This window comes from Carex rostrata, chromosome 10, assembly GCF_964058835.1.
Source record: "Carex rostrata chromosome 10, lpCarRost1.2, whole genome shotgun sequence".
NCBI classification, from domain to species: domain Eukaryota; kingdom Viridiplantae; phylum Streptophyta; class Magnoliopsida; order Poales; family Cyperaceae; genus Carex; species Carex rostrata.
This window is the reverse complement of record NC_135927.1, coordinates 9,502,355-9,563,302: the sequence shown is the minus strand read 5'-3', so window position 1 is coordinate 9,563,302 and position 60,948 is coordinate 9,502,355. Positions and strand designations below refer to the sequence as shown.

The 60,948-nt window shown below is 35.0% G+C and overlaps 6 protein-coding genes across 10 annotated transcripts; 2 read left to right on the top strand and 4 right to left on the bottom strand.

Moving 5' to 3' along the window:
- Nucleotides 1–378: 378 nt before the first annotated feature.
- LOC144560150 (calmodulin-binding receptor-like cytoplasmic kinase 3) lies at nucleotides 379–4,489 on the top strand. Its single transcript, XM_078309326.1, has 7 exons — nucleotides 379–627; nucleotides 1,059–1,265; nucleotides 2,182–2,450; nucleotides 2,553–2,718; nucleotides 2,971–3,060; nucleotides 3,412–3,710; nucleotides 3,899–4,489. Exons 2-7 carry the CDS (start codon nucleotides 1,148–1,150, stop codon nucleotides 4,109–4,111), a joined length of 1,155 nt encoding a protein of 384 aa, XP_078165452.1. The 5' UTR covers nucleotides 379–627; nucleotides 1,059–1,147; the 3' UTR covers nucleotides 4,112–4,489.
- A 60-nt stretch (nucleotides 4,490–4,549) lies between these two features.
- On the bottom strand, nucleotides 4,550–9,036 carry LOC144560151 (adenine phosphoribosyltransferase 2-like). Of its 2 annotated transcripts, XM_078309327.1 has the most exons (7): nucleotides 8,900–9,033; nucleotides 8,568–8,714; nucleotides 6,983–7,093; nucleotides 6,393–6,485; nucleotides 6,007–6,156; nucleotides 5,829–5,887; nucleotides 4,550–5,085 (listed from the first exon to the last, which is right to left on the bottom strand). In XM_078309327.1, exons 2-7 carry the CDS (start codon nucleotides 8,665–8,667, stop codon nucleotides 5,032–5,034), a joined length of 567 nt encoding a protein of 188 aa, XP_078165453.1. In that variant the 5' UTR covers nucleotides 8,668–8,714; nucleotides 8,900–9,033; the 3' UTR covers nucleotides 4,550–5,031. The 2 variants fall into 2 exon arrangements, with proteins under 2 accessions (XP_078165453.1, XP_078165454.1); XM_078309328.1 differs by lacking the exon at nucleotides 6,393–6,485 and having other exon boundaries at nucleotides 8,900–9,036.
- Nucleotides 9,037–16,412: 7,376 nt separating this feature from the next.
- Nucleotides 16,413–28,602, bottom strand: LOC144560323 (uncharacterized). 2 transcript variants are annotated; one of them, XM_078309483.1, is made up of 13 exons: nucleotides 28,031–28,602; nucleotides 26,287–27,018; nucleotides 25,595–26,023; nucleotides 24,670–25,007; nucleotides 23,450–24,172; nucleotides 22,484–22,774; nucleotides 22,035–22,199; nucleotides 21,108–21,368; nucleotides 20,652–20,887; nucleotides 19,617–19,968; nucleotides 18,732–18,939; nucleotides 17,999–18,243; nucleotides 16,413–17,034 (listed from the first exon to the last, which is right to left on the bottom strand). In XM_078309483.1, exons 1-13 carry the CDS (start codon nucleotides 28,431–28,433, stop codon nucleotides 16,723–16,725), a joined length of 4,695 nt encoding a protein of 1,564 aa, XP_078165609.1. In that variant the 5' UTR covers nucleotides 28,434–28,602; the 3' UTR covers nucleotides 16,413–16,722. The 2 variants fall into 2 exon arrangements, with proteins under 2 accessions (XP_078165609.1, XP_078165610.1); XM_078309484.1 differs by having other exon boundaries at nucleotides 24,670–24,980; nucleotides 28,031–28,601.
- Nucleotides 28,603–36,061: 7,459 nt separating this feature from the next.
- On the bottom strand, nucleotides 36,062–40,735 carry LOC144560903 (uncharacterized). Of its 2 annotated transcripts, none has more exons than XM_078310124.1 (5): nucleotides 40,543–40,735; nucleotides 38,805–38,947; nucleotides 38,130–38,259; nucleotides 37,156–37,338; nucleotides 36,062–36,351 (listed from the first exon to the last, which is right to left on the bottom strand). In XM_078310124.1, exons 1-5 carry the CDS (start codon nucleotides 40,597–40,599, stop codon nucleotides 36,142–36,144), a joined length of 723 nt encoding a protein of 240 aa, XP_078166250.1. In that variant the 5' UTR covers nucleotides 40,600–40,735; the 3' UTR covers nucleotides 36,062–36,141. The 2 variants fall into 2 exon arrangements, with proteins under 2 accessions (XP_078166250.1, XP_078166251.1); XM_078310125.1 differs by having other exon boundaries at nucleotides 38,805–38,960; nucleotides 40,543–40,726.
- A 5,040-nt stretch (nucleotides 40,736–45,775) lies between these two features.
- Nucleotides 45,776–49,517, top strand: LOC144560956 (UDP-N-acetylglucosamine transporter UGNT1-like). The gene is made up of 10 exons (XM_078310176.1): nucleotides 45,776–46,039; nucleotides 46,256–46,332; nucleotides 46,549–46,704; nucleotides 46,883–47,016; nucleotides 47,431–47,561; nucleotides 48,010–48,054; nucleotides 48,140–48,237; nucleotides 48,456–48,563; nucleotides 48,660–48,716; nucleotides 49,116–49,517. Exons 1-10 carry the CDS (start codon nucleotides 45,898–45,900, stop codon nucleotides 49,188–49,190), a joined length of 1,023 nt encoding a protein of 340 aa, XP_078166302.1. The 5' UTR covers nucleotides 45,776–45,897; the 3' UTR covers nucleotides 49,191–49,517.
- A 3,458-nt stretch (nucleotides 49,518–52,975) lies between these two features.
- LOC144560409 (UDP-rhamnose/UDP-galactose transporter 6-like) lies at nucleotides 52,976–57,340 on the bottom strand. Of its 2 annotated transcripts, none has more exons than XM_078309601.1 (6): nucleotides 57,006–57,340; nucleotides 55,702–55,913; nucleotides 55,440–55,624; nucleotides 54,957–55,157; nucleotides 54,214–54,375; nucleotides 52,976–53,478 (listed from the first exon to the last, which is right to left on the bottom strand). In XM_078309601.1, exons 2-6 carry the CDS (start codon nucleotides 55,829–55,831, stop codon nucleotides 53,188–53,190), a joined length of 969 nt encoding a protein of 322 aa, XP_078165727.1. In that variant the 5' UTR covers nucleotides 55,832–55,913; nucleotides 57,006–57,340; the 3' UTR covers nucleotides 52,976–53,187. The 2 variants fall into 2 exon arrangements, with proteins under 2 accessions (XP_078165727.1, XP_078165728.1); XM_078309602.1 differs by having other exon boundaries at nucleotides 55,702–55,874; nucleotides 57,008–57,187.
- Between the last annotated feature and the right edge of the window lie 3,608 nt (nucleotides 57,341–60,948).

Here is a 60,948-nt window from a genome sequence, read left to right as displayed (position 1 = left end):
TTCACCCCCTCAGGGAATCCCACACGATGTTACGAGAAATGCACATAATGTGTACATAATATCCGCCTCAGGGAATCCCACGCGGTTGTATAAACCCCATCATCTGCGAGTCTGTATCCCCTCATATTCCAGCCGGACCAAAAGTAATATGTTGCCATCTAGATATAGGAAGTTTGTTTTCAAGATTCGTGCCAGATTAAAACTGACGAGTCAGATCTCATTGTACTCAGTCAGGTGTTGCACTGGATCTGAAGTCATCGTCTGTTACAGTCATAGCCTTACCGCACAAGTTCATCCCTCTTACTTTTCTGTAAATATCTGTTTCACTATATAGTCAAGTCCGCTTCAAACCGAGTGACACGTCATTGCCCATAAATTCTCCTCCCTCTCTCTCTAAACGCACTTAGAGAGACCCAAAATACTCTAACCTTGCTAAAAAAAGTTGCACAAAAGAGGCGCACTTTCCTTTGTCTATTCGGGTATCTTGTTCTAAGCTCAAGCTGCAAATAATGGATCGAATTTCTTCTTTCTTTGCGATCACTTGATTTTTATCTGGAATTCAATCAGTTCTATCTACTTGAGATAAGAGCATGCTACTTGTACCTGCTTAAACAACAAGAAATTAAGGTACGAAATTCTTTTGCTAAAAAGTTTGCAAAATTGGAATAAGGGTTTAATTACAGTACTAGTTTTGACTTTAACAAAATTGGAATAAGAGTTTTGTTAGAACTGATTACTGAATTCAACCAAAGTTGTCCTCATCAATTTCCCTACTGATCACACCTTGATTTTACTTCTATTCCTGATTATATAATAAGGTGCTTCTTATTTTTGTAAAAAAATAGAGAGATATTACTGTTAGGTGCAAAACTATTGCATTATTTTCAGAGTATGGTTTAATTAGCAAGTACGAAAGCAAAAGAAACCAAATAGTCTGCTTATTTTGCATACCCACTTTTTTTTTTTGTGTGTGTTACCAGTTACATATCTGTCATATACCAGCAGGGTACCAGTGGCTGGTGGTATCAAGATGATTAATTACAATTTAAACTTTTCAGAAGCTAAGAAGAGACAGGGCTATTTGTGACACTTTTCCCTGAGAGTAGGAAAAGTTACAGTGGTGAATTGAAAATCATAGGATAATGTGATGCTTGTTATTGTGCCAAGGATGTGTTATATTTTCTTCAGCTTTATCTGCCCTTGCTTTTATAGCAAGAAGAAGGATGTTAGTGAGCTTGCCGTTTTGCCCCGAGATGCGAACAAGCGTAAGTTCAAATTCATGAAATTTTAATGAGGAAAATTTTATATATTTGGTACAAACTCTGTACCAGATTGTCTGATACAGTTTGCCAGTAATAGTTTAACAAAAGGAAAAGTATAAGCTGCAGTGGTGATTTTCACAAAGTTTTAAAAATGGATGGGCTAATTGCATGAAAGCTTCATTCTATGATAAACTTGGCTAAATTTTTTGTAGTATAATACTGTGTGGATTGAAGTATTATGGTACATATTGAAATTCCAATACAGAATTCAAACCAGTGCTCCAGTTATCTGGAGCTGAATTTACTGTTAATGAGCCAAATTTCACAAAGTTTTAAAAATGAATGGGTTAATTGCATGAAAGCTTCATTCTATGATAAACGTGGCTAAAAATTTTGTAGTATAATGCTCTGTGTGGATTGAAGTATTATGGTACATATTGAAATTCCAATACAGAATTCAAACCAGTGTTCCAGTAATCTGGAGCTGAATTTATTGTTAATGAGTAATTAATCAAATTTTGTTGCCTGATCTGACCCAAACAAACTGAACAGCAACAGCATATCAATTTTGTTGAAATAAGAACATTAAATGAATGGAATGCCCCGCCAGATTAAATAGACTAGAAACCTGTTCTTAACTTGGACCTAAAACCTATACAACCCAAGACAAGAAATGACCTAACCTGAAAATGACCCTATTACCAAAAACCAAAAGTGACTCTCTCACGGACTCAAGACCATATTTGACATGAATGAAGCACCAATTTGATCTGACTAGCAATTTTGGCAGTTTTAAATATGCTGTATCTTACCTAAACCTACATGTCATTGACTAGTTTTGCTTTTCGGAACTACAAATTTTGCAGAATCATATTTTCCAGCATATTAATTTTAACTGTTGCTTAATTTTTTTTTTTAGTGAGCTCGAACTCTGTTAATAGTTCGCATAATGGATCCTCTTCAGGCCGTGGACCTAATGGTTCACTTAGGGTACCGCCTAGCCCGTCTAGGTTTGCTCTTTCCTCACAGTCAAGCAAAATGGAGCCTGTCACTCTGAGCTTGAGACAAATTACCAAAATGACCCACAATTTTTCAAGTTCATTTAAAATCGGTGAGGGCTACTTTGGTACAGTTTTTAGAGGTGAACTGGCCGATGGAAGGTTTATTGCCATCAAAAGGGCAAAAAAGGTACAAGAAAGTGCTTACTCTTTTTTAAATTAGATATGATGTTACTAATTGATTTCACTTATTTCAGGTTCTTATTTTTTATTTATTATTTTTTTTTTGTAGCAACACTTTGCCTCTTTATGGGCAGAGTTCAGAAATGAGGTGGCACTTCTCAGAAAAATTGAGCACAAGAATTTGGTGCACCTACTAGGATACGTTGATCAGGGAAATGAGCGTATCATTATTAGTGAGTATGTCCCGAATGGATCCTTGAGAGAACATCTAGATGGTATGTAATTGGACACTATATTTCCTTTATAAATACATCCAGAGTATTTAAATGCTTCAACTGGATACTCCAGTCCTGGTTTTGTTGGCTCCAAGCTGGTTATGGTGGATGCCTTCATTAATTTTTCATCATTTTAAAATTGCACTTCTGGATTTGAGTTGACGAATCACTTGACTAGTCAAATTTATTCATTAATTTTGGCTGCTGCCTGCTGGTGATAGATACTTAATTTATGTATTTAATTTTTCTTAGGACTGAGAGGGAAGACACTTGACTTTGCTCAAAGGTTGGAAATAGCGATTGACGTGGCACATGGGTTGACCTATCTCCATCTATATGCTGGCAAGCAATTCTACTTCTCACCTAATATTTTTATAATATTTGCAAGGGTACTTTTCAACATAATGTATTTCCCAAACAAGTTTACAGTTCGCTTTATCATGTATAATTTCTTAACCCCAGTTTTGCAATCTCATTGCAATGAATTGGGTTTACTATATAATTATTATTTGTTTATTATGTTTGTTGATGTGAGATTGAATCTCAGAAGGTCATGAAAAAAACCTCAGAATGTGAAATTCTCCAAAATGTTCTACCATTTTTATCTTTCTTTTTTTTGACAATGGTTTTACCATTTTTATCAATTTTATTATTTCTATTTTGATTTTTAATTTTGGTTTCTCTAAATTTCAGAAAAACCGATAATACACCGAGACGTGAAATCATCAAACATTCTCCTCACAGAGAGCTTCCGTGCCAAGGTGGCTGATTTTGGGTTTGCCAGGACCGGACCCACTGAACCCGACCAATCACAGATCGAGACAGATGTCAAAGGGACAGCTGGTTACCTAGACCCAGAGTACCTTAAGTCGAACCAACTCACTCTAAAGAGTGACGTGTTTTCATTTGGAATTCTTCTCTTGGAGATTTTATCTGCACGTAGGCCTGTAGAGGTTAATCGGGGCTTCAATGAGAGAATAACTATTAGATGGGTAAGGATATTTATCCACTTACCTCCATACAATATCAGTATTTGTTGTCCCACTAGGTGAAGTTAGGTCATTTTTGTCACATGATTGCATGCATTGATGTACAAAGCACACACAGGCTAGGGCAGAGCAATGCTTAATTAGTAATGGTACCAAATTATAATAAGACATTATTGATTCCTTTATCGTAGGCATTTGACAACTACAACAAGGGACAGGTCACAGAAATCAAGGACCCAATGTTGCAAGAAGAGATAGATGAGGGGGTTCTAAACAAATATCTGTGTTTGGCTTTTCAATGCTCGGCCCCCACAAGAGCTGATCGGCCAGTCATGAAGGAAGTTGTAGAACAGCTTTGGAAAATAAGAAAGGAGTACTCAAGGAGTCGAAGAAGAGCCTTATAAGTTTCAGGGTTTTATGTAAAATATTGTTAACCAGTTAAATTATTGGAGGATGCTTGACTCAGTAAAAAAAAATTGAACTCAGTCTAGAACTTTTGGGGCTTCCACAAGGAATGCCATCTGTATGTTGTCCTTTGAGCTCATTTTATATATCTATGTTTAGGAGGAATATTGAATGGAGCGGATTTTTAGTGATTTGCAGGATGAGAAGTGAACTTTTTCTTTTTCTTTTAGTATTAAGAGATCGGAATGTGATCTTAGCAATATAGCTTAAGTAATTTATATATGTAAAGACAAAGACCTATTATACATGTATCTCTCAGAGAAAGACATTGATGTATTTGTACGTTGTTGTGAAAGAAAATGGCTCTGATAGTGGTATACTTTGGTTTGTTTCTGACAGTTTTAAAACACTGTACAGCATGTGGGCTAAGGAAAAAATAACAAGTAAAAACAAAAAAAATTACATAAATAAGGAGAGAATCCAGATTGCATAGCTTAAGCATGATTCATGAATGTTGCTTTTCTAACATCTTCATTTGAGTTATCAGGCTGGATTTGAGAACACCGACTGCCATAGGTCAGGTAGGGAGAGGAGAGGAAGCTTTTATATTTTATCTTCGTCTTTTTTTTTTCCATCTAGTTCTTCTATTACCTCAGATAAAGAGGAAAATAAGAGAGAATAACCCTGCAGGAGAGAGGAAGGCATCTGATAGCACAAATCTTAAAGAGCATCAGATGGCAGGGAGTTGAGCTCCCCACAGGTTTGTTCACCTTAATCACATTCTGGCTTTACTCAACATATATCTTTTTGCTTTGTACAGTAGACCCGTTTTGTATCTACAGAGATTAATTGCTGCCTCTTTTTTACACTATTACATATCAGTACATCACACTAATTGAGTTTAGTGTGGTAACTACAACTAGGAGACCGGATCAATAAGTATAAATACGGGTTTTCCTTGTACTGTGCTAACCTGCATAATCAAATGAAATTATCAGGATCAATTCAAGAATACAAAGATGCTACTATTAGTTCAAGTTCGATTGATGTTTACTTTTTATCAATCTTTTTTTATGTTCATATTATGATAAACTCTACTTAAAAGCCTCAAATTTGATAATATATATCTAAATCAGAATAATTTTACAAGGTTTTATGTCCTAATATTATTAGAACCAGATAATAAGCGTAAAATTTAAGAATACAGAATAAATGTCTCAGTGCTAGCTACCAGAGAATAAGCTAGGTTCATGACTTCATATATCACAACGAGTGAGACTATGATACTATGCATAGCGCATATTGGTAGATACTATAGGTCAATATCTCTATTTTTAAAGTTCAAATAGTCGATCCATACCATTCAACATGATTTTCATATGAAAATATACTTGTAAATCAAATTTTACATTCTTTTAACTTTTATACTATTTTTAAGATAGGTAGAAAATCATTAGATCTAAAGATTCTAGACCATACAAATAGTGATTTCTACCTATCTAAAAAAATATAAAATTTAGTAAGGTATATTCATATGGAGATCACGTTGAAGTTGAACTGTTCTGATTGACTGTTTGACTTTGAAAACAAAGATATTGGTCCGTAGTACGGACCAATATGCGTTATGCATAGTACCGTAGCCTCACTCTTTGCATTATCTTCTAATTAAAATGTTTTTAATTCATTGAAAAAAAGAACTTCATATAAAATAAGTACCTTAAATTTAGGTAAGCCAATAACACAAGCACATTCAATTACGTCAGCTCCTGCTCTTTCTGAAATGCACATATATTAGGCCACCAAATCTTTGTTCTTGCTATTTATTTATTTTTTTTGTGCAAGAAAGCCTAGAGGCAACTAAGACGAACGCTATTGACATGTTTTGCTAACTTACCAACTAGTAGTATTGCTGCAGATAGAGTTCCTCCAGTTGCAACTAAATCATCCATTATTACCACACGTTCTCCGGGCTGTACTGCCCCCACACACATCTCTAGACAGTCGGTGCCATACTCCAACTCGTACCTCTCTGAAATCACCTCCCCTATGATCCCATCAAATAAGAATTGCATGATCAAACCTCTTCAATGCTTAAAATATGGAATTTGTTACTGACCAGAGTCTACCTGTACTGGTATTCACCAGTTAAAACCTTATTCCAATGGAAGAAGTTTTGAGACCTGACCGATAGTATACAAATGTATAACTGTTGAAATTTAGGCCAAAGAAGCCTGAAAGCTAACTGGTACTGTACCTAAGAAGAAATGAGCCTTTATGTACCTGGGAACCTGTTTGGTTTCCACAAAGGAATAAATTTTGCCCCAATTTGTAATGCGACTGAAGGAGCAAACATAAAACCCCTTGCTTCAATTCCTGTTGCAAAGTTCATTTTCCAAGGAACACAATATCATATGTTGGCACTTATGATATAGTAGTTAATTATGCATTAGGGATTATTGCAATATGTCATAACATTTAAGATGCACCATTTTTAAGCAAAAAAAAAAGAGAAATAAAATTCAAATTGCTTTGTAGAGAACTAAGAGAGAATCCAAATTGAGCAGAAATAATGTCTGAAATGTTGGTCAATTATTCTAATTTTTGCAGGAAAACCCTGTTTGCTAGGAAATGTTGGTTTTTTTTCCTTTTTGGTAGGTAAAAGGTAACAGTACAAATACAAAAAGGGAACAAGACAGACTAGATGTACAAAAAACTAAGAAAAACCTTTTAAATTCAATTACTTCACCCCAAAAATAAGGCTTTATAAATTGAATAATATGGTCATCATTAATTAATCCGAAATATTGGGGGAAATTAGAGTTTAATTTCTCACAAACAAAAAAAAAAATATAGAAGGAACATAAAGGTACCAGCTATAGCTGAAACATGCATGCAATGGTACCGTTCAACAAACAGATCAATAGCTGCTTGAAAAGCCCCAGGGCAAAGGAGCATTGTTGTAATGTCATTAAACATAATACCTGTTTTAATTATGAACAATTTCCTCAAAATTAGAGGTATATTTTGCAACCATGGAAATAAGCATATATATAAAAAAAAGGTGATTCTAATGTATATATCTGTTTTTTGGTATTTACCGTCATTGAAACAATTTAATTTCAAAAATTGAAGCAGTAGATGCAGTCATTCATCACTTAAATATAGTATAATACAAATTTACGTTTAATTTGAAATTTATTGGGTCATGTGTCAAAAAGCCCATAATTAGATGTGGATTGTTAAAGATTCCAATTAAACTGTTTGATAGAAGGGCCGAGCTACTTTCAAAGTGAGTCAAATTTAATACATGCTCTAATAAATCATGAAAAACAAACTTAAAATTTTAATTTTGTAACTTGATAATATAAGATATCAAATATATGTAGAAAAGAGATAATGTATATTGTAACTTGAGAGAGAGAGAGAGAGAGAGAGAGAGAGAGGATCTTTCTCGCGTCTCTAAATTCTAGATCTGACCTCTTACTTTCTCAACTTTGTCATTCTTCTTCTTTCAAAAACAAAATATTGTCTTCTCTACTTCTAAAACCGTTACACAAAAAAGTCAAAAGTCAAAAACCTTAGGCAGGTACGGAGAGGCCAAGGGCTGCCGAAATTTTTATTAATAGGAAATATACTATAAAAATATCAAAATTAAAGAACGCTTTTGCGTTTTATCGAGATATAGGGAAATCGTTATGGTTTATCACAGCCTCTAGCCGTTATGACTTATTACGGTTAAGACTAGTGACACTAATTACCGCACTTGAAAAAAAAAAAAATTAAATCTTGGCCGTGATTATCAATCACGGCCAGAGGCCCATAATTCAAATCCAGCGCAATATCTGACTATGTAGAACGAGATCTGAGTTTTTTCTTTTTTGTTTTTAATATGGCATGCATGCCTGGTCGTGATTATCAATCACGGCCAGAATTTTTTTTTTAGTTAATTAATAAGTGCAGTGATTAGTATTGCTAATTCTGGCCGTGATAAACTATAACGGTCAGAGGCCGTGATAAACCATAACGGTTTTCCTATATTTCGATAAAATGCAAAAGCGTTATCTAATTTCGATATTTTTTTAATATATTTCCTATTAATAAAAATTTCGGAAGGGATGTGCTAGTCTTCCCCACTCGCAACTCTAACTTAAAAAATAACAAAAAATGCTTATTTTTCTCCGGTTCTTAGCTAGCCGATGCTAAAGATGTCGTCGGCTCGCAAATATAACCCCCAAAAAAAAGGAATGTGCTTCCTTTCTTTCGATTCATGGCCAGCTGATGTTGAAGGTGTTGTCGGTATCGGTTTGCCCACGACTTTCAAGGGAGAGTGTTTGTTATTTTGTTTTTGATATTTGTACTGTTAGATGTTGATTTATGTTGATGTGGATGATTTTCTCGATATAAAACATTTGATGTAATTTTATATTTATTGAATGAAAATGAGAGAGAGAAGACCTGGTTTTGGGAAGTGGGGTATTACTCTAACAGAGGCAGATATCGCCAGACGCCTTGAGTCTACTTCTCTTACAATCTCTTTCGATTGCTCTTCTGCCATTACTGTTGATCAACAGGCTTCTCTATAAACAACCACAGCGATTAAATCTAGAAAAAAAATTAAAAATGAAAACATTCACAGATTTGTCAGTAAGAAACGCATAATGCACAACCAGGAGTCCAGGAAAACTTAAAATGGCAAAGCTATATACCAGTAAAGTTATAAAGCACTGTACTAGATCATGAGTAAAGCATAGACAATTACTATTACTATAGATGTGTGATTAATTTACCTCAAACGATGGCAAACAAATCAGCTGGTCCGAGGCAGAAATAACCCAAGTATATATTTTTGTAGTATAAAATAGTTAGCTTAATAGCTTCTAGACTAGGAGCGTTGAATCAATCAATCAGTGATTTGATAAGTGGTGAGACAGAAAGGACAAATGCAAAGATTTGGGGGAAAAAAGGAAATCAGAGGCACACATTAGCCAAACTTTTTTACTTTTTAGAAATTACAAAATTAAATTATCACAAAAGAGATTAATATTTTTTTTCTTTGAAAAAAGATAGACTGAACTAATGATTCAGTCTCAAAGAAGATGGAACCGAAGCGATAGTATGATCCCGCTAAATTTCACAATAATCACACCAGCAGTCACACAGTGTAAAATATCAATGACTGTACTATTAATTCGGTTATGATATCTGCTACACATGCACGTATTAAGCATTTTAATTATTAAAATCAATAAAAAAAAATTCCAAAAACTACTGGGATCGAATTTGGTCCTTGTATTTTTGTAAATTTTCTGAAAACTAATAGAACAGAACTATTAATTTGTTTCCAACAATTTAGTTCTATCTACTGTTTGAAAAACAACTAATCACTTTCTTATAATTTATTTTTAATTTCTAAAAAGAAAAAAACAATTCATTGTCCTTATCCATGATGACAATAGGGACAAAAAGAGGTGCAACAGTGGAAGCCACTTCGGAGAAAAGTAACCTAATTGATTATCCCGTCCAAAATTAGAAGGATATCAGCCCAGCGAAAACCTTCTAAGAAGAAATCAAACGGTTGAAAGGACTTTTGTACGTTGAAGGGGTGCTTCAAGAAAGTAGCAGATCCGCCTTCTTATCTACAAAACTGGACAGTAAACATGGGATGAGATGATGTAAGAAACGTGATATAATTTAAGACTTGAGCATCTTATCTATGATCTATCCATTTAAAATAAAATAAAAGGAACAGTAATTGTACTTCAAACAAAATTTTCGAATGAGTCATTCAATTATTTAATGTTTAATTTTATTTTCAACACTAATATTCAAGTATTTAAAGCTATGTTTATAGCCTTACATAATGCTATTTTAAATTTGAATAGTTTTAACTCTTAACTATTTTTGTTGTCAAGCTAAAAAATGAAAGATTATTTCACCCACTTTTTTTTTTATTTCTTTTGATCATTTTCGTCAATTTTTCTAACAATCCGTGATGAATTCTGTGAATCTAAAAATATAAACATTTTCTACTCGATTTTATCTTTCAAATTAAAATATTGAAAAAACACTTTTGAGTTATTTTCAAGTCGCTTTTTTTACAGCTGGCACATTTTAACCACGACAACCTTTTAGAATGTTAGTACATCATTTGGAATGCAACTTCTCAACACTGATGACTATCATTTAAACTACTACGTTCAAGTGTTTGAACCTCAAATCTAAGTTAATTTTTTTTACAGCTAGCACTTTTGCTCTTGTCAACCTTCTAGAAGGTAAATACGCATCTTGAAACGTACCTTCTCAACCATTTACACATCTGATGTCTATCATTTAAACTACTACTTTCACAGTGTTTAAACCTCAAATCTAAGTTAAAAAAAAAATACTTTTTACAACTGATATTTTTTATCACGACAACTTTCTAGAAAATTAGTATGTCTCTTGAAACGCAGCTTCTCAACTATTTAAACCTTATAAAGTAAAGCATATAAAACCTTACATATGAAACGTTTAAACCTAACATATGAACACATATAGGATTTTAGTAGACCATTATATAACAAATAAGTACATATTCATAGACTACATAAACTATCTCAAATAAGCATACCATTTCACTGCATTACTGAAACAAAACACTGTACTGGTATCACAATTTATAGAAAAATAAAAAATAAAAACATTCCAATTTATCAGTAACATGCATAAAATTTTCCGGGTAGAGATCCTTTCATCATTACTGAAATAAGTAACAAACAATTGTGGTTTGATAGTATGTACAAAAAAAAAAAAATTATGGTGATTCATAGCCCATAGGCTAATTACAAACATCTAGGTCAATTACAAGCATCTTTTAACTAGGAAATCACATTAGCAAAGCCATTTCTTTCCCAACTATTCATTCCTCTCTTAATATTAGCCAGTATGTGCACCAGCACTACCACAATTAATGTTTCCTTTCTCTTCTGTAATATCTAATATGTAGATTACCTAGCTTTCCTCTCAGTGTCCATCCAATTTCAGCTGTACTAGGCAACGGTGACTTGTTTTTGCTTTCTACTGAGTAACGTAGGTATTCTATAAAGTACGGATGCAAATACGCGCCATATATACTATGATCAAGTCAGATTTTACGTGCCATATTGTGTCGTGTTGTGACTAAATTAATTGGGATGGATGGCCACGACACGTGAATAATGACTTCAACACGTTAATCATGCTGTGACTACATGTGACCGGTCACGTTTGGTCATATTTATCTAATTTTTTTCGTAATTTAAGTTAATATTTTCAAAATTCACCAATAGATTAAGATATAAAGGTTCTTATTACACGTGACTCGCGTGATCAGGTGTTGTGTTGTGGCCAAACCAGTTTGTGTGTCATCACTGGACCCAAATGGGTCCAGGGGTAGGCACTTGCCTACCCCTGAATCTCTCTAATGCCTACCCCTAGATTTAATTTATGGTTCATTAAAAGAAAATTACGTATAAAAGAAAGTCAGCTCAAACTGATTCGCGTAAAAGAAAGAAAGAAAAAAAAAAAAAGACTGATTGTCCACTTACAAGAATAGTCAGGAGAAAAAAGATGTCAACTACTAAGGATATAAATATGTACCATGAGTTGGATCACGTGTCATGTCTTATCGTGACCAAATTTGGAACAATAGTCATGGCACGTGAATGGTCAGAACCAATGTTATAAAAAACGTCCGTTTAGACCGATTAATTAATTGACCGATTAGTCATTGGCGGTGACTAAACCGTCACGGAATTTTTCGACTAATTGGTCAATTTTTTTTATTATAAACGATTATTCCCGATTAATCATTTGGCAGTACCCTATCTGTCCGACAACCGCATACCGTTATTTACAACACTAGTTAGAACACTTTAATCACGCCGTGATCACACGTGATGTGTCCAAATTTTTGAAAGATGGTCATGACACAGGACACACGGGTCGCATCACGTAACCGTCACATGTGCCGTGATGGAACCGTGTCGTGACGCGATTTTTTTTAGATTCCTATCAATCCACTACTCCACTCTAATTCATCAGGAAAAAAAAATGTACTTTTGTCAATATTTTGTGTCTACCTCTGATCAAAATCCTAGATCCGCCTCTATGTCGTGCCAACTTTTTGAATGATAACTATGTCACGTAAATAATCACGGTGTGGAACACGCAAATCATAGCACGTGCCGTGCCATATCCAGTCACGTGATTGTGACTTTTTTAGGTCCCTACTATAAAGGAAGAGCCAGATAACATTAGTCAGTGTAACCTTGCAAAATGGAAAATACACCTAAGCCCTTCTTCTCCGGTCCTTCAGCATCTTTAAAATACCCCAAATGGCTTGATTTTAACTGGTGCTAAACCAAACAAAAAATGACTTTTTTTTTTTTTTTTTACCTGTATTGGAATTGGGGACCCAAGCCACAGGTTGTCTCCTCTATGAAAAAAATCCATCAGAGCTTTCTCAGAAACATATCCATTTTTAAAGTCCCAAAATCTGCTGCTTTTTAGTAAAATATAGCTAAAAACTCATATTAATGGTTGCTTAATTTCTTTCACGATTGCAAATCACAGAGTCAACAAAGCCCCATGGAATTTGCAGAGGAAATAGCAAAGGAAGCAGATTTATATAACCCATTTAACTTGGTAGTTGCTGATCTTTGCTCAAAGACTATGGTTTTCATATCCAATCGGCCTAAAGGCAATCCTATAATTCAGACAGTTAACCCGGGCATTCATGTGCTTTCCAATGCTAGTCTAGATACTCCTTGGCCAAAGGTAGCAAAATGAATATATCTTTGCTTAATATCTGTTCAAATTAGAACTTAAAATTTTTTATGGAATAATACTTCTTCCCACATGCAGGAGATAGCCAAAACTGTCTATTGTATTTCATGAAGAAAACCGATGTGAATTCAAATTGAGGCAATTGAAACCAGATGAAGAAAACAGATGGACCAGATTGCAAAACCTAACATAAACAGCTAAGACACAACAAATAGAAACACATGAATTGATCAGTTATATATATTACTGGGTGAAAAAAATGATGATAATTTCTGATATTTATCCTAGGGGCACTTTGGAACAAGAAGCATGTCAGGAATTGCAGTTAAAGCAGATAATGGGCCATATTTTCAAGCTAATTTTACATCTTTTTTTTCTATCAGACTTGGTGGCTTTAACTTAGCCTGAAATTGTGTAAATATTACTTTTTCTTATTCAATATATCGTTGGCAACAATTTGTCGCCAACCTTCAAAAAAATAAAGCAGATAATGAGGTATCCTTTTATGAGAGATATGTTCAAGACGGTACATGGAAAGAGCACCTAGTTCAATTTTTTTACATGGATAGATAAGTTATGAAATAAGAAAGCAAAAAAGAAAAATAAAATTGTATTTGATCAATGATGAGTGAAATATACAGCCATTGTTTTTATTTGTTGTCCTTTTCTTCTTTGGGGAATTGAATTTCCATACAGAAAAAATGAATGACCTTAAAAATACTAACTTTGGTAGATTAAGATTTAAGATTCCACAAAATAGTGTTCTAGTACTCTGTTTTGGTGTAGACATGTAACAACTAAGAAATTGAAGATATCAGTTCAATGGTTACCTTGAAATTAAATTTGTCCAGTTATATCTCTTTTTGAAGTATGGGAGAAAAGGCAACAACATGTCGTGGCGTGGTCAAGCGCCAAGGCAGAGTACCGCACCATGGCATCAACGCAAGTTAATTAAAGTTTATTACTTGTGTTTTTCAAAGGACTGATGAAACATATATTTACTACTTTCGATAGCATAACAAATTATTTCAACATAGATGAACATATGAAATTGACTGTAGTGAATAAGCAATCTATCGGTTAATTGTAATTTATTTAATTCACACCACCAGAAATCATGGTAATAAAATTACAACATCAATATTATTCTTTCACCATATCATCATAAAAGTATATGATATCTTGTATATTGCCATTAATTTGTTGAAGCAAATATTCAAGTGCCGGTAGAACGTACAATGCAAAACATTTGATCGATCAACCGATGTTAATTTGCTAATCAGAAAATGAGCGCTCCGGAGATGCGACATCAGCTAACACAAGGTTCTTGACAATGAGCTTTCGAGCTTTCTGGCTTCTTATTTCAACACGCATGCTCTCTGTTTTATCCATCCTGTCATAATTTTCACTGCTGCTATGTTTCTTTCCCTTGAAAGATCTAAGTTTAGACTTCAGGCCATCTACTAGTCTCTCCAATTGTCTTCCCATCATAACATGCATGTTTGGCTGCTGCTTAAGAAAGCAAGAAATTGTTAGAGAGAGAGAGAGAGAGAGAGAGAGAGGAGAGGAGAGACCTCAAGTTATGAACTGTTAGAGTACCTGAAAGAATGCGTGTTTTTGTGTGAGAGGTTGGCGTTTCCAATCTAATAATAAATAGTGTTTTTCAGATAACTGTATACATAAGTCTACGCTATTTTCCAAAAGAAAAAAATAATAAAGAAAGAAAGAAAGAAAGGGGGGCAAGAAGCGACAAATGAGTGAATGATTCTTCCATGATTGTTCAAGTATTTATTTCGAAATAAAGGTTGACCAATTTTGTTCAAGTGAATGCATTAAAAACGCTGCTTTTCGTTGCCTCCTTTAAAAAGAAAAAAGAAAACAAAAGATAAAAATTAAATACCAATAGATTGTTTAAACATTCAAGTATTTATTTCGAAAAAATCCACCCTGTGGTGGTCAAGTCATTACATGATTTTTACAATCTTGAACATATATAAATTGATATTTTTATTGCGGTATATTGTTACTATTTTTTCAATATGATCTACATTTTTTAATTTAATTTGAATAATAAAATAACACTAATAAAAGAAATTGATGTAACATAAAAAAAATTAGAGATGGATGTTTTTTTTTTATTTGAAGAGATGGATGTTCTATGTACAAATCGTATTTCCAACTCTGACACCAGATCTCAAACGAAACTTTTTTAGCTCAGAAGATTGCAGGCAGTGTTTGCAAATCTCCTTTTTTAAATTTACATACTACGCCGCTAATTTAGGGGTGAAAATGGAGCGGATACGGAGCGGATAATGCTAATATCATATCCGCATCCATCGGATAATGAGCGGATACGAATACGGATATGGATAGTAAACGGATATCAAAATTCAAAACCAAATCCGCCTTAAACGGATACGGATACGGAACGGATAGTCCACGGATACGGATTCGAATACGGATATAAAACGAATAATGGTCGGATAATTAAGATATATGAACTTCTAAAATACAAATATTAATTAAAACATTAAATATAAATATTAATGAACTTATAAGAGATGAAAGATAATCTATTCATATAATATATATATATCAAATAAGTGTATGGTAACAAAAGATGTTGTGGTGTAGTGGTTTGAAGCTTAGTCTTAAGGCATTGAGATGGGAGGACATGGGTTCAAATTCCACCTATAGCAAATATTTTTTCCTCTTTTATATGGGTTTGACCAAACTATCCGAATCCGGATAATCCGGATATCCGCTCCGTTTAGGACTCCGTATCCGAATCTGGATCTTTTATGGATTTCCGAAAATTATCCGAATCTGTATCCAGGAATTATCCGAATCCGGATTATATCCGGATATGGAGCGGATATTTTCACCCCTACGCTAATTCCTTGGGAACCAATTATTATAAATAACGAGAAAATATGTTTTGAGCCAAAAAGAGATTCAGAATAAGAGTGAGGCTATTGTATTATGTACAGCGCATTTTGGTCCATACTATATATTTTTATCTTTTATTTATAAAGTCTAAATAGTTATATATTTTTATCTTGTATTTATATTGTATTTATAAAGTATAAATAGTTGATCAAAATTATTTATCGTGATCTATGAAAATATACTCCGAGACAATTCTAAAAAAAAAAAAAATCACTCAAGCTGTGCTTGGAGACAATTTTTTTAGATCAAGTGATTTTTTTATCTATTTAGAAAAAAAAAACAAATTCTATAAAATTTAAATTTTGACATGTAAATACATTTTTCATATAAAGATCATGTTGAGCAGAACGGATCAACTATTTAAATTTAAAAAATAAAGATACACAGATATACATAGGACCATAGCCTCACTCTTGAGAATAATGTCTAATGTTGGTAAATTCTCTTTGCTTTCATAATTTACGATTGGAATTTCATTTTCGTCACTTTTGCTTTTCAAATTAATATTAATAAAATAAAACTGAGAAGTAGAAATAAACGTCAACATTGGAAACAAGTAAAAATCGACGAGTTTATGAAAAATAAAAAAAAAGGGTCATATCTACACAGGATTATAATTGCTTTTCAGATGCAAATATCATATTTGCATCTTACATTCTTTTGTTTCCCTATTTTCCTCCTTTTCTCTATATTATTCATGTCAAGAGCTCTCTACCAAGATTCCTTCTCCCAAGGAAAGAAAAAAAAAATGAAAACAAAAGAAAATAATCCCTATAACTTTCGGAAACTATCTCAAAATTTCTCAACCCGGAACCCATCCATCTCATCTCCAAAAATACGGAGAAAATGAATGGTATTAAATTCCCCGAGTTTTATGGCCATTTTCTTGAGATCCAGCCCCTTTAGGAGGCACAATCGGCGAGGGTTTTCTGGCCGGTGCTTGAGGCTGACCTGAGAACAACACAGGTGCAACTTGGGGAACATTAGCAAGCAAGCTCTCCCTCTGTCTTTTCTGTTGAATTTCACGGATTTGACAGAGCCCTAACTCATGTATCTCCGCCACAGTTTCAAGCTCTTTTGAGGTTAGGACTTCAAGGCCCACACTGTATAAAGGAGCATGGCGCTCCATCTCATCTCGCAGTGAAGTCTCCAGTGTGTGAATGTATTGCTGTGAAACAAAAATGATAAAAATAGTTAAGTTTTGGAAAATAACACCAGCAAATTTCAAGTTTGCGAGAAGTACAGAGTGAATATACATAAGTTGCAGAGAAAAACAAAGTTTATCATGGACATGACAAAAATATTATTTATCGTGGAATTAATAACCCCTGAAGATGAACCTTTTCCTGTGGCATACAAATTATTTCAATAAACTGTCATATGGTAGTGAAGTTTCACCAACTCTTCTATGTTATCAGACTATAGCTATTAGATACAGTTATCGGTAATCTTTAAAAGTGTGGAACTTAGCACTCTTTCCTCACAGTCTAGGGAGCAAAAAGAGGGTAGTTCGGTAATATTCAAAGTAATTGCAAGGGAGATGGAGATAATCAATTAAACATATTAGTGTTCTCTTATATCGAGGTTGCCACAAGCAAACATAAGTTGTCCAGATACGAGAGTACTTAAATACAATTAAGAAAATTCTGCATCATATCTTATTATGAGGTTCTTTAATGGCCAATATAACTGAAAGTAAATTAAAATTGTAAATAAGTGCCGGCAAATATTATAAGACAATATATGAAGCATGCTTTCCTTTTCTCCTTTTCTTCTTTTCATTTTGGTTTTTTTTGTTCTTTTTTCTAACTCCTTGTATATTATTTCACTATTTCCATAACTTGAGCATGAGGAGGAAACCTAAAAACCTACCACTTCTATCAAAAATAAAAAATAAAAGAACAGAAAATCATAGACATTCCTAGTTTCTACTCCCAGATAATCACATTTTGGTTTTGTTTAGAAGGACAAGAAATTTAAAACTTACTTACGATTTTGTGCAATCCAATAAAAGAGAAAAGTTATATATAAATCGTGTCCTCATTTTAAACGTCAAATATTACACAGTTTCATTAAACCATGTCCCTAGTTTTCGGAATTAAACAAAATATATAAAAAAAAAGCAGTCTTACTTGTGCAGCTTCGAGCTTTCCCTTAAGACTGCCAATTAAGGTCTCACACTGAGTGACCTGCTTTTGTTTCTCCCTCTTCTCTGCCTCTGCTTTGCAAACTGACTCCTCCAGCTGGTGCACCTCTGCCACCAACGCCTTCCGTTTCACCGCCTCTGTTGCATGCCGCTTCACCTCCTCCTCCAGACGTCTCTGCACTGCCTCAGCCTTTCTTAGCCTCTCTGTCAGCGTATTCTTCTCCGTCGTCACTTTCTATATTTAATGACAAATAGTGTACAAGTAAGAGAGCAGAGCCTCAATTTTGCAAAATTAGTGCTGTCGAAATTTTGAGACCCAAGAAGCTAAATTAAGCCACAAATCGCTTTGATTAACAACACAGAAACCCATTCCCACATTTTTAAATATGAGTCTGATGAAGCTACAACTAACAGTAAGTTGTGCAATCCAGTGTAGTTATTATGCCTTGAATCAAACTCCAAACTCTGCTGTCGAACCCAAATGGTTTATACACGTCTTTTGCTTCATTTAGGTCTCAATCCTGCAATTTTCCCATTATTTTCAAATCCAACCTCAATAACTTTACTTTGCAGCCAACAGCAATTTTGTTCACTTGACCCGTAAGAATTCAATTAAGTTACAATTAACCCTCCTCATGCGATAAAATTAATATTTTCTCAGTTCCTCCGTATTGTCCCTTAAAGTCTCAAAGTCTATATTTTTTTTATATCATATATACTTGCCTTGAGCTCATCTTTCTGGCGTGACTTGAGCTGTAAAAGCTGGGCCTCCATCTCATGAACTCGGTCTTGGAGCGATCGCTTCTCTGCTGTCAGCTTTGTTATTTTTTCATCCTTTTCTGATTTTAGCCATTCAAGCTGGCTCTCCATATCCTTTATATCTTTTAATAGATGCTTTTTGTCAATAGCAAATTGGTCCTTCTCCTCCTTCAAGTCAGACAAAGAGAAAAGAGAAAAAGAAAAGTAAATTTTCATATTAAAAAAATAACCTAGGAAAGAAAAATAATATCAACTAATTATTATCTTTGTTTACAAGTAATGAGCTACAAGACCCAAGTTGGTTCATTAATCAGTACCAACAGTCATTGTCATTTTAACTATAGGTGGAAACATCATGTAGACTGTAGCACGTCATAATGAAATAACTAAAAAACTAATCCAATACAAACAAAACCATAACTGCTCCCAGCAGCTGGTACAACAAAACTCCGCATTAACTGAGATCTGTTAAATAGATAAGAAAAGAGGGAATAAAGATAGTAGATCTGTAAGAATAGGAGAAAAGGGTAATATTTTTCAGATTTTGGGAGGATCAAGGGGAATAATAACGATGTAGATCTGGAATAGAGATTCTTATTCTAGCGTAGAGTAGAATAGAGAGGCTTGCTAGAATAGAGAAGAATAGAGGCTTATGTTCTGGGGAAAAAAAAATTATACCAGCGTTGAAAACTTGAAATACTTTTTCGGTTAATACAACCGTTAGTAGCCATTCATCAGGCCAGTAACCTTAAAAAGGACACTAAACTCATACTAGCACAACCAGGCACCAAATTTATGTGTGTGTGTGTGTGTCTATATATACATTTAGAGAGATGAGAGAGTACCCTTAAGTGGCTGCAGGCTGCCTCAGACTCAGTAGCCCTCTTCTTCAAAAGCTCCTTCTCCTGCTCAAACCTAGCAGCTTCGGCTTTCCTCTCCTCCTTGAGCCTTGCATTATCATCCTCTACGGCAAAAATATGGTCTAACACGTTGTCCTGCTCAGCCTCCACTTGATGGGCCACCTGCCGCATCAGGTTCATGACTATCTCCAAAGTTAGCACATTTTCTTGAGCCAGCACTAGCAAAACACTCATGTCAAAATCTGTGTTGCACGTCGTATCTAACCAGCTTTCGGGATTGGAAATGTCAACCCGGCAAGATGTGTCCATAGCACGTTCAACGAGGGTATCCAGCATTCTGAAACAATTTACCCAGTGTGTTATGAATAGGGAAAGTTTCTCATGTAACCCTAGTAAAAAGTTATAAGCAGAAAATAGATATTGGAAACTACTACACGCCCAACAAACATCAAAAAATACCCCTTATCTGGTAATTGTGCACTGTATATCATAATAGAAATAGACACAGAGTGATGCTATGGTAATATCCATATTATGTAACAGCCCGTGCTATGAACCCATATCTATATTTTCAAAGTTCAAATAGTCAATCCGAACTGTTAAGTATGATTTCCATATGAAATGTATTTGTAGACCAAAGTTTATGTTTTTTAGAATTTTTTTTACAGTTTGTTTTACATATGTAGAAAATCACTGCTTTTGGATGGTCCATAATTTTCAAATCAAGTGATTTTCTGCCTATCTAAAAAAATAGCAAAATATTCTTAAAATGTCAAATTTTGTTTGCAAGTACATTTTTATATGAAGATCATGTTTAACGGTTCAGAGTGACTATTTGGACATTAGAAAAGAAGATATGAGTCCATAGCACGGGCCGCTGTGTAATATGCATATTACCAAAGCCTCACTCATAGACAACCTGATCATTAAAGTCAACATTATTCACAACAGCAACAATCCAGCTGGATCTCAATAAATGATAAATGAAAAGCCATTTGGGTATACAAACAGTTTACTTGCCTGAGACGGTGCTTCTGGTCATCATAAATCCGAAAAAAATTCACATAGAGCATCCTTAAAAAATCGATGACTTCGCCCTTGGTGCAGACAGAAAGCTCCTTGCCAAGAGCCATTACCACAGATAAATCCTGTTGTTGCGACTCCAGTTGTGTGCTCTGGTGCTTGTAACGCCTCTCAAGTGCTGATGCAAAATCCTCTATCCCAACAGACCCACTAGCCACAGACTTCTCCACTACCTGTGAGTAAAAGCAAAATTAATATCATTTCTATTCCTGGATTTGAATTTAGCTAGCACTGTTCTAGAATGTCTGCTAACTGTTACTGTACCACACTGGTATGATAGTAGCACATAGCCCATATTAGACCAATTGCTGAAGTTCAGGCCAATTCAGAGACCAAGGGTACAGAATTGTACCATATGGTGCCAATGCCAAAACAAGAGATTTCAACTCGTACCAGGCAGACCTCCATGAAGAGGCTAGGTATTTGGAGCATCTCAAACAACAAGTAAGCATCAGAAAAGCGCCCTTGTTTGTACAAGTATGGACCTGACCCGTCAACAGTTTTGTCAGAGTAAGGGAATTGATCAGCATCATTTGCTTTTAACATGGTTTGTGCTGCCTCGGGAAAGTTTCGTATGGTCTTGCACATTAAGTCTAGCACACACTGCGGAACATCTGTGCCCCATAATTTCAACCTCATTCTTATCCCTTGTATCTATAATAAAAAAGAACGTAGAGGCTGTAAGAAAATAGTAAAATACCCATAACTGCCCCTCGCTAAAGCCTCTTTCTCTTCCTAAATAAGAATATGTGGACAACATGGATGTTGATTAAAAAATCATGAGAGAAAGGTAGAAACTACCATAGTTGCGGACTTGCAGGTGACGGATAATAACAACACTACAAAACAAATAAGTAAAAGAACATATTTACAGATTTGGTTTCTCTGAAGTTGCACCAAACAGTCATCTTAATCAGAAATATCATGTAGCATTTCTGACCTTTGCAAACAGTACTCAATAGTTTTCTGAGACTTTTGCAGAAAACACGAAGAACAACAAAGGCGATAAAGCAATATCATGGCAATTAGTTAGTTTGAACTAACTTGAACTAGACAGATTATGTAGGATAGAAGCAGAGAAATGACCTCAATTAGAAGTGCACTGCCATACTCTTTTTCCTGGACATTGATGCAAACAAACTATATTACCCTTTTTTTAGAAGGTTTCTATTATGGTTCTCACCACTTTTTCCTGGACATTGATGCAAGCTCAGTTCTCCACTATTGTGATACTCACCACTTGTTCATTTCACGATTCATTGATAATACATTGACATTTTTGCATACTTCCAAAAATATATGAAGTGATGAACATTGTACCGCGCAGTGGAACTGGTTGCAGCGAGAGGAGTGGTTGACGAGAAGTTCAATGGAAGTGAGCAAAGATTCCTCATCATTTGCATCTCCAATCAAATGAGACACCAAATTCAACACAGATTCTGCTACCTCTTTACCATAAGTCAGCTGGCCCAGAGCATTGAACATCTATCATATACATTACAAGCAAACACCTATTACAGCTTGGGAATGGCAATTTGGTTATATTTCACACAATTCAACTCTTCCGTAAGATAACAGTGCAATTAAGAGCTCAAACAAAGTCACACTATGGTAACATCTTCTGTGGTTCTTGGGTTTCAGGGAAGGAGATCAAGACAATTTGATCACTTTCAACTCAAATTAACACATATTTCACTTTTGGGGACAATTTCCAAATGTAAATTGCAAAACTAGCTGGAAGTTTCACATACATACAGAAAATGGTATACCTCAACCTGCTCGGGAAGTTCATAACCAGGTGCCACTACATGACTAAGTACCAAAGATGCAGCATCGGTATGATCAGCTGGGTCAACCAGCTTTGGTACAATGGACACGATATCAGGTATGAATTGCCTCGGTGCCTTTTCCAGTAGAGTGGAAATTTTTTTTACAACAGAGCAGGGATGCCTCTTCCGCACAGGGGAATTATCTTGTAGTCCCTGTACTGAACTATCTAGGGATTTGAGCAAGCTCAATATCATAGAAAACAGCTTCGCTGACTGGTCTGGCATCTTCATCTATAAACATAAGAAAAGAAAAGAAACCAGCCAAAGTCTAGTACCTGTAAGTAAAACCTCACGAAAATGGGCACTACTATAGTGAAGATAAGAAGGAAATAGTTTTAAGGAGATCAAAGTGCAAATTCTGAAGTCATAATTCAGATGAAGGTTCACATGCAATTAAAAAGAACAAAATAATTCATATGAAACAAAACAACGTAAAGATGAGTAGGGTTAAAATGCCCTATTGTTTTTGTGCCCCAATCATGCCTCACATCCTTATCTCCGTTTTCAAAGTCCAAGCAGTCAATCCAAACCACTCAACATAATCACCATATTAAAAAAATGTGCTTGGAGACCAAATTTTATATATCTTTTTTAAATGTTTTACTATATGTTAGATAGGTATAAAATCACTGTTTTTTTAGAAGATTGACTATCCAAAGACAGTGATTTTGTACATATCTAAAAAAAATAGTAAAACATTTCCAAAAATATAATATTTCGTCTCCAAGCACATTTTAATATGGAGATCATGTTGAGCGGTTTGGATCGACTATATGGACTATGAAAACTGAGGTAAGGATGAGAGGCATGACTGGGGCACAAAAACCACAAGGCATTTTAACTCTACTCCATAAAGATATAGGCGTTACATCAATGGATTTGCTGATTAGTTAATTGAGAAGTTACCTTGTGGATGTCAACTTCCTCAGCGGTATCCGCAAGAGAGATGGAAGCCAACCCTTCCACCCCAAAGGTCTTATCAGATTCCGTTCTCTCGTCAGACCTTGGACTTGAACTTGTCTCTGACACACGGGCTCCGCCAGACTCTGTGCTGCATCCCCAGAAGGTGCTGCATGAGGCTTCCTCACAACCCTCCACCATGGTTTCCAAGAATGACACTGTGCTGTTTGCATCTGCATTCCCAGAAGTTGAGGCTTCCTCACAACACTCCACCATGGTATCCAAGAACAAACCAACAATTGCTTCCTTCAAGCTGGACCGCAATACAAGCTTTATCAGATTGATAAATTCAGCCGGATAGTCCTGCAAGGATGATCTTAATGTGCCTGTGCAGGCCCCACCATCACCAGTACACCTAGTTATAGGTGGTAGTATCTGTTTAACTTTGTCGAGGTGGCTGAGGGATACTCTAAGGCCAGTTAAGAATCCAGAGAATGCTCCTGTGTCAAGGACATTCTCACGCAGAAAAGTAGAAGGTTCTGGACTGGAAGGGGAGGTTTTAGAGGGGAGATGAAAGCCAGCACTTAGGAGAAGAGTCCGGAATAACTCATCTGTATCAATGACAGTGCTACGCACTTCCTCGTCAGAGTCAGTAGCAGTGCTTTCTTCTTCTGAAGAGTCTGGTTCTGTCGTCAGGGTCTCTTCTTTTTCATCCTCTGATGCAAAAACCTGAAAGAACAAATCTGCAATCAATGTCTACTAACTTTAGTTATGATACTTTTTAAATAAAAGAGAATAGAACAACAGTTACCTTCGTAATTACCTTAAAATTTTGCAATTATCGCATGATCAAACATTCAAGACTAAATATAGCCTCAAATCAGCTGATTTACGTTTACGTAGCCCTTATAATTGAACAATAAACTCAATTGAGCATCAATAAAACCCCTTCCACCAAAGTACCCAACATAGCAACTGGATATCAATCAGCTTCATTGTGCAATGATTTGGCCTCAACTAATCTGATCCATATAAACTAACAACAAATTGTGCAATTATGCCCCCCACTAAACAAAGACCAAAAAATAAGTTCACCTAGTTATCTTTCGCAATTACACAAGTATACACCGTAAAGTGCTGTAATACTGATAATATTGTTCGAGTACCATGATCACTGGTCTCTTACCAGCAATAGGAAACATTAGTTCATGAATATATCATCTCACCTCTAAATCAGAGAACTCAAACCAGGGGCAACAGTCCAAGATCTCACACACAAAAATAACTGAGTCACGAACAAGGAAGCCTGAGTCGGGGGTCATCATCTCCTGCACCTTCATGAACTGGAGGACAGAGTTGCTCCAGGTCTTGGTACAGATCGAGGATTCTCTCCACACGGATCTTGATGCATCCTTTTGGTTCAATATCCCCATCCGGTAGCGAACCCAGAAGTTCTTCTCAGGGTCTCCACCACTTGAAGATGACGGCTGGTCACTCTCCAGATATATGCATATAGTGTCAAACGACTCATATGCCCCTGACATTTGCAAATTCTTGTGAAGGCCTTCAATTAAGGTTTTTTTTTAGTATTAATTTTAAATCTAAAATTCAATGGAACACTTTTTGGGTGCTCAAACCGAAGTTGATACCAGTATTTGATGTAGATGGCTTCACCTGTGAGAACCAATCAATTGATAATATATTTTCATATAAAACCTTCTCAAAAAAAAAAAAAAAGCAATTTCCTATGCAACCTTCTCAAAACATCAACTATACCCTCGAAAGCCTAGATATTCACATGCTCCTAGAAAGGAGCATGAGAAACATAAATCTGTACCCTTCTTTCCCATGTCTGGAGCACAACTCTCAACTCCTTTGTCATAGCCAGAAAACCAGAGAGACATGAAAACATATTTTTTCTGTAACCTACCCCCCCCCCCCCCCCCTCCCACACACACACACATCCCAAAAAAAAAAAAAAGGATCAAGCACTTAAAAAAAATTCAAAAGGTTCCAAGAAAAACAAGAGAGAGATTTTAAAATTTTCAAAAGTTCACCATGTCTACATGAAAATGGGAAATGTGAGTAAGAGGCATCCTCTGATGTTCTTCCTTCACACATAAAAAAGAGAGAGAGATTAGCAACATGTACCTATCCGCAACTCACACCCACCAACATCAAAGAACTTGCTAAAGATCTTGCGTGTTTCCATAATATCCTTGAAGGCCAAGAAGTTCTCAATCTTCCAAGTGAAGCACATCAAGCCCCTTGGAGTGATGTCCATAAGCTCATGCGCCTCCTTAAGCACCATAACCTCGGCACAGAAGCCAACAGTGTCATCGACGAGGTAACCCGTGCCTTGGTCGAAGAGGGAGGTTAGGCTGAGAAACTCGCGCCAGCCCCAGTCCTTGGCCACCTTGGAGTACCGATTCTGGGACTCTTTGGATACCATCAGGCCATCAGACTTTTGGCAGAGCACAGAGAGGCGGTGACTGACAAAGCAGGTCCAGTCAGGAGATGGTGCCCGTGGATCCGTCACCTCCAAAAACAGTGAGAGGTGGCATGGCGGCTGTGACTGTCCTGGTGGCATAAAATTATTTGAGTTTTCTTTTCTTTTGTTTGGGGTTCTTTAGAAGTTATTTATCATTTCTAATGTTATATTTTGCATGCACTCACTCTTGGAATTGTAGTGTTTCCATATTGATGCTACAAGGGTATATATATAATTGAGCTGTTATGATTTGCACAAACATCCTTGACAATTTGAATGTGTGTGTGTGTGTGTGTGTGTTTGTGTGTGTGTGAGAGAGAGAGAGAGAGAGAGAGAGCATTTACTGTTATACCTCTAGGATAAACAATGAGGCGACAATCCCTGCCCCCAACCTGAAACTTCTTGCTCTTGATACAAATCCCAGTGACCTTTCTCTTCTTAAGCACCTCCTTCAGCTTGGAAAAACCCCCAATCCTCCATGAGAATTTCCCATAATATCCTCCTCCATCCCCCCCCTTACAATTCCCCCTCAGCGTTCCTTTGTTTACCACCACACTTGTCTCCTTTAGCACATGGTATGACACATTAAACACCACACAACCATCTACCAAATAACTAGACTTGTTTGACCCACTACCAAGAAATTCGTCCATTTTCATAAATTCATTCCAGCCCAAACTCGGTCCATCAACCCCAAACCGACCATAAGAATCCTTGTGGAAATTGGACTCACTTGGCACCTGGTTCATGACTGTAACTCGAAATAGGACCCAACAACCTGGTTCAGCATTCGATGAAACAGGCTTGGTGGTGCTGTCTTCTTTGCTCTCGAGAATAATTGATAAGTGGTCCCCACCAGCACCAGTACCAACTGACTGGTACATACTGAGCTTCAGGCCAGAGTCAGAGTCAGTATTAGTTGGAAAGGTGGGACTTGTGACTCTTTGGGTCTTCAATGTGTCTTTGAAGAGAGAAAAATTGTGCAATTTCCAAGTGAATTTACCATCTTGAGGAGAGAAAGATATCGTCTCATGGAGGAGAGTGATGTCAGCTGTTACTATCAGTGTTTCTCCCTCTACAAAACCTGAGAACAACAGGTTTGATGTAACGAAAAGACATTCAGGAATCAAATTTCTCAGTATTTATACAAATTGTGATAGCATGAATATAGAGGCTTTCAATATCCACAAAAGAGACCCTTAAATTATAGAACACCCCAAAAGATAAGTTCAATGTAGATAGTAAATAAGAAAAGCAAGTTTGTTCAAACGGTCTTCCATTGAAAAATTTATTTTACAAAATGTCACTAAAGAAAACCAAGACTAGAAAAAGAAAAGGAGAAATAATGATCAAAAACAGAGTATAACAGTACCGTAATTTATGGACAATTGGAAAGGAACAAGCTATGGAATAAATTTTAAAATTGCACCAAGACACCATTATAAGAGATGACAAAAATGCAAGAAAAATGACAATTGGCAACTAAACCAGTGACCAAACTAGCGATAGTCAATACATAAGTACCAAAGAGCAATGAAACACATTAGTCTCAACAAAATCACAAAATTCAAGATTCAAGAAATGTCACACAATCCATAACACACCTTGTTTGGAACTAATTCAAGCCATGAATTACTCAACAAATATCCGAAGAAAATACAAGTGTTATCATCTAACAAAAATTTTGCAAAATCTTTCTACATCATCAAACCCATTTATTTAGATTAATTTACCAGAAAAACTGACGGATTCGAACTGTTAAATACAAATACACAAATATACAAACTTTTAACTATGCATACCAACACATGAGTACCTATTGCAAACAAATTAAGATTGAACAAATAAAAGAAAATCTCAAGAGTAATGTTACCTTTCCTGAAAAGCTAACCAAAGTTCATAATATTTAGCTATCTTCAACCACCATTACAATATCCTAATCATAAGACCCTAATTCTGGAATTTACTAATCTAAGTAATAGCCAAACACTACATTGCAAGTTTGATAACCCATTTTCAGAAGCACTTTATATAAGAAGGCTATTGCTACAAAAACAGTTGCAAGATAAACAAGCATAATCCATTGAATTACAAACCTGATACAGGAGCAAAGTCAGACCACCCATGACACTTCCTCTTGGCACTGAACCTATACCAAGAATCCTTCACCACAGACTTTGATGCTTCGGCCGGGTGATAAGCCGTCAGTTTGTACGAGACAAAGCGATCAAAGGGACTCTTGCTGTTGGTGGGGTCCATCAGCTGGATGTAGAGAGACATATGGCCTGGTAGTAACAAAGAATCACCTGTTGGGTACAGTAAAAGACGACAATCCAACCCGCTAGAAGCTATTGGAAAGTACTGGCTGTAGAGAGGCCGCTTACGTGTCGGGGTGGGTCCCGATTGGCGGATACACGAGGGGAGGGTCCAGCGACAGGTGGCGGAGTGATCACCTCGTGGCTCGAAGGTGAACTGGGACCCGCCTCCGGCCTCCTCCATGGTATTTGTGAGAAGCTGGAAGGATGATCGGGTCGTTTTAGGGGTTTTGATTGGTCGGGTTCAAGGTTTCGCCATTTTAGAGAAGCTGAGGTTCGTGTTGGTGAGGGGGCAGTTGAGAGAGAAGAAGGGAGAGCAGTTCAGGTTTAGCCACTGTAAAATGGGGCCTGATTTGCTTTGAGATTCTCGCTGATAATAGATTAGGCCAGGGCACGTTTGGTTGGAGTACAAGGGAGAAATAAAATCTTATTCCGTACATAATAGAATCAAAATATGAATAATTTAAGTGTATTAAGTAACATAGAAAAGAGTTATGACGTCAAAATTTGTCGATTTTAAATGGAATTAGTTATTTCGCAAGTTATATTTTTCTGGGATTTTTTATTTATAACAACATTATCATTATTTTTTTATTATCGTTGTATTATTAGTATGATGATTATGATTATCAATAATATTATCATCATTTTATTATTATGCACTTATAATTATTTAATTATTAATATCATTTATTTATTATTCATTATCAATGTCATTATTATTTGTATTGTTATTATTATACTTTTATTTTTGTTATCATCATTATTTAATAATTATAATCTAATATCGTTGTTGTTAATTTCACTGGTACGGTGGTACCATTACGATTATAATTACTATTGTTATCATTATTGGTACCATAATTCAATAGATTTGGAGAGAAGCTCATCAAGAAACTTGGTAAGCTTAAAAATAGTCTAATTATATTGTTATAACAATATTAATAAGAGTAGAACTAGGGTGTTCGTAAGCTCATCAAGTCTCTTAGTTTTTCGAAACTTATTTGACTAATTTCAAACGACAGATTTAAATAGTTGAAATCGTTCTACTTCACAAGCAGTACTATTAAATACAAAATTTATAAATTTTCGAATTAATTTAGTGTAAATGTTAATATATGCTATTAATTTAGTCAAGCAATTAAAAGAAGAAAGTTTATAAATTAATATATACATTCATTTTTCATCATGATTTCTTGACTTCATATATTAATCAGAAAATTTGTAAATTTTGTACGTAATTACATCAATATGATATATTTTGTAAATTTTCAATGGTATGAATTTATTATTTGAAGTCAATCCGATATATTTTAAAGTTAAACCCACCAAAAAACTTGATGAAATTCAGAACATAACTCATATTAATAATATTAATAACAATAACTTTGTCGCATTCTTTATACGCACTAATGCACCACAGAACTTGTTCATTTTGAATTCACAAGTATTTCTATCTAGTATAAAAAGTGTTCATTATTTTTTCTTTTTAATAATTATAAAAAAAAATAAGTTAACTACTTTGTTAAGTAAAAGTATAACTTGACTTTTTATTCCAACCAAAATAAAGTATGAACACTTTCATAATTAACTATATGCATTTTTTGAATTGTAAATACATCTGGGGTACAACAAGGATAAGAAGTAAAACCCCTTGTCTAAAAAAAATGAACAATCCATATTTACATAAATGATAGTTTATATGTTTTATCATCATTGCTACTACGTTATTATTCAGTTCATATGCTTTATTTAAAAGATTTCACCAAATGCTGAACCAAAAACATCAATAACGAATGAGTCAGAAATAATAAAATTAATAACAAGAGAACTTTGAATTGATTTTGACCAAATCAAACAACAAATATACTTTATTATTCTGTTATTATTCAATTTATAAATATGATTCAGTTATTTAAATTTTACAAATCAGTTCAGTTTAATAATAATAATAATAACAATAAAGTATGTTTAGACAATAGAATGATTCGATCAGATCCGTACAATTAAAACATTAAAAACTAGCCTAACAATATTTTGTGAAATGCCACACGGAAGATGGTTAGAAGTTTGCAGAGAGATTTGGTTTTCATCTTTTAATTTTTTTGGTTTTTTTTTTTTTAATTTCAAAAACAACTAGCCAAACATAATTGCAGAAAGACAAATGCGGAGAATCAGACTTCAAAATTGACCGAATTTTTTATTAATAGAAATAAAATAAATTAAATATTTAAAAAGAATATTGATTTTGAATATTTTCCAAAACTAAGTAGAACGGGTTGTCAGAACCCGTCCCACCGGACGGCTTTAATTACCCCGTCCCTTAATAACCGATTACGGGTGAAATTTTAAAAAAAAGCCGGACGGGTTAAGGAATCCCGTCCCGACCCAAAAAAAAAAATTCTGGACGGGTTAAGAGGTCCCATCCCGACCCCAAAAAAAAAAAAAAAAAAAAAAGCTGGCCGTGGTAAGACAGCCCATCCCGACCCAAAAAAAAATAATTAAAAATCTGGACGGGGTAAGAGGGCCCGTCCCGACCCAAAAAAAAAGCTTGGACGGGTTAAGAGGACCCGTCCCACAGCGATTTTTATCCCTTCCTTTCTCTGTCGGTGTCTTCGTCTCCACTGCGCAGCACTCGGTAAAAAAGCGACGACCAGGAAGGAAAACAACCCGATCTCTCTGGGACGGACTGAGGCAACCCGTCCGGCTTCGCCACCCTCCATCAGATCCGCTGCTTCAGCTACTTCAGGTTTGTTTTTTTTTAAATATAATTAAATTCAATTAGTATAAAAGTATATTAATTCATAGTAATTTATAATTTGATTTGTTATCAAATTATTGATTATAGTGAATTTTATTAATTTATTAATGGCACTTTAAAAAATTTGATTAGGAGTGTTCAAACGGTTCGGTTTTAGAAATAACCGAATTAGTTCGGTTTTAGAAATAACCGAATTAGTTCGGTTTTAGAAATAACCGAATTAGTTCGGTTTTAGAAATAACCGAATTAGTTCGGTTATTTTGGTTTATTGGATCGGTTCGATTATTTCGGTTTATTGGATCGGTTCGGTTATTTCAGTTTATTGGATCAATTCGGTTGGTTTTTCAAAATTGAATTATAACTTCGGTTCGGTTCGATTTGAAAAAAATTTAAAACCAAAATAACTTAACCGACCGAACTTGCATATAATATGAATTTGATCGGAACCACACCCTTTTATTTGTTAATACTCCGGTTTATTTCTTAATCAATTGTTATCTTAGTTTATTTCTTAATAGTCCGGTTTATAATCAATTGTTTTAATTTTAAAAATTAATATATTTCGGTTTGAACCGAACAAACCGAAATAAAACTTTAGTTCGATTCGATTGCAATGCTAATTCGGGTCGGTTCGGTTCTATTTTTAAAACTGAATGAAAACTTTGGTTTGCCAAGTTCGGATCGGTTTCAACCGAACTGAACCGATGAACACCCCTAGTATTGATAGCATTAGTTTAATTATTTTTGAGATTAACTATCTACTCTCAATTAATTGTTGCAATTTATTAGATATAAATAATTCATAGGATTATTTGGACAATATTCTAGGCTAAAGTTCATAGTTCATTAATTTTAGATTTTTTGGTAATACAAGTAATTTAGGTAATGTAGGTACTTATTTTCCTAATCTATTTTGAAAATGAATTGAATTAATTAGATTTCATTTTATTAGTTTGGTAAGTGTATTTTGCAAGAAGTGATAAATTAAATAATTTATTCATCTCGTATTTTATTTATTTCTCAATTTATTTATTATTGTGAGTTTTAAAGTTCATAAGTAATTGCTTAATTTAGTAATTTATTTAATAACGTTAGTGGTTAGTAAATTTAGATTGTTATTATTTTTTTTTAAATATCATGCATGCAGAATGTCAAGCAGTCGTGATTCGGGTGGCCCTTCACATGCTGTAGCTGCACATGATGATTTTGGTTTTGAATCGGCATGGTCAGCAAATAATTTTAGCAAATTATTATGGATGCCGCATGACCAACATAAGGTCTCACGAATCCATGATGATGTAAGTTACTCCATGAATTATATAATTTTTTTTTTATAGAATGATATAACTATTTGAATTACAATATTTTACTTTAATTAAATTGTATGACATTGACAGGATTACAGAGATGTAGGAGTGGACCCTCGAGGTATCTGGACTAGGATTAAGTACAACGACCTTTGCAAACCATTCTTGCTTAGTCTTGGTTTGTATCAGGTTTCTCAAATGGCTCACATAAAGATTGACCCATCACTCCTCGCTGGTCTCGTGGAGCGATGGAGACCAGAGACCCACAGTTTTCATCTTCCCGTGGGAGAGATGACAATTACGCTACAGGATGTTTCTTGTCTCTGGGCGCTGCCGATCGTAGGGTTACCGGTGACAGGTCCTTCAGACCGTACTTGGTCTATCTTAGTGGATCGACTTCTTGGAAATGGAACCACAAGTGCGGTGCTTAAAAAGAAAAAGAGATCGGGGCCAGACGAAACGCAAGAGGTTCGAACAATTTCTGGATATGTTATAAGTTTGAAGGAGTTGCGTATTCGATTTGCTGCAATGCCAAATACGAACCTGGGTGAGCCGACAGAGGAGCAGATACGGCAGTACACAAGGGCGTATGTACTCGATTTGTTCGGGTCTATGTTTTTTGCTGATTCGTCCGGAGATTCAGTTCCGGCAATGTATTTGCAATTTCTAGAAAATCTTGATTCCCCGGAACAGTACAACTGGGGTGGGGTTGTTCTAGCTTATCTCTACAGAAGCCTTTGTGTTGCGGTTCAGCGTAAAACAAAGCTTATGTCAGGGCCAACTGTGCTTCTACAACATTGGTGTTGGTCTCGTTTACCGACCGGCCGTCCTCGTCCCTTAAATGATTGGAGTCCAAATTGGGCCAATCCAAATGAGCAAGAGTGTCCAGCATTCGGAGATAAGTGGTGTTGTCTCCATGATTATCGCCAAGGTCACAATCGGAGTGGAGTTAGTTACTTCCGCAACGAACTGCAGAAGCTCGAAGATTACATGGTAAATTGGGAGCCCTACAACGCATTGTTAAATCAGATACCGTGTAAGCTGCCATCACGAGTTAATGACGAAAGGGGTGTATGGCTAGCTCGTGTGCCACTTGTGCATTTTTGGATAATTGAGCATTATTATCCAGATCGTGTGATGAGGCAATTTGGGTATGCACAGCCGCTCCCCGAGGATGAGGTACGCCGGTTACATAAATTTGTTCACAGTTCCAATGTGGGACTAGTAAATTGGTCTAATGTGCACCAAAATTACGTAAATGAGGCATCTATTCCAGGAGACCACTTGGTTGTTCCAACCGGGTATTGGAGTCATTACGACATATTGCCATATCGAAGTTGGTTCCAGGAAAATGGCATGTTCAATATCTTTTTAGGAAAGTGGTGCATAGAGGGTCTTGATGATGTGATAACTATTTATTTTTGATGTGATAACTATTTATTTTCAATTGTAGGGCCTCTTTTGAAGAGAACTCATTACCTACAGCAAGTGTATCATGAACATGATTCGGCCTACTGAAGAAGTTGACATCTGCGGGTTGAAATGCTGAGGTGTCATTGAAGCTTGCCACAGGGTGACTTACACCACGGTCACTTATGGGAAAATGTTCAGCCTGAACGCGTGGTGTTTGGTGTGATTGCGTTGAGGTATCATCCCGGACATCCCCTTCTGAATCATCTTCATTATCCCAGTCAGCGTCATCCTCACATGAGTCAGCGTCCTCTTCATCATCACTTTGCGGCACATCATCAAAATCAGCATTAGGATCAGCTGCCTCCGGTGGATCGATCCATGGGCTATTCTGATTACTGTATTCTGTCTGAACAGACGGTGACAACTCGTTCATATTGGGATAAGGATGTAGATAAAGGTCTCGCCTCGGTGTTTGTTGTGTTGGATAGGGTTCGAAGAAACTAGGACCCGCATAGTTACCACTATATTGGGTCTGTTGAGGGTCTTGCCTCGGTGTTTGTTGTGTCTGATAGGGTTCGAAGAAATTGGGACCCGCATAGTTATCACTATGTTGGGCCTGTCGAGGTTCTGGATTTGGTTCTGGTACCATACTATTAACAAATAACTGCGGTTGTATTTCACCGATGATTGGAACCAACTCAATGTATAAATCAAGAAAAGTATACTGGGTTTGGGCACGCATACTTTGGATATAAATACCTCTCCAACTCTGATCGCACACGATTTCAATTTTCTCATAATAACGTCGGGTTGTTGTACCAACATTAACCCGTGCATGTGCTTTTAGGTTATACTCATTCTCGGAATATCCAAGTTGGCGATAAATTTCACCTTTCACATCATACCAACCGTGTTCATCAGTCACACTCAATGAGAATCGAGGACTAATACTATACTCTACTCCTTTACGACCGTGTCGTATTTCACCACCAAAATAAATTCTCAGCATCAACATGATTAATTATTTTTATAAATTAACCTGCACAATAATGAATAAATTACATGTTATTATTATTACATTAATAAAAACTAATATTAATTAAATTATTTTACAAAACTTACTTAATGACATAGCAGAAAATAATAAAATCATTTAATTAAACAAATATAAAGTTCAATAATTACGTAAAAACAAATTAAATTTCATAACAATTTAGTGATACCTTACCAAATTTACCTATTGAAATATATTCATAACTAATATTAATTAAATAGAAATTACATATTATTAACCTACACAATAATGAATAAATTACATATTATTAATATTACATTAATAAAAACTAATATTAATTAAATTATTTTATAAAAATTACTGAATAATATAGTATAAAATATAATTAAAGAATTACCTGTTTGAAATTTAATTTCTGTCTGCTGCTATTTGGGTGATGTCTCCGTCTGAACGTTTTGCCTTCTGTTTGAGTAGAAATAAAAATCTTTCTCTCCGTCGAATGTTTGTCTTCTGTCTCAGTGGAAATGAGTTAAAACCGCCAGATTATAAAACAAGCCGTCTGAGTTTTTTTATTTTTTTAAATTCGGGACGGGTTGTGTAGTCCCGTCCCTTTTTTTTTTTTTAAATTCGGGACGGGTTTGGTAATCTCGTCCGACTTTTTTTTTTTTTTAAAATCGGGACGGGTTTTGTAGTCCCATCCGGCTTTTTATTTTATTTTTTTTAGCGAATTTAATTAGGGAGGAACGATTATTAGGCGGGACGGTTTGTATAATCCCATCCGGTGGGACGGGTCCTCACAACCCGTTCTACTTAGTTTTGGAAAATATTCAAAAGCAATGTTCTTTTTAAATATTTAATTTATTTCATTTCTATTAATAAAAAATTCGGTCAAAATTGAACTCCACTCTCCTTAATGGGCCATTTGGAACTAATGTACCAACTAGTTGAATCACATGGAAACAATTGGATGTTCAAATTCCAGTCCCTCATTAATATTATTAATATCTTTTATGTAAATCGCATAATTGATTAATAGTGTAGTTCTCTAGTGGTGCCTTTTATTTAAAAAAATTCATTGTTGGATTTTTTTTGGAAAAAATATCACTTTAAAATATTTCCCAGGCTCACATGATATCCAGGCATGAAAGGGATTCCGCCATAGGCATAAAATATTTGGCTCGCTTCCTGAGTTTCCATTGAAATTTGTGCGATTAGCTCTTGTTTTCTACCCCATCACACTTAACAGAGGCTAACTCTAGCAAATAAGATAGCTGACAGGTTGCAAACTAGCATCTGGATAACACAACCAAATAGCATGATCAAGAAAGAGGTCTGTGTTTTATTAAGATCACCTGGAGATGAACAAACAGTCAAAATTTAAAAGCGGGAATTTCTTTTAACAGTAGAGAAAGCGGCCCATCCAAGAGTTAAAGCGGGACCACGCAAGACTGACAGCATCAGGACTCTTGTCATTCATGCCCATGTTCTTTCTTCTCTGTATACCCTCTGGAGATAAATTCATGAATGCATGAGCACAACCTGGGTATACGTGCACTTCATACGGCACGCTAGAATTTTTAAGCTTTTCCTCCAGGGACTTCGCTGCCTAGATGAAACAATAAAAAAAGTTGTTTGTCAGGTAATTTATGGAATGAGCATCATATTTCCAGTAAATTTATTTTGTCCCTTCTGACCTCTCTCTCTCTCTCTCTGTTTTGTTTTTTTTTTTACAATGATAGGTGTATTCTTTGCCACATGTGCCAAACGCATTAACAGTTAATCAACCTGACAAGGTAACCAGCAACCAGTCTGGTAAGCCATGAATATTTCTAGTTGAAGTTCATTTCTTATGCCAAACAAGTCAACCATGCCAGCAAGTATGGTGTTCATCAGTTAATACTTGATACAACCCCATATGCTTCCGCTGAGGAGCCAGCTTGAGAATGAAAGAATGATATAACACATAAACATAATAAAAGAAAAAAAAAAAAACATGCATCTATATCCTGATGGTGCCTAAAGTATGATCTATTTCCTGCTTTGGTTTCTGATGTTTCAGTATTCCCAAATTTAAAGATAATGTTGGTACCCTAGAGACAAGAAAACAATTGCATGTCTTAGGAAATATCCCTGCAAAGCACGGGACATGTACTGCACACCCATTTAAAAGAATGAAAAACTCCAAGAAATTTTCTTCATAAATGGTCTTCTCTCCACACTCTTTTTGTCCCATTTGAGGAGGTCATGTTGCATATTATCTAGTAGGGGAAGGATGTGCTTACAAGAGATTTAATGCTTTGCACGAGTATACACAAATTTGCATTTTTTTTTTTTTTGGAGGAAGGGGGGATGGTGAGTAGCTCAAAAGTTGCAATTTAAAAGAAATTTGTTAAGACAAAAGAAGACAAACAGTGACATCAAAAAAGTTGTCGAGCTCTCCAAAGTGGGCCTGAATAGGAGCCTTGGCTTCAGCGGGTTCCGCTAGCTCAGGTGGAGGGACCCCATAAAAGGCAACAACTGCATCCACTTCTGGTACCAACACCCCACTTGCAATGGACAGGGCACCTCCCATGCAATAGCCGGTAACACCAACCTGTCTCAGTAATTATAGAGCTCAGTGCAGCAATTACAATGCTAATGCCATAACAGTGTGTTTTACACGAGAAACTAAGCTACATTAGCCTAGTTGCAAACTAGGTAAAATTAATGCATTAAACAATGCGTCTTGCCTCAATAGTCTTAGTTGACTAAAGAACTGCATCTTCTAAAGCAATTACATTTTATGTTTTTATTTTTTTCTAGTTGTACTTTCATTTACTGAACAATTTTTTACACAAGATATAAGACATTTTATCCTATTTTCCTTTTTAACCAAAAGGAAAATGTTCAAACTCACTTTTTCCAACTATGTTTGATCTTTTTATATCAAATAAGGGGAAGTTTTGGTTGCACAAGTTTTTTAACTCATAAAATATATTCAAGTGAACCCAAGTACACAATTAAAGCGGTTAAAGGTAGCTTCTATTTTTTTCCCTTACAAATACTACACGTCTAAATATCACAATAATTCAATCTCTAATAACAATATGCAATGGCTCGACGAGTTCAGATCTCCTAAAGTAACCTAATTTTTGAGTTCAGATCCAGACCATCAGATTCGAATCAGGCAGTTAGATTAAACGGGCCCCGTGCGCTCCGCCTCAGGCAGGATTGGCCCAGATTCGAATCGGATGGTCTGGATCTAAACTCAAAAATTGGGTTACTTTAGGGATCTGGACCCATGGCTCGACTCCAGCCACTGCATGCAATTAAAGTTTCTTCCTAAAAAGAAGTGCAATAAGACAGAAGGCTGAAAATCTGTTTTAGAGGGACAAAAGAAATTACCTTGAACGAGCCATTAGCCTTTAGCCAGTTAACTGAAGCACGAATGTCTTTAATAGCACCCTGCCAGTCAAGACCTTCCATTAGATGTTGTGCCTCTGCCACATCCAATCCCACTTTTCCACGGTATAAGCTAATTCAAAAGAATCAAAACCATTGAAGAAGAAATAAATTAAAATGGCTGGGATCATACGACTAGATTTGCGGTTAGTTGTCTGAAAAAGGTTACAATACTCAATAATTCACAAAGCATAGCTGTCGAAACCAATTCAATATGCAGCAGGTTTTCAATATATAAAAGGGGACGATAACATAACAGAATCACATCAAAACTGTAGAACCCTTTTTTGTTGGCATTGGCTTTAATTATCCTTTTTTTAATTACTGCATGTGCTTCACTCTCACAAATTAGGTTTGTGCTTCAATTGTCATAGCCAGAATCTTTACATTGCACAAAGCATATAAATAATGACTAGGATCCAATCCAGGAAATATAACAAATACATCAATTTCATGAACACTATCCACTAAACTAGATGAAATTTTGTATTCTCAAAAGGTAATTTTCCATAGAACTTAGATAAGATGTCGAAATTCATAATAAAGGGACAGCGCAAAAGTTGCTATCAGAAATATTACGAAAATGAAAAATTAAAACGGAAGAGATGGAAAACATACTCAGGGATAAGAGCTCTATAGCCTTGACCAAGTTGAGAAATGTGAATAGCATGGTTCTTAATTTCAAAATCAACTCCCCACCATTCCTGCAACACCACTATACCTGGTGCATTCTCCTTCCCCACCACATACGCATCAAATATCTGTAAATTGTAACTAATATGAAATCAAAACCAAAATCAACTGACGAGATAGCCGAATAAAAGGAGGCACAAATGCAGGGAGAGGCAAGCATTAGGTTTCTAACTCCACCCGTCACCCTTCACATGGTCACCTTAATTATACTGATTGATCTCACACTTATATCATAGTTCTAAAATTCCATGGCACATTTGTGTATCAATTGAAGTTCATATAATCTAGAATTGTGTTTTCTTTCCATGGCTTACCAAATGTTGAATTGGATTAAAAAGCCCTGGATATTAAAGAAGAGCAAGATTTTATGACAAATAGAGTCCCACTGCAAGCAATCTTGTGCCAGATAACTACTGCATATTCACATGTGAATAGAAGGTGAAGGGCGGATTCCGGAAATGTACCAATACCAGTGTTGTAAATAACGGTATGCGGTTGTCGGAGGACAAGATACCGCCAAGCACTTAATCGGGAATAATCGGTCATATTCGGAAATAATCGTCCGATTAGACGGGAAAATCCATAACGGTTTGGTCACCATCAAATACTAATCGCCTGATTAATCAGTCTAAACAGACGTTTTTTACAACACTGACCAGTACACATGATGCAGGAGATGTTCGAGTAAATGCCTTTCTTTTGTAGCATGTCCCCTGTCAGAATTTTCTCCAATAGTGCCAGATATGTGAAAATCTTGACTGATGGTGGTACCACATGCTTCCAGATCCTTGTAAAAGAGCACCCGACCTTACTACCTCCTACCAGTGCATCGTAGGCGGAATTCGCACTATAATTACCTGTACTCCCCTGGCACCAGAGAAGCTTGTCTGTTGTGTCACTGAAGATGAGATTGTCAGTTCTTACAGGGGCAGGGATAAGATCCCGTATAATGGGAACCGCATCTCTCAAAGAAATTGAAAACAGGAGAGGCCTTGATCTTCCCTGTTGTTGATCATACAAGCAAGTTTGTTGCCATGCATTGTGCCAAGAAGAAATAGTTGTGCCGTCCCCTATCTCCCATTGTGTGCACCACTGAAATATCTCTCTCAATTTGAACAACTGTTTCCAAAAGAACGAACCACCAGCGCTCCATATACTAGGCCCATCCATCAGATTACCTAAGCCCCGTAATCTCCTTGCGGTCACTGACCAAAGTGAATTAGTGTCGCTATATAGCATCCACCACCATCGAAGTAGGATAGCTATATTCCGCAAGTCCATACAAGCAGCCCCCATGCCACCCCATTCCCTTGGTAAACAAATCGACGGCCAATTGATCAGTGAAAACACTCTACGGTCAGTGTCAGATCTTCCCCATAAAAAGGCTCTTCATACCTTATCAATTCATTTGATAAGCCATAAAGTAGATGGGGATCGAAGAGAGTACCGACTAACCTGGTATTTTGTACGTAGTTTAGGGATGAAGTGAAGTCAGAGTATAGGAGTTGTGTAGACGGTGTCTCTTTTGAGATAACTGAATACTTGTTTTAAAAAAGAAAAAAAAAAGATTCCCACTGCAAAACTCCCTTGCATAAGAAAGAACAACCCTGGAAAAAAAAGACAATTTCAACAGATAAATGAGCAAATAGATCAAATTGCTTACGATATCATCGCGCTGGATTTGGATCTTCTGGAAAGTGTCCGCGGAGGCAGTGGCCATTGATCGGACGAGGGTGATGCGTTCGCACCGCCGGGCGAGAGATGAAGAAAAGCGAGCGGTAGTAGGTGAAGAGGGGAGAAAATGCTCTTCTCAGTAATACAGCAGCCGTGGACATTCTTCTCTTTCGATTTTTACACGACATTTATAAAAATACCCAAAAAAAAAATTATTAAAAATAACCAGTGTCTAATCAAATTTTTAAAAATGTCCAAATCGCCTATTTTTTGGGCGGTCCGGAATTTTTATTCCGAACCGCCAATTTTCCAGACGGTTCGAGATTTTTTTTTTTTTATTCCGAACCGCCTATTTTATCGGCGGTCTGAGATTTTTTTTTTTTTTCAAATCAAATTTGCATATCTGGTTAACATAGCAAAATACCTTCAAAAATCGTGAAAATTGACCGACATGCAGTCTTGACATCGTACAACAGGATTTTTGAAGTTTCATACAAAATCTCCGAACAGGTCGTGAGATATCGGCTCTAAAAAATTGCCCGAACTGCTGAATATTTCATTCTGAGCCCAACTTTGCACATCTAGTTAACATAGCAAAACACCTTCAAAAATCGTGAAAATTGATCGACATGCATTCTTGATATCATACAACAGGACTGTGAAGTTTCATACAAAATCTCCGAACAAGTCGTGAGATATCGGCTCTCAAAAATTGCCCGAACTGCTGAATATTTCATTCTGAGCCCAACTTTGAACATCTGGTTAACATAACAAAACACCTTCAAAAATCCTGTTGTACAATGTCAAGACTGCATGTCAGTCAATTTTCACGATTTTTGAAGATGTTTTGCTATGTTAACCAGATGTGCAAAGTTGGGCTCAGAATAAAATATTCAGCAGTTCGGGCAATTTTTTAGAGCCGATATCTCACGAGCTGTTCAGAGATTTTGTATGAAACTTCAAAAATCCTGTTGTACGATGTCAAGACTCCACGTCGGTCAATTTTCACGATTTTTGAAGGTGTTTTGCTATGTTAACCAGATGTGCAAAGTTGGGCTCAGAATGAAATATTCAGTAGTTCGTGAAATTTTTGAGAGCCGATATCTCACGACCTGTTCGGAGATTTTGTATGAAACTTCACAGTCCTGTTGTACGATGTCAAGATTGCATGTTGGTCAATTTTCACAATTTTTGAAAGTGTTTTGCTATGTTAACCAGATGTGCAAATTTGATTTGCAAAAAAAAAAAAAAAATCTCGGACCGCCGATAAAATAGGTGGTTCGGAATAATAATAATAAAAAAATCTCGGACTACCAGGGAAATAGGCGGTTCGGAATAAAAATTCCGTCCAAAAAATAGGCGGTTCAGGCATTTTTAAAAATTTGGACAGAGCCTGGTTATTTTTAATAATTTTTTTTTTAGTATTTTTAAAAATGTCGGGATTTTTCACAAAATGAAGGAAAGAATTTGGAGTCACAGAGAATCACAGACTTTGGAATCGCAGCAGATTTATTTCCGTTCGTAAGTTCACCGTCAACTTAATTCTAAAATCTAAATCTATAGAATTGAGTTTTAAATGAAGTATTCGAACCGTTAAAATTCATCAACTTTAGAAGTGATCCATCAAAATTTGAAAATTTTAAATTTTCAAATTAATTAGTATAAAATCAAGCACTCAAAATTAAGATTTATAGATTAATTTTAATACATTCATTTTTTTTAGTTTTAATAATTCAGATTGGTCATTAAGAACACCCCAGTTATACTCTATTAAGTGTTTGCTTGGTCCTGCCACAATTAATGTTTTCTTCTCCTCTTTAGAAATCACTTCGTAACGTGAATATCCCGAATTCCTTGGGTTGTTAGCATTGATGCGAAACTGAGGCAAATACGCCAAACGAAACGATTTTGTTTCTCATCTGATTTCCAGAATGAAAGAATATTAAACAATTTTGGTAAAATTCTAATCATAAATGTGGCCCAAATTGATAATAAAAAAAACCCTTAAAAAGCAGAGTTTTGTGTGTAATATTTGATGTATCCGCTTGATTTAACACAATAAAGCTATGCACACATAAGAGCATCTACATCCCTGAAACTATTAGAGTTTCTACTCTGATGTGACAGTTTCTAATCCAGTTTTAGGGATGTGGGAGAGTTTCTTATTTAGAAACTATGCATAAAAGTTTCTTATTAAAAAACTGTTTATAAACTCTATGTTGGCCAAATGATTGGCTCAAATTGTTTCTCCTTTTTAATTTGTTGTTAATGTGACTTAATAAAAACTATAAAATGAGTTTCAGGGATGTGAGAGTTAGAAACTTTAAAGACCATAATTTATAAGTAATTAACAGTTATTTAGAAATCCTTTTGAGTTTTAGGGATGTAGATGCTCTAAAAAGAGAAGTTAGACAATATATGTCAATTTTAGCGATATTCGGATCATAAACGTGATCCAAATTGATATTAAAAAAAAAAATACAAACAGACACACCAAATAAATTGTAAATGCGTACAATCAGGATTAACAAACCTACAAGAAATTTTTTTATTAATAGGCTACTAGACCTGTTTTCATTGATAAAAATTAAAGAGTGTTAAATTACAAATTTAAATTTAACACGACTGTTTATCTTAGATCCGTTTTTTTTTTTTTTTTTAAATGTTTATCTCAGACCGATGTATATTATACAAGTACGGTTGTTCTCCCCAGTTTAAAGTTCCACCATAGACTAACAACAAAAGCTAACAAGTTCATCAAACTACACAAAATACTATCATTAAAGGACATAAACTCTGCACTCTTCCAGTCAATCTTCAATTCTTCATCTTCATCTCTAGTTGCTCCCTGCACCATCTGGCCATCTGCATTTGGGTCCCACACCTAGAGGGGTGTCAGCTCTGGCCTCTGGGTCCTCTAGCATCCACCTCTCCAGTCATGTAACATGTCCAATACACAAGCAAATTAATAATAGACATGATAACCGTTTTACCAGTAAGTATCACAGGTTGTTTTGTCAAAACATATTGCATTCCTCAATTTCTAGATTGTCCAAGCTAATGCCCCTAGAACAAAAATAAAGTTTTGTTTGTGCATATGAGGAAGTGTGCAAGTAGGCCCTGTTCGGCCGCATTATTATTCCGTTTTTTTCCCACGGGAACAATAAAAGCAGTTCAAATTTTCACTTTTCTTATGCCCACACTCATTCCCATCGGTGCGCCGAACAGGGCCGTAATGTTCATAATATCTCATATGTTCCTTCATCCACTAAAATGATGTTGTCCGGCTAGACTTCTAGCCAGAACCATACTTGTCTAACAAAGAACGTTGAATAAAAAGATGATTCATGGTTTCTGGTAATCCACAAAAATGAGACTTTTATTTTAGGGTAATTTGGATTTCCACTATATTAAAGATGTTTTTCCTTAACTCTTCTAAAATTGAGGAATTTATAACTTGGTAATCACTGCCAAGAATCTTACAAAAAATAAAATTGAGAAATTTATACAAAGATTTAACCGAAAAATCCCATTAATCTCCCATATCCATTTGAGGTGATGTGTATGATGTTGAGAGACCAATTATTGGAATCCCTCATCTTTTTATAAAAGATAGCTAACCGCAATTTTTATTCATAGAAAAAAAAATAATAATAAAAATAAGAAGCGTTGCGGAGAAATTAATTTTAAAAACAAGAAGGCAGTATCGTGCCATGGCGTCCCACAGGAACGCCATGCTGTACTTTGGTTTTGCGGAAAAAAAAAACCAATTAATTTACTGCGGGATATCATGCGCTACATGCCTGCATCAACCCAAAAAAAAGTTAATATGAGACGCCATGCTATACATCAACCAAAAAATAAAAAAAAGTTAATGTGGGACGCCATGCCCTACATCAATCAAAAAGAAAGAAAAAAAGAAAGAAAAAAAGAAAGAAAAAAAGGTTAATCTTTCCCTCTTTTCCATCCCTACCTCTAACTCAATACATTGCTGCCTAAAACAACAACAGCAGCGAAAAAAAAGAGATTGGCATAGCGTCCCAGTTAATTGTTTTTTTTTTCTTCATCAAACCAAAGATTGGCATGGCGTCCCGCAACAAATTAATTGGGTTTTTTTTTCCGCAGAACCGAAGTATGGCATGACGTCCTTGCGTGGCACGATACTGCTTTCTTATTTTTAAAATTTCTCCACAACATTCTTATTTTTAATATTTTTATTTGTTTCCCTATGAATAAAAATTGCGGGATAGCTAACGTACAAATACAATTTTGTTAGCAACTACTGTTGCTAATATTAAGTTTAATACTGAATATATGTTTTGTTCAAGAGAATTCAGTCAAACGCTGAACCGAAAATATTCATAGTGAATGAGTCGAAAAAAAAAAAATTAAAAACAAAAGATAGATGTTTGAATTGATTTTGGCCAAATCAAACAACATATATACTCTATTATTCAATTTTTAAATACTATTCAGTTTAGTTTAATAACAATAATAAAGTATATGTAGACAGTAGAATGATTCGATCAGATCCGTACAATTAAAACATGAAACCATTCATTCTCATATCAGCCGTCAACCGGGCAACATGTGGTCCAACCTCCGAGTTCATATCACCTAAAGTAACTCAAATTTTAGTTTAGATCCAGACCGCCGGATCTGCATTGACACGACTATTAAAAAAAACCCCGTGCATTACACCTCAGACCGGATTAATTATGATCAGACGGTCTGAATATAAACTCAAATTTTGAGTTACTTCAGAAGAGCCGGACTCCAAACCTCCGACCACGCCGAAGTCCCAAGGAAATGTCCTCCAAACTATCCAAACAATTTAAAAGATGAAAACCAAATCTCTCTGCAGAATACTAACTGTCTTTCATGTGGCATGTCACATGCGTTACATCTAAATGAACCGTTTCACGATAAATATATAAACATAAATGCAGAGAATCAGAAACATCAAACGATCTTTCGGTCTCCTTTTTCCACATGAAACCATCAAACCAAAAAAAAAAAAAGTCCACCTTGGAGGCCGCATTCTCAAAGGTAACAGAATATTTCAGTTCAGATTCAGACGTCTGATTAGAACCGAGCCAATCCGGCCAGAGATGGAAGCACGGGGACTCTTTAATAATCGTGCGAAATCAAATCAAACGGTTCAGATCAAAACCCAAAACTTCTGTTACCTCAGGTGATATGAATTCGTCGACCTTGTCTGACTGCTTTGTAGCGAGAGAGAGAGGGAATTTGCCGGAGCCACTTTTAAAAGTATTTCTGTTCTATTCTATTCTCGGTTGATCGATCCAAACCCGATCCGATAAGAGTTCCCGATCTGAGAGGCATGAACCAGAAGAGCGTTTTACTGCCGGTGTCGGATCCGCCGTCCCCGCGCACTATCTCCGGCGATGATGCTCCGCTTTTTAAAGGATCCGGTATGACGCAGCGCGGGGCCTACGCCGCACTCTCTTACATGAGCTGCGCTGGTAAAATAATCTCTCTATCTATCTGAATTGCTTACTGTTTTGATTGAAAATTGCATTTGAACCCGAACAAATTTAATATGTGGTTGAGCAGTAAAGTTTTCTCACAGAACACATACAATTTTTTTTTTTATTAAGCTTGTGTAATTAATGAAACTAACAGTTTTAATTCTCACTATTATATAATGTGTGATAGGTTATTTTTTGTTTCCTGTGCAGTACTGTTGGTGATGTTTAATAAAGCTGCACTGTCATCATATAATTTCCCAAGTGCAAATGTTATTACTCTCCTTCAGGTACTGCTATTTCTCAATTTGTAAATTTTTGTGAGAAGTTTGTAAAAGTTACCAAATGTACTGTGTCTATTTGGTACTGGTATCTGGTAATACTGGTGTGAATGTTTGTGGTTTGATTTCTCGGCGAGGGCCCATTAAGGCTTATTTTGGGCTATTAAATATTATGCCATTCTTTCCTTTTTTTTTCCTGAATACTTTTATCATTTTCTTTTTCAGATGATTTGCTCGACGTGCCTTTTATATGTGATGAAAAGATGGAAATATATTACATTTTCTGTTACTGAGAGAAACCAATCTGATTCGGCAATTCTCATCCCGGTTGGCACATTGTTGCACACATTACCGCTATCACTTTCATACCTATTTTACATGGTACGTTTCATTTCTCCATAACCGACTTATGTTTTTGTGTTTCATTATAAAATCAACACCATATCAATTTGGAATTTTGTATTGATATTGGTATGGACTAGTTGGGACAGTAATCTGTTTTATTACACGTTATATCTTTTAAGTGAGACAATTTTTCTTTTCCTTCTATCTATGAAAGTTAGTTACTATGGAATCAATACGAGGGGTTAATGTACCTATGTACACTACATTGAGACGTACAACTGTTGTGTTCACCATGATTGTGGAGTATCTCCTCACAAGGCAAAAGTACACGCCACCTACCTTTGGAAGGTAACCGTCATATATGGTTTCCTAGTTTTTGAATGAACCCTTGGAAATAGATTTTAAGTAGGATTTATTGTATTCTCCAAGATAATCCTGATAGCAGTCATATAATCTTTTATTGGCCAAATTATTATTTCTGAATAGCCTGACTGGTGCAAGTACTGTTGTCCTGGTGTTTCTAATTGTTCTCAAATACTGGTGAATCAACAGATCCAAAGTATCTGTTAATTTTGGCATAATATATAGTATAATTACTGATAGAGGATAAAAATGGAATGAACACTGTACCAGTGTACCACTATTGTCTTACCAGTATGTTCTGGTACGGAGTTGTATACAATAGTAGATGATAGTTCCAGTACATAATTATTAGTCTTATAGAGGGTAAACTGGGAAGATGACCAATTTGAGTGTTCTTAGTGTGGCGTTGATTGTTTTTGGAGCATTTGTTGCTGGGGCCCATGATCTTTCATTTGACGTGCGTGGCTATAGTGTAGTTTTCCTCGCCAATATCACAACTGCACTTTATCTTGCCACCATAAACAGAATTGGTACGCTTTTTTTTCTTCTATGTGATCTGTGGACTGGTATGTCATTGGTACTAGCTGATAATTCCCAAAATTTAATTATTATCACTGTTGTAATCAAATTTATGGTTAACTTTTACTAGAAAAATTTTCAATTAGCGCACGATGTACTATAAATTTGTGTGAATACATTGGGTGAGTTCGAATGAATAATTTAAGTAATGTATTTGACTTAAACTAAAATTTGATGGTTAGTTGTACAATTGGCCTTGTTATTGCTTAGTTGTACAACTAAGCTTTAATTCAACTCCACCAGGCTTAGTTACCCATCAATGCTTTAACAACCTTTGCTTGACCTGATTCTATCTATTGGTATGAATTGATCCTTATGTGTGATATCTAGCTGCAATAAAGTGGAGAAACAAAAGATAAAATAAATTTTTGCATGTGGCTTATGTGCTTTAACTTACAGGGAAGTCAAGCGGCTTGAATAGCTTTGGTCTCATGTGGTGCAATGGTACAATTTTATTTTATGTCAACAAAATATGTTTCCTTAAATATTATAGCATATAAACTCTTATCTAATGTTGTTGGATTTTCAGGGTTGGTATGTGGGCCAATTTTGCTACTTTGGACATTTATACGGGGTGATATGCAACTTACCATGAATTTCCCTGACCTCTATACCCCTGGATTTATGGTAATTTTTTTATTCACTAAAATAGAGATATAAAAGCAGTCAATGCAATTAGAATGGATAAAGCTCTGTGTTGTGCCAGTACTGCTTAGGTACTGAATCTCAAAACTGGATATCTTAAGATAAATGGATATAAATGTTTGAATTTTAAAAAGGAAAAGTTTTTAAATATCGTTACTGAAATTGGCTATAATTCTTCCTTTTTTTAAAAAAATTTACAGGTAGTGATGCTTTTCTCATGCATTCTTGCATTTTTCTTGAATTATTTCATATTTCTGAATACAACTCTCAACTCTGCACTGACTCAGACAATGTGCGGTAATCTCAAGGTAGATTTTGCATATTTCTTCTAATTTTGTTTTGTTATTTAGTGCATTTTATTATTAGTGTTTTTAAAACTTGAACTTACAATTGGGTTTTTGTAGGATTTGTTTACTATTGGTATTGGCTGGCTTGTTTTTGGCGGTCTTCCTTTTGATTTGGTATGTAGTATAACTTTACTGTTACCGAAAACAAGATTTTGAATTTTTTACATTGGTCCCAGTTGAGCCCATTAGTTTCATTCTAATTATGTTATGGAATGTCAGTTTAGCCCATAATTTTCAATTAGTTTGGTCGTGGAATTATGTTTCAATTTCAACTTTCAACCAAAATTGTACAATTCAATGGAGAATAATTAATATGAAGAAAGTGTTGTACCATAAGGCACTGAAAAACATTTTTTAATTAAGGGGTATAAGCAAACAAAGATAAGAAAATATTACATAAAATGAGATGCATTGACATCAACTTCAGATATAATATTTGACAAAATCAAAACAAATTTACTTTTATGATTATTTTTTTATATAATTAGAAGTGCTGTTACATGTAACATGCAGTTGAATGTCATTGGACAAATGCTTGGCTTTATCGGGTCAGGTCTGTACGCATATGTCAAGCTCAAAGGGAAGTAACCGCTTTTTATGTGTACCCTCCCTCCCCTCTCTCTCTCTCTCTCTCTCCCAATTCTCCTTTAAACTTTGAACAATAGGTTTTGAGGCACATTAGATTTATGCTTTAGGCAGAAAGGGAATTTAGAGGGTTAAATCTTTCAAATTTGTGAAATAGTTTTGATTTTCCTTCATTTCTTTCTTATGATCTATCTGTATATTTTTCGGCCTTGTTGTAGGCAAAGGACAGGTCATGTCTTTATTCGGCTCTCATAAATTTAGAGCTTTTTTGCATGTGTACACTGAATTGGTCATTCTTTAAAATTGTCAGATTTAATTCTGTTTTGTTCAGTACTGTGTAGCAAAAGTTGCTTCTCTATTTCTTTTGGCCTTGGGACTATTTTATGAATGTGATATATTGACAATAATTTGACTCAACAATATTGACATTCGTTATAACTAAAGTTGCAATTAGAAAACTAATTTTTTTGCGCCTGTGATGTATGTGGTATATAAAACTAACATTTTATCGTATATTGAATGATTTGATCTTAATTAATGCTTTAATATAGCAGCTACAACAACAACAACAACCAAGTCTTTAGTCCCAAACAAGTTGGGATAGGCTAGAAATGAAACCCAATCATAATCAAACAATAAAGATAAGTAATAATAAAGTAGTCATAAAATAAAAATAATAAAAGTGAAAGTGATAGTAATAATACTAATACTAATATTAACTATATTCTACATAATCGTAGAGATCAAAGTCTTAAGCTTACATCCTAGACTCTTAACTTCTTACTCCTATGACCTAAGACCTATAATACTATTTCTAAATAATTCCTAATCAGCACTAGGTCATGGTTCTGGTATATGGATCGCTAGCTTCCACGTGCTCCTATTCGAAGCCGATTCCTTAGCTATATTTCACTCCTTCAAGTCTCTTTTTACTGCTTCGTCCCATGTCAATCGTGGCCGATCTCTGTCTCTCCTTGTGTTTTCGATACGCCTTATAATATAGTAACTCTTCATGAATAATTAAATGATACTTAAGTTGCATCAAATTTTGCAAAGTCTATTAACATATTCAACAACGTTATAAAGGATGTTTTGTAGCTTTTATTTATAAGTAATTTGGCAACATATTATCAAGATTGCCAACTAATCTCCTTATCAAGGGATCTCATATTTTTATGTCTTTTTTACTTTTTTTTCTCAATTTTTATTGAAACCCTGCAACAAAAGAAACTTGTACCGATGCCTTACCATGTATTGGTGTATACCAGTTTATGTCCCCACCTGTAAGGGGCAACTTGTGATTTTTCAATCAACGAGTGGCATGGAAGGAATCAAACTAGATATCAATTTATTTTAGGTAAATTGCTACATTTTGGAAAATTGTGTGGGCACAAAGAGAAAGTGTAAACATCAAAACCAAAATGTGGAGGCCAGCAAAGGAAGAAAAAGATAGCGTGTGGGAATCTCATCACATCCACTTTCAAGGTGACCTCTGACTGTTTGCTTTGGAATTTGGAATATTTTGTTGAAAATGGGTTTTACAAAGAACAACAATATATGATTGATTTTGAAAAAAAAATCACAAAACCGGATATTAGTTACTGATTCGTATGTCCAAACAAAAAATGAGTGATAGTGTGATATTGATTATCCTGTACACACATTCTTGATAGTACTAGTTACACAACCAAGGAAAAGTTATATATCTGCAACTATGTTACCAATTTGCTTCGTGACTTAGCAATAGAATAGTGTGATGGTTATAATATTATTGTTAAATTCAAAATAGATGCCAATTTACTGGCGTTTTGTGAAAATAGCATATAAACAAACTTTGGGAATTAAATACGTTAATTCATTTATTTTGTCATTGTCCATCCAAAGATCAAATAATATTATGTGTGAATCAACCAGTTGATTTTGACATTAAAAAAAAAAGTTAACTTAAAAAAAAAAAAATTAACCAGAGTTGAGAAGTGCTTTTAATTGTTTGCCCACATGATGAATAAAATCACAAGTTGCAACTCATTAACATCAATAAAATATTTATTTAATAGCAAAAGACAATGCTCTCGTAGAAGATTGCAAGTTTAAAACTCAGATAAAAAGTATTTTCGGAATTGAAAGACTAGACTTTCATCTTTCTCTCGAAAAAATCGTCAGCAAATTGTCACAGTTGGTGTTGCCGAGAGGAGATTAGTTTGTGGGGGTGATTCAATTCCAACGCTATAGTGGTACACATTTGATTCCAACTTTTTTGAATTTTCATATATAACAATGACCTCCAAATCTAAGCTTCACCACATATATATAATACCATTTCTAAAAGGAGAAAGAGGTTCTCTCCACACATGTACATTGAACAACCATCAAAACTACATGGCTTCTAAAATAGCAATAATGGCACAACAATCGCCAAAAGACCAAGGAAGCAGCAACAACAGGAAAATGATGATTGATGTGACTACAAACGGATCACCAAAGGGAGCTGGGCCCCGGCGTCAGTGCCTCTGCTCACCTACTACTCACAAGGGTTCGTTTCGGTGCCGCCTCCATCGTTCTATGCCTTTGTTGTATCGCACCAAGTCGTTGCCTTCTAATCCCCCTGTCACCATCGCAGGTTCTCAAGCCAGTTGAAGAAGCCTAAGCTAAAGATATACATATATGTATATTTGTATTTTCTTTTTTCCCTTTAATTGTTTCTGATGTTTTACAAAACTAGACACTGGTGTAAGGTGATGCCTTCCTTTTGGAAATTAGTTTGTAAGGTTTGAGTTAGTTAAATGGACTAATTATGGGTAGTTCTATAATAAGCCATTTGTTCTACAAAAGAATGTTTTGAGTATAAACTTAGCAAGCCAACAGTAATATTTCTTTGTAAGTACACAAATCCATTCATTATCTCTCCCTCTGGCGCTTCATCTGTGGCCATTTGATCATTTGGCATCTTTGGTGTATAGTTTTTAGCCATGTGATTGAACACTGGAAACCATTACCAAGTCGAGCTACTATTAGTGTGGGTGGTGATTAATGCATTAGGATATCAGTATCACTTTGTACAGGGGATGCCACAGTTAACTGTACTGTTTTATTTTAATTTTTTTTTTCCCCAATGAATCATGGTCGCAAATGATTTTGGCTGAATATTAAAAGATAGAGATTTGGTCTAGTGACTGAAGTAATATCCTCCGTGTAATCGCATGTTTGAAATCCAGAGTAAAATCAGGGAGAAGTTGCGACCTGAACAAAAAAGCAATCAGAGACTAACAGTGTAGACAAATCCTTTCATATTATGTGCATAATTGCTTTAATTTGAAGCCTATTTTCCATCATTTTTAGGCTCTTTTGCTTTCAAAAAGGCTTCATCTTGGATGGGGACATAAAATATTGTTTCGACAAAACTAATAAGTCTTTTGATTTTCATGATTTTATTATGAAGTACTTGATCTATCACAACAATATCTGGAAAAGTGGAGTTTACATATTGCTATATCGCAAATACCTAATCTTATTTACATGCTTCGAAAATAAACAAACTAAACGAAGTAACAGGATTGCTGGTTCCACAGTGATCTTGACAATGGAAATCAGTATTCTAGTTTAGAAAAATTAAAATTGAGTTTTTAGAAGCACAACGACAAGACAGAGATCCTTTCCAGCACATTGGCAAAAATATTTGTCAAATATCAATTAGTACAAGTGATACTTATATAATAAGATGGTTCAATTCTATAAGCTGAATCATTTTAATAGACATCATTTGCAATTATATAAGAGATATAATCATGGATCTACTGGTACAAGGTATGCTCGTCATATATATTTTTTAAAATTATTTTGTAATATTACATATAGCGGACAAAAGAAATAATCAATTTAAAATCCCAAAACAAAAAAAAAAGTGTATGACGACTCAAAAAAATAACAATTATGAAAAATGTCTACCTAGAATTGGTGGCGCTAACCTCAGTAAATGCAATTTCCAATAAATCCAGTAATTCTAAACTCTACCATCTTCTGGCAACTTTTCAGGATGAATTAATCTCTCTTTTCCACCGGGTTTTGATGAGGCATTACTGTACCAGATCATACCTACCACTGCTAGTACCATACCAAGAACCACTTGTAGATTGAGGCCTTCTTTCCCAAAGAGAAAAAACCCTAGAATTAGCACAAGAATTGTCTTCATGTGCCCCAAAACTTGAAACGAGACAGCCGTGAACCTCCCGATGCATATGAACTGGCTCAAGTTGGTGCCGATTGCAATGATGCAAGATAAGACAATGAAGAACTGAAAGTAAAACAAAAAAGAGGAACAAATTGATTTGATTAATCCTGCGCCTTAAATAAAACAGAAAAAAGGTTGCTCAGAAAGACACAATAGGTGCCTACTGATACAGAAATAGCTAGATAGCTAGAGTGCCCCCCGAAAGGATTAAAAACAGCTTCTATAGTCTCTTTTTACCAATTTTCTTTACAGATGCCCCAACTAGGCAACTACCCATATATTTTTCTCCAGGTGGACACACAGAAAAGGTATTCTGGTTATTTGCGTGTAAATCAGGTGAACAAGGATGTTTTCCATGTTCTCCAAGGCAGACAAGACATATTTCACTTTACAGGCACCAGTGACATTTAAGGTTTCACAAGGAATAAACACAGTGGTGGAAAGGGGTGCTTAAATTGATCCAGTTTTGTCCTTCAGAAATAAAAATTGACACTTATTTATCCAGCACACACCCCCCCCCCCAACAAAACCCAAAATCTAACTTTTCTGGTTCCAACCCTGAATAAACAAAATTGTCCTATACAGGATGCGCTAAATAAGCAAAGAACCCAGCCAATAACTAATAAAGGAAACAACACCTACTTTCCACAGGTTCAAATAGTACAGTGTTTAGACCCAAAACTATGTTTTATTCTATTTTAATTTTTCACTTGCAAGTAACATTAGCTTTACAGCAGCATTCTTTAGAAATTGAGTGTTTGGGGGTAATTGTCTCATACAAAAAAAAAAGATTCTTACAATGACGATCGGAGTGTAGTCAAAAGAATAGACCTTCTTTCCGGTGAGCCAGTAATCAACAAATGGTCCGAGAACCAGCAAAGATGCCATTTGGGCCGGTGCCGTGTGGCCCAATAGATTGAATGAGCTCAGTGAGTACTTCTTTTGTAGGTAGTGCACATACTACACATATTGGTCCAATAGTGTTAATGAATACATGTGTTTTTAACAATGATAGTAGAAATAACAAAAAAAATAAGAGAAGAGTGGGGCTATGATACTATGAATAACGGATATTGGTCCATACTACGGATCAATATCTTCATTTTTAAAGTCCAAACAATCGATCTTAACCGTTCAACATGATCTCCATTTGAAATTGTACTAGCAAACTAAATTTTTAAATTTTTTTTTTTAGGTAGGTAAATAATCACTACTTTTGAATGGTCTAGAATCTTTAGATCAAGTGATAAACCTATCTAAAAAATAGTAAAAAAAATTATAAAAAATATAAAAATTTGATCGACAAATACATTTTCATATAGAGAAAATATGAACGGTTCAAATAACTGTTTAAATTTTGCAAATGAGGATATTCATCCATAGTACGGACCAATTTGTGCTATGCATAGTACCGTAGCCTCACTCATAAAAGAATATAGATATCGAGAGAATTTGACAATTCTGCCCCTAGCCTAAATGTCCCTTTTCTTTTGTCAGCCTGAAAAAAGTTGGAAACATAGAATTAATCCATGTAGACTTACGTATTGTTGTAATGCTGTGCTCCAGACAGCTACACCTGCAGCAGCTAGACCTCTTGTATTCACACTTACATCAGAAACAGTACACACACCAACGCCTAGAAGTACCACTATTATGCTAAGCTTTGTATCTCTTGAGTATCTAAACTTGTCAAATAACACTTCGAATAGGCACAAAACCGGAATTATACACAGCTTGGCAATCTGAAACAAGATTGATTAAATTAGAGAAGTATGTGAACAAACAACATGCTAATATAGGACCTTAATCCAACAAAATTAATTTTTTTAAAGAAAATCTGCTCCTTATGGCACTAGTCTGAACAAGCATTTGTGGGATGAAACCATACCAGTCAAAATATTCTGGTCAACAATGGAACCATACCAGTAGGAAGTTTACCAGTACAGTGTACTGCTGAATAACAAACTTATTCCAGCTGGTACAAGTACAAATACACAACATCAACACAAATTTCAAGGTCTAACCTGATAGAATCCAACTGAGTTCCACATCAAGCTCACATTCATCCCCACAATAGACAAATTTGCAAAAATCATGAATTTGATCAGCTCTGGCAGAGGCAGGTACGACGGTTGTACATATCCCAGCCACCTCATCACTAGTGTCATCAGGGTTGTAGTAGCAAAATGCAATCCTGTAAGGGTTGTAGCTGCATATTTTCCAAAATATTATATAGGTTCCATCAAAGCCTTATTGAGAGAGAGAGAGAGAGAGAGAGAGATTTACCGAAGCTATAACCATGTGAAGCCATCAAAGCCTTATTGACCATGATTATGCCAACGGATGTGACCACATTGAAGATCCATGCGCCTGCATCCAATAAGGCCTTCCTCTCCTCCTTGCTTACCGGAGCCATTGTACTCCGGTTATATGGATATGATTATACTTTTGTCAAACCCACATAACATCAGAGTCTCTTTCTGTCAGCAGTTTAAAACCTGAAATAATTAAAATATGAGAATTCTCTAATCATTTCTTTTTTAGTTTTTTAAATGGAAACCAAATAAGCTTCTGTTTTAGGGAATACTTTTCTTTTACCCTATGATCGGAAAATTTTTTTTTTTTGCTCAAACGAGAAATAGAATCGGAATTCTTTTCCGTTGTCTGATCGGAACATAGATCTCAAAGAGAGATGATTTGATTCGGATGGATTTGAGAGGGCATATTTCCTCCAACAAAATCACGTGAAAGTTGAAGGTATTTGACGAGAAACGATTTCGTTGAGATAAAATTACGTCGCTACCCTCATCTATCTGCTGTTGCACGTACCTTCCCTTTCGTTGTTGTGGGAGAAGCTGCGGACCCCAGCTTTATGAGAAAGTCGTAACTAAAGGAGGAGAAGAAGAGGCAGGGAGGGAAGAGTTAAAGTATGGATCTGACTGAGTTAATGAGGAGCTGTGAGTTTCACCTCTTCGTCTTCGCTTCGTTTTAGGTTTTTTTGGCTATTTCTTCCTTCTGTTACGAAGGTTTCCTTTTGAGTAATGGCAATGGCAGTCCTTTGTAAATTAATTGAACTTTTAGACTTTTCTTTCATTGTCAAATATTGAATTCGCTTATGCAGTTTACTCCTTCCAATCAACAAAATTCAATTCCAAATCAATCCTAATCCTTTCTTTTCTCCTCAGTTTTTATTCCGATCAGAGTGTTATTCTGCTGCATTTTTAGAGAACTGAACTACAAAATTGTAAAGTAGTACCTAGGTAGAAATTTTATCTGGTTCAGTTTTAATCTATTAAATCTCATAAGTTCAAAAGAACTCTCTAATGCTTCCAACAATGACAATTTTACCCAACATTAACAGCAAAAACCTGACGCCTGTTCTCATATACACATTTTGTTAAATTCTGATAATCTAAACTCCGACTTATTCCATTTCATATAAATTAACCTACAAAAAATGCAAATCCGACCTCACAATTTGTAATAAACATCACCGTTTCTCCTAATCTCTTTTAATTACTTACATAACGATTCAAACAAGAGAAACAAATTCCAACAAATCGACACGAAAATAGGGGAGAAAAACATACCCGTTTTGGAGAAATATTCTCCTCAAATTCCTCCTTCCCTCCGATCGATCCAAACCAAGGCTAGCTTGATTTGTATTCTTACGAATTCTCCTCTCCTATTTCCTTTTCGAACTTCTTTTTCTTTTTCTCCTTTTTCTTTTCGAGGAGAGCGAGTGAGATCGGGAAGAAGAGTGAGCGGCAGGGGAGGAATGAACGAAATGAATTCATTGACACCAGGTGACCTTTAATGGATTTCTGTATCGTTTACTATATAATCTATATATGTAGCAAGTTTCTTCATATTTATATATCAACCCGCTACACTTTTGTCTCCTGCAGGGGAGGAACGAACACCAGTGACACCACGAGGCCTTAGATGGTTTCTGTGGCGCTTACTACATTTTTAATATGTAGCGAGTTAATTTATACTTACTTCATAACCCGCTGTATGTTCGTCTGCTGAAGTAAACTATGCTGATTCCGGAATCTACGAAGGAATTGTTGTTCTCACTGGCAATGATCCAGCTCAGAATAAACAAGCTTGATCCAGCTCAGAATTTAATAAAAGCAGATATTATTTTTAGCTAAGAACGAACGGCCATGAAATTATGGTTACTTGGGCCTTTTAAATTGGACTCCAATAAATCCGTACAATTGGGCCTTTTCATTTTGGGCTCCGGTAAATCCGTACAATGGGCTTTTGTTGTTTCTAATTTGGGCTCCAATAATTGTAATAGTGTAGATGCTATAGTTCAATTGCTGCAATTAATGATGGATCCGTAGAATGTTAATATGCGCTATGCATAGTTTCATAGTCTCACTCTTTATGGCTATTTATAACATGGACTAGTTTGGATTTAATTTGCACGAATTTTGATGTTTTATAGATCGAAAAATAGTTTTGTGCATCAAAGTCCATTACCCATCTTGTCTTTTTCTTGAATGTTGTTTTTTAGCAAATATAAATACTTTTTTGACAAATAAAAATATAGACATATGTAAACTGACAACTCTGAACATCAGATGTTGCAATTATAACACCTGAGAATGCCCTTCAGCCATCAAAAATAATAAAAAAAATATATATAAACACCTGAGACATTCGTTCTTACCAACAAATAGTTGAATATTTAATTACGCCTAAAATATTATTTATATAGACCAAAAATATGAAGTTATGTAAATACTTGGAAAATAATGTCTACCGAAAATATGGCACTGTATTAGACATCTAATGGTCTACCTGTACAGAGGTATGTGATTTTTCCATCTATTATTAATAGAACTAATAAAACAGTTAAGGAGATAAGATTTTTTTTAAAAAAACTTTAAATTTAATGTAATATTAACACTAGTTCTCTTAATTATTGTTCTCTAGTCTTTTTCATAGACACGCATGGCCATTATTAATTTCTTCTTAAACATTTGTATCCATATTGAAAACAATGATGTTATCTTATAATTGACACGCTCTCTTTTGAAAGTGACAACTTAATCCCTCTTGGATTTCTCTAAGTTTGGTGCAACTTTCGCTTCAAAAACCCCACAAAAAAGGTGAGAGGTCCAGTCTTTATTTTTTTTAGGTTTTTCTTTGTGCATATCCGTACCGATTTATCCGATGTTTACATGCCTCCAAACGAATCATGGATGTATATGTTTAATTAGTTGAATGTTTCCTTTTAAGGGGCTATATTGGTGTACCGGGTACAAAAAGTTTAATTATTATTTATTCATTGATGATTTTATTTATTTTTTTCTAATTATTGGGAAGTTGTAATTAAGTTGAAGATCTGAGCGGGTTGAATTTAAATATGGTCAAAGGTTGTTATACGTATATGTATCCAACAAAGTTACATCATTGTATAAGTTTGATGGATGTATATGATTTAAATATGACTAGTTTTATATAGTATGTGTATGAAACATGTGTTGAGTCCATTTTTTTAAGCGTTTAAATTGAAGTTTATTTTTTAATTATTGGGTATCTCATTTTTTGTATTTACTTAACTAGTTGTCTTTAATAATAATCTAGTTATTTTTACCATACATTTCGTAACGTATGAGTATGTGTTTTTATACACTAAATTTGTTAATTAAAACTAAAATGTTAATTTGAAAATACTTAACAATTTACTTTAACATTTTTTTAGTTCTGTTTAATTATATATTACAATTCTTAAGACGTGTCCGGTGATAGTACAAAAGTGCAATGATGGACACTCACGCGACTTCCGTACCATCACCAGACATGTCTTAAAAACTGCAACTATTTATATTAAAAAAAATTGCGAAATGTTAAATAATTCATTCAATTATTTTAAATCACATAATCACACAGTCATATTTTATATGATTACATGTAAATACAAACAATTTACTGTAAAAATTAACTACTTAAGTGTTTACATGTAGAACACATATTAAAAAATATATATAATTTAATTTATATTCAGGAGTGGATTACATAAGGTAGACATTTAATAAAGTCCTCTTATTATGTTAGACTGCAGTATTTGATACTTCGCGCAACAAGAATGAGATACTTTTCGCGAGAATAAAAAAATGATTTTTTGCGACGGACTACTCTTATTGTTCATTTTTTTCTTTTTGTGACGGTACTTTTTGCGACGGACGACCGTCATAAAAGCATTTTTTTTCCTTGCAAAAAGTATCTACTTTGTTGTCAAATGATCAACAAATGGTCATGAAAATCAACGCATTGTAGAAGATAAAGATGTTATGTTTACTTTAATACTAAATTGGTCAAGTTTTTGGAATAATCTTGTTGTGTTAGAGAATAATTTTTTCACAACCAAAGCGAATTGTGTCATATATATATATTTTTATCAGCCCTCATTTGTTTTGAAATCACATTATGGTTTTCTTTAATTTATTATTGTATCAACCTGTTCGTATTCTACACTTGGATAAGGGATGTTAGATGGCAAGATTGCATTACTGGAGATGCTCCAGAGCAAGTAGATATATAAGACTCGAGTTAGGTCACTGGTTGTTAGGCTTTTGTATATAACCAAAAAAATAGAAGAATTTTCTCGTTAAATAAAGGTAGAATTGATATTTGTTTTTTGAGACGTTAAAGCTATGTATGATTGTACAATAAATATATATATAGAGTAAGGTTATTATGCTTTGCAAATTAAAGTGGATAAGTATATTAAAGTGGGTGTTTTAACATGCATTCATATCTCAAGTTTCAAAGCTCAAATAGTCAATCTGAATTACTCAACATGTTCTTCATATTGAAATATGCTTGGAGACCAAATGTTACATTTTTTTAAAAAAAATTTACTATTTTTTTTAGAATTTTTCAAAATCAGTGTTTTTTTAGAATTTTACTATTTAATGAAAAACAATGATTTTGAAAAATTCTAAAAAAATAGTAAAATTTTCCAAAAAATATAAAATTTGATCTCCAAGCACATTTCAATATGAAGAACATGTTGAGAAGTTTGGATTTACTATTTGAGCTTTAAAACTAGAGATATGAATGCAAATTAAAACGTCCACTTTAATTTGCAAAGCATGGTAGCCTTACTATATATATATATATGATAAATTATGAGGAAATTAATATGGCAGAGAAGAAAAAAAAAGTACATTACTATAAGAATTTATTTTCTGATTAGACATATCAAATTTATTTAATTAAAATAAGAAGAGATTAACAGTATTTTAAGTAATTAGTGATAGCCGAGCAATTTCTTAATTTTTAGGCCTGAAACGATATGGTACGTAAAGAATTATGCAAACACAGATAATTAGATAAACTGCTATATATAGTTGAAGCTATTATCGTTAGATAACTAATTAATTAAGAATAGCTCGTAGCTGTAACCTGTAAGCTGTAATAGCTGCTCGCATCTTTGCAATCTATAAATCTCAATAAAGAATTGTTTTTAATCAAAATGGATATTATGAAGAGGGAGATTAGCAATTAGTTGTC

Bases quoted from the DNA above. Each gene is read 5' to 3' on its own strand.
- LOC144560150 (XM_078309326.1), top strand. From the start codon at position 1,148: ATGCTTGTTATTGTGCCAAGGATGTGTTATATTTTCTTCAGCTTTATC. The intron at 2,451-2,552 runs GTACAAGAAAGT...TTTTTTTTGTAG, and splicing joins CCATCAAAAGGGCAAAAAAG to CAACACTTTGCCTCTTTATG. The intron at 3,711-3,898 runs GTAAGGATATTT...CCTTTATCGTAG, and splicing joins AGAGAATAACTATTAGATGG to GCATTTGACAACTACAACAA.
- LOC144560323 (XM_078309483.1), bottom strand. From the start codon at position 28,433: ATGGAGGAGGCCGGAGGCGGGTCCCAGTTCACCTTCGAGCCACGAGGT. The intron at 27,019-28,030 runs GTTTGTAATTCA...TGTTGTTCTCAG, and splicing joins TGACTTTGCTCCTGTATCAG to GTTTTGTAGAGGGAGAAACA. The intron at 21,369-22,034 runs GTACAATGTTCA...TTTTTATTATAG, and splicing joins GCAACCAGTTCCACTGCGCG to ATACAAGGGATAAGAATGAG.
- LOC144560903 (XM_078310124.1), bottom strand. From the start codon at position 40,599: ATGGCCACTGCCTCCGCGGACACTTTCCAGAAGATCCAAATCCAGCGC. The intron at 38,948-40,542 runs GTAAGCAATTTG...TACAATTTACAG, and splicing joins AAATCCAGCGCGATGATATC to ATATTTGATGCGTATGTGGT. The intron at 38,260-38,804 runs GTATGTTTTCCA...CTTTTGAATTAG, and splicing joins TATAGAGCTCTTATCCCTGA to CTTATACCGTGGAAAAGTGG.
- LOC144560409 (XM_078309601.1), bottom strand. From the start codon at position 55,831: ATGGCTCCGGTAAGCAAGGAGGAGAGGAAGGCCTTATTGGATGCAGGC. The intron at 55,625-55,701 runs GTAAATCTCTCT...GAAAATATGCAG, and splicing joins TTCACATGGTTATAGCTTCG to CTACAACCCTTACAGGATTG. The intron at 55,158-55,439 runs GTTAGACCTTGA...ATCTTGTTTCAG, and splicing joins ACTCAGTTGGATTCTATCAG to ATTGCCAAGCTGTGTATAAT.
- LOC144560956 (XM_078310176.1), top strand. From the start codon at position 45,898: ATGAACCAGAAGAGCGTTTTACTGCCGGTGTCGGATCCGCCGTCCCCG. The intron at 47,017-47,430 runs GTAACCGTCATA...GAGTGTTCTTAG, and splicing joins ACGCCACCTACCTTTGGAAG to TGTGGCGTTGATTGTTTTTG. The intron at 47,562-48,009 runs GTACGCTTTTTT...TTTAACTTACAG, and splicing joins TGCCACCATAAACAGAATTG to GGAAGTCAAGCGGCTTGAAT.
- LOC144560151 (XM_078309327.1), bottom strand. From the start codon at position 8,667: ATGGCAGAAGAGCAATCGAAAGAGATTGTAAGAGAAGTAGACTCAAGG. The intron at 6,157-6,392 runs GTACATAAAGGC...ATGGGATCATAG, and splicing joins GAAACCAAACAGGTTCCCAG to GGGAGGTGATTTCAGAGAGG. The intron at 5,086-5,828 runs GTACTTATTTTA...TTGATTATGCAG, and splicing joins TTGGCTTACCTAAATTTAAG to GTTAGCACAGTACAAGGAAA.